General features: G+C 36.8%; 1 protein-coding gene across 1 annotated transcript; it reads left to right on the top strand.

Moving 5' to 3' along the window:
* The first annotated feature begins 39562 nt into the window (after window positions 1–39562).
* KCNV1 (potassium voltage-gated channel modifier subfamily V member 1) lies at window positions 39563–46265 on the top strand. The gene is made up of 3 exons (XM_039254388.1): window positions 39563–40081; window positions 40920–41449; window positions 44653–46265. The coding sequence occupies exons 1-3, from the start codon at window positions 39615–39617 to the stop codon at window positions 45162–45164; spliced, it is 1509 nt and encodes a 502-aa protein (XP_039110319.1). The 5' UTR covers window positions 39563–39614; the 3' UTR covers window positions 45165–46265.
* Window positions 46266–72089: the final 25824 nt, after the last annotated feature.

The following is a 72089-nucleotide window of genomic DNA, read 5'->3' as shown; positions in this document are numbered from 1 at the left end:
CTAACAATAAAGCAATCATCTTCTTCAAGATCAAATTAAATGCTTCATAGAAGGTAAACTAAAGGTGCTCATTCTTTTTTTTAAAAAATGAGAGCCCCAGCAGGATCCAAACTTCAATCTCATTATGATCAAAATGCAGTTTTGCAATTCAGTTATTGAAGATAGTGAGTGATTTTTTCCATATTTATAAAATAACTTTCTTCTCTCACTGTATTTTCTGAACGTGAGCAATTAAAATATGAAATGCATAGAACTGGGATGGATTACATTCAAAGTCAAATGCATTGACAGTCAGATATTAGACACCATAAAGATCATATGCAAGGCTTGTAAAAATGCAGATTCCTCAGTCGCACCCTCAGAGATCTTGACTCAGTGGTCCCACAGTGGAGCAAACATCTACATTTTGACTCCTACTTTCCCTCCAACAACCCCAGGAGAATCTGATGCAGGTGGTCCTCATCACCTTAAAGTATTAAGAAATACTTTAATATATTACTCCTTTGAGTTTTTGTTCATTTTCATAAAATTTCATGTCACATTCTCAACGTAATCTTTTCTTTCTTTCTTAGCTGTATTTATCTCTTTATCCATGGTAGTTCATATCAGAATTTTGGCTCGATCATAATTTCAAGGAGAAAGGGTCAACTTTGTGAGCCTGATTCTTAAAAGACTGTTAAAATATTATACTTATGTTAAGAAATATTACCTCATATTTTTAGAACTTGAAGGGTAAAATACCTATGCTAGCAAAATACTTATATCATCTATTGTGATTGTGAAAAGAATCTGCACTTTATTGTAATATAATTTAAACTTTACATATGTGAAAAATCACTTGTGCTGTATCTGTGCTGTCGCTCTACAAATGAGCAATGTCCCAAATACAGTTAGTTCATCATGATCCAAGACGGAAACAGCAAGTGACAGTGGAACCAGCCCTCGCAATGCCCAAGCCAATGTTGTTACCTGGACATTAGTATCTGTCAGCCACCACGTGAGGTTTCACCCACAAATCTCAGTCTTAACTTTATTCTGCACAGCGTTCTTTCCTGTGTCATTCAAAACACAATAGAAAAAATTAAAACACTGGACTCTTGCTCACACTTCAGGTCTCAAGTGCTCAGGACAGAAAATAGATTAATGTAAGCAACAGCTGCTCAACCAAGGTCCGAAAAAAGAAGACATTTAAGTCTCTGTTGTGGAAGTCAAAGCTATTGTTTCCAGTTTTACTGAAATATAATTGAAGTGCAACATAATATAAATTTAAGGTGTACAATATAATGATTTGATATGTGTATATACTGTGAAATGATTAACACAACAAGTTTAGTTAACATCCAAGTAAATCATTTATTAATGTATATTTTAGGCTATAAAACATGATAAAATATAGCTGGACAAAAATCCTAAATTCAGTCTATTATTCATGTTTTGCCCATATGTTACCATAAAAAATATTATAAATATGTGGATATTTATATATAATACTGGTAAGATACTCAAATGATAAATTCTTTACTTTTATTTAAGAATTTGGCATCCCTGATAACAATCTTTGTCTCAGAGCTTCACTGACATTCCACGGATACTTTTATACAAAAAGTAAAATTATATGTATCTAACAGAGACAAATTAGAATGTCCAGATACGCAGATATAAATGACTTAGCAATATACTGCGATACCAAAGAGACCTGAGTTCAACCTTCACCTTACTTTTTCTGTTTGAAGTTGAGAAATTTACTAAAACTCTCTGAGCTACCAGTTCTTCTTCTGTAGAGGATGATATAAATATAAATATTAAATGATGCTAAAATTAAAGGCTTTGTCTATAAAGTACCTAATACCAGAGCTATCACATACTAGGTATTCAATAAATGACAGCTACTGTTTTCTCCCCAGAAGTTATTTTCACTTTTCAATATTCATACATTGTCTTACAATGAAGCACAAGATTCTCACAGATCAGGATCATCTTAAACTAAGCCACATCTAGCAAGCTAAGAGACTTAACCTACATGAGACAAACCTCTCTTTTAAAAATGTAACAGCCTATGCAGTCTCCTTCAACTCTTGAACTTTTATTTATTAAAGTTCCACTAAGAAGGTGTGAGGCCTAGGAGTGCCTATAAACACAGAAACATCTCTTTAATAGATACCAAATTGCTGATAGAAAAAGGGATTTAATGTCCCTTGAAGCCAATAGCTCCTTTCACATTTACTTAGAAACAAAATGGATTGGATTTCTTAATAGTATTTTGTGACAATAATATTTAGCAATTTTAAAAATGTCTAAAATGTACCTTTTCCTGCCCTAAATATACAAGCTAAAATTTTTATGCATTTTTATTGCAGAATTTAAGAAGTTAGCTCATTATATTAGCTGTATACATGGTACTCTAACACAATTTTGTCTTTTTATCACTTGAATTAACTGAGACAAGACTTACAGTTAGTAATATTCAGTGTTTCATCCTGTGCTTATAATTCCTTGAAAGGCTGTAAAGCAGCAAGCTTTCAAATGTAATTAATTTTATTTTTCAATGAAATATTCTACTATTTATTCTAATTTATTGAAAGTATATGCCGACCTTTAGCATGTTTTAGTTTTTAAGCAAGCTAGAATGGAAAAGGGATAACATCCAAATCTGGCATAGATCTAAGATCTGAGATTCCAAAAGCTTTAGTGGTGGCAAAAGAGTTGCAAACACAGACTAGCCCCCCCCCCCCCGCCCCCGGTTCATTTCACCAGATATCTAATTTGAAGGAGAACAATTTGATTCCAAGAGGTTAAACAAAATGGTAATTGGAAAGCTCATAAGTACCTGCTTGGGTATAATATTCTCAAATAAAATATTATACGTCACTGACATATACTCAAAAACATATACAACCTTCTTTATGGATTGATTTTTTTTCTTTTGAATCGCAGGTTCAAAAAAGTTGAGTTAATATATTTCTTCAGTCATGTAACAATTTCCTGGTGGGTCCATGTAAGACCCCATTCCTTTTTCACTCTCTCCTTCATTCCCACTTTTCAGTCACATCCTTTCCAAACTATAACGTGTTAGGTATATTGTTCTTTGTACAGCATGTAATGCTATTTTGGATGTGGCTGTGTTTATTATTTACATAAAATATATGCAGGCAGGACTCATGATAATATTGCAAATATGTTAGTTCCGAGCAGAGGAGTGACATTATCACTCTGGCTGCTGTGAGGGAGAAGGATAAACACAAGGGCACCAAGAGTATAATCAGGGAACTCTTGCTGGAGGAGACATTTTGCAGTAAGTCAGATAAGAGATGATGGTGGTTTCAACAAGTTTGTCACTAATGGAGATGCAATGTCCCAACATCAATTTCAGTGGAAAAACCAAAGCCAGTAAATAGCAGATCTACTGATAGACCTGATTGGACAGTATGAAGAAAAAGAGAGAATCAGAGATGATTCAACAGTTGGGAGATGGGCTAAATAATGGGATAGACTTCTTCGTTTTGAGAGATGAAGAAAGAAATTAAAATCTTATTTTAGGTATGTTAATTTTTAAATACTTACTTGGTAGCTGGGTGGAGCTAACACATAGACAGTGAGATCATTTCAATACACACCTTGAGATTGGTAGAGACCATAGGGTTATAGGTAGACCATAGGGCAACAGTGTGGATGTTATTTTTAAGCCATGGGCTTGAATGAGATTACCTCAGAGAGAGGAAATAGGAGATCCAAATATAGTGCCCTGGAGTATTCTAAGTTTAGGGGCCAGGAAGAGGAATATCAGCAAAGCACACTGAGAAGGAACAGCCCATGTGTTAGAAATGCCAAGCATCAACTTCAAAAGATTGATTTAGTTTAGGATTCTTCAAATGCTAATTAATTATACTTCCAATAGAGGATTTTAGTTAACATACACATCTACAATATATGGTTTATACTGAATTACCTGAATGATCATACAGACAATAAAAACACAGTTGTGAACCCTCAGGCACCCAGATCTAATGCTGGATCCCTCTGATAATCTACCCTTATCCACTCTTCCTCTATTCCATGTTGGCAGTGAGCTCTCAGCATACTAAACCACTGGATTTTGCAGCTGTGGGTTTGAGAAGAACACTGGATCCAGTGTGCTCAGCAAATATAAGGTGTTCCCAGAGATATGCTCTATCCCATGTTCCCACAAAGCCACACACCTGAGAGCAAATTGCCTGCCATTCACTTGTTTGCAATATTACTGAAGTCAATGGCACTAGTGATTTAAAAGTGATGAGTGGAATGTTAGTGGAAAATAGGAGATGCCACAAAAAGAAAATTGCAGAAATCTCTTACCTTATAAATGACATTGTTTCAACTCATCCATTTTAATGTGTAAGTAAATGAAAGTAAAAAATTGATTTCCCTTTAATTGACATTTATTCAGTGTAACAATATTCTAACAGCATTTTATTAGAAATTATATTTACTTATTTTTTGATATATGGACAAAAGATTCCATGCAGAATTCAGGATCTTGTTATCAGAATTGTTTGTATAGTTGAATTTTCTCCAAATTATACCATATACAAATTTATCCTAGCACAAGTAATTTCTAATATCCAATTTCAATAATTTCTGGAAACATTTTAAAAATTTTTTTTCAAAAAGCATTAACATTGACATTCATGTACCTTGCTTAATATGATGCTTTTAGGCTTTTTCACAAATTTTTGCTCTAGCTCAGTGACTGTATAGATGTCAAATTTTCCTCTTCTTTCTGCCAAAACTGTGCCCCTGTCCTATAATCCTATGACATGGTTTCCAATGAATAAGAACCATAAATATTTGTGTTAGCCATTCATGATGTTTACCAAAATCTTTGCAGTCTTCTTCCACTCACATAGAAAGATTGCAAAGATTTTGGTAAACATCCTAGTCCTTTGAGGAAGGATGAGGACATTTAACTATTTCTAGCCATTGAATTATAAGCAAAAGTGACATGTGTCCCTCTCAGTTTGGAGCATATAATTATATTTGTGAAATAATTTAGAGCTATCTTAATTTCTGCCATGGTGACTGGAAAACTTCAAGGTGGTAGCTACTGGGTTGGCCTGGGTCTCTGAGTGAACACTAGGAGCAGAGCCCACCTGCTGACTATGATGACATGTCATTTGAGAAAGAAATCTTCCTAGTTTCAGCCAATAAGAGTTGGCTTTTTTTATTGCAGCATAATCTATCCTGATTGAGACAATGTTCTGGCCACGTACACTTCAATTCCTTACTAGGGTCTATGTCACAAATCTTAAATAAGTTAAGATAAGCTTCATACAGTAAAAATCTCATAATCACTTCTTTGCCTAACTCCCTTGAAATTAAGACCAGAACCAGATCCTTGCAGTCTTTCATTATTTTTTTTTTTTTTTGAGGGTAATCCTTTCTTAGCATAGCTCCTTAGACTGAAGTCACTTCCTAAGCAGGTAATACATTTAGTCCTATTTTAATTACCCTACTAGAAGACAAATTTTTAAAAGCATGTATAAGATAAAAATAAACTTTATCCCCTCAATAATTCCCTTTCAAAGATTCCATATTTAAATGTGATTATCTGTGGGATTCTTTAAAAGCCTTCTCTCTTAATTTGGAGAACTTTTAAGAATCATTCGTCTGCCAACTCTAACCAATGTTAGCTGTCAATCATATGATCTCCTCCCCTGCCCCCTCCACTGTCATCTTTCTACATTTGGGAATACATGTATGACCCAGTCTAGCAAATCAGAATACATTGCAATGTAAAGAACATGACTGGTCCGGGGATAGGCACAGCACCCAAGTAAGACCAACCAAAATCTTTTTGGGTATTGACAGAAATTCAGGTCCAAGGAGGATTACCTTCTCTTCCCTAGGATCACTACAACTACTGAGGACAGTCTACACATTGACCTGCCAGTGACCATCTTATTTCCATGTGGAGGCAGCCTGCCCAGAAAGGAAAACAGCTTAGAGAGAACAGAGCAAGCTTGAGGGGTGGCAGAGATGTCTGATGACATCAATCAACTTTCTATATGTCACACTTAGGCTTTGGAGTTCTTAGTTTTGAGTAGGATTGAGGTTTTTTTTGTTAGCTGGTTAGTCAGTTGGTTGTTTGTTTTATTTTTCTGGAGCTAGTTGTAGTTGGCTTACAAACCCAAGGGTCTTTTTCCCAGAACCCCCCCTCCACCACCCCACCACCCCACATACACATCTGCAGGGTTCCCTCAGGTCCTTTTAGGCTTCTTAGTAAAAATAGTCTACTTTTACTAATAGTCACTAATTCAGAGAAGTCTTGCCTGGCCACCTTTGATGCACCTTCTTCGCTTCTGTACTTCCTCTCCAAGTCTGTGCTTGTTTGCCATGACCTTTTGGAAAGAAAGTTCTCTGAAAACGTAGTTCACTGTTATGTCTCTCATGTCTAGTGTATCTGTGTATATTTGCTAAATACACAAATGGATTTTTAAAAATGTAGTATTTTTCCCCACTGTGGCTGCATTGCTTGTCTTACCTAATTCTACTTTTTCCCTAGATCCACGAGACTCATATTCATATGTTTATTATGAAAATACTTTTATGACCAGACTTAAATGGATAATTATCATTTCCCCCACTTTATCTGCCTAAATACAGCTTCTTTGTAATGGACTCATATTGCTCTTTAGCAACATTTCTAAGAAGCAACATTAAATTTCAAAATCACTTGAGTATGATTTGGTAAATTATTCCAGTAAAAATTTTATAGGTCCAGTACTTAATACTTTAAGGGACTAATTTACCAAAGTGCACCATTGTGACAATTAAAAAAACCCCACAAAACCTTCTTCCAAAGGTAACTAAGTCCCTAAAAGATAGTAGCTAAAATAGGGAGTAGATCCATTTCTTTCCCTAATCTTCACTACATTATCACCAGTCAGTATCACAAACACTTCTCTCCAAACTACCTCCTTTTTTTGTTTACTGCCATCAAAATCACAACTGATCACTCAATATACATATACATAATATACAAATGCATGCACACATGTGTATACATATATTCATTTGCATTCATCTTTGAAATGATGTATTATCTCAAGAATCACATCAATATAAATTAAATCATATCAATCACACAGTATTGAGGACATACATCTTTTTTCTCTTTCCCAAATTCCTACAAAGAGGAATTTGTTCCAAAAAACAAATCCAGAAATAGGAGAGAACAAGAGAAGGGTCAAGATAGCAACAAACTTTCGGAATTTGAAAAGTAAGTGCATTTGAGAAACTAAAATCTTAAATGTCAATCAAGAGATCCAAGAAGTAGGCCACTTTACCATGCAGGATCACCAACATGCTCTGGAATTGGCACCTGCCAGCCCTTTTGGAAGTTGGCGTGAAATAAAGAGATTAACAAGGAGGATTAATTGAAAGTCTGCTTAAGAAATAGTCAAATCTGGGGTACCCAGGTGGCTCAGTTGGTTAAGCAACCGACTTCGGCTCAGGTCATGATCTTGCGGTTTGTGGGTTTGAGCCCCGCATTGGGCTCTGTGCTGACAGCTGGCTCAGAGCTTGGAGCCTGTTTCAGATTCTGTATCTCCCTCTCTCTCTGACCCTCCCCTGCTCATACCGTCTCTCTCTCTCTCTCAGAAATAAATAAAACATTAAAAAAAAAATAGTCAAATCTGCAAGTCCCCTCCCTTTCAGTGGCAAAAATCAGTTTTACTGTTTGCAGCAGTAAAAGAGAGTGAAAGCATGGTGTCCCTCAAGGCAGACACTCTTCTTGAGCCGTCTACTTCTGAATGCATACAAGATACAGGGACACTGACCCACTGGGTCTCCGGTATCCCAAGAGGGAAATGGGTAGCTTGTGCCAGAGCGTCCTGTAGTAAAGCTCACAGTGGACAATCCTAACCATATTCTTGGAGTTTCCAACCAGCCTTTAAGTTCCTCACTGTTCTTTATGAGCAACAAATAAAGATTATCAGGCACTTCAGGAAAGCCTCTACTAAAAGATCAAGGCCAAATCAAAAGGCAGGGGATAGGGAAGGGTGCGGGGGAAGCAATTAAAAAAAAAAAAAAACCAACAAAACAGACTCGGGCCCCTGAGTGGCTCAGTCAGGTAAGCCTCTAACTTCAACTCAGGTCATGAGCTCATGGTTCGTGAGTTTGAACACCACACCAGGTTCTGTGCTGACAGCTCAGAGCCTGGAGCCTGCATCAGATTCTGTGTCTCCCTCTCTCTCTGCCCCGCCCCACATGTTTTCTCTCTCTCTCTCTCAAAAATAAATAAAACATTAAAAAACATAGATTATGAAGAGGTAGTATGCATATAGTATTTTTTAATAAAAACAAAAATATAATAAAATTATAACAGGATACTATCAAAACGGAACAGATAACTTAAAAGGACTGTTCCTTCTTTTTAAATTTGTAAGTTTATGAAATTATTTTTACTGATTTAATTTCAAGTTAACTTATTTTAATTTAAGTTAAATTAACTTATTGAAGTTTTTATTTAAATTCCAGTTAACATATAATGTAATATTGGTTTCAGGAATAGAATTTAGTGATTCATCACTTACATATAACACCCAGTGCTCCATAAGTGCCCTCCTTAATACCCATCACCCATTTAACCCACTTCCCCTCCAACAGCCCTGTTTATGCTCTATAGTTAAGAGTCTGTTTTATGGTTCATCTCTCTTTTTTTTCCCCGTGATTCTTAAATTCCACATGTGATTGAAATCATATAGTATTTGTCTTTCTCTGACTGACTTATATCACTTAGCATAGTACACTGTAGCTCCATCAACGTCATTGCAAATGGCAAGATTTCATTCTTTTTATGGCTGAATAATATTCTGATAATATCTACTACCACTTCTTTATTCATTCATCAGTCAATGGACATTTGGGCTCTTTCCATAATTTTCTATTGTAATAATGCTGCTATAAACATTGGAGTGCATGTGTCTCTTTGAATCAGCATTTTTGTGTCCTTTGTATAAATATCTAGTAGTGCAATTGCTGGATAGTAAGGTAGTTCTATTTTTAACTTTTAGGAGTGCTCTTGCAATAGAAATCAATAATAGTAAAATTCTTTTAAATCTTACTATGTAAGTTAAAAGGTAAAATTCATGGAAGCTCCTATTTAAAAAAAAAAAGTTTAAAAGATGGAAAATAGAGAAGATAAAACTACAGGGCCAGTCCGAAAAGTTCAATAACTCAAAGTAGCAGTTCCAAAATAAAGGAACAAAGGAAACTTGGGAAAGGAAATAATCACCAAAACCATTCAGAGATTTTCCAGCAAATAAGGATGTGAGTTTCCACATCAAAAGGATCCACTAAGGGCACAGCATGATGGATGGAAATAAACAAACTATGGCACATGCTGAATTTTCAGAACACGAGGGACAAAGAATACTTCCCCCTAGCTTCCAAAGGAGGAGAAAGTCACATACATTGGATCAGAGACTAAAGATGGCTTCAAAATTTGTGACAGAAACACTAGAAATTTAAACAAAGATTATTTCAAATTTAGAATTCCATATCTAACCAAACCAGCACATATAATATTTATCATGCAAGGTCTACTTCAAGAAAAAGAATCTATCATAGCTAAGTTTAAACAATATTACAAGGTATGAACTGACTGAGGAAACAGACTTTAGGTTGAGCTTTCAGGATTGACTGAGAGCTTTGTTGCCAAAGCCAACTATCAAAAGGATACTGTGTCCTCTAGTATGCCAAGCCCCCACACCCAGGAGCCTCCATGATCACAAGATACAGTAGTCCTTCCCTTACCTGCGGGAGATATATTCTAAGACCACAGATAGTATCAACCCCTATGAATATTATGTTTTCCCCTATACCTACATACTTACGATAAAATTTAATGTATAAATTGGGCACAGAGATTAACAATAACTAACAATAAAATAGAACAGTTGTAAGATCCTGTCATAAAGATTATGTAAATGTGGTCTCTCTCTCTCTCTCAAAATATCATGGTACTGGGCGGGGGGCGGGCACCTGGGTGGCCCAGTCAGTTAAGCCTCCGACTTTGGCTCAGGTCATGATCTCACAGTTCACGAGCTCGAGCCGAGCCTCTCGTTGGGCTCTGTGCTGACAGCTCGGAGCCTGGAGCCTGCTTCAGACTCTGTGTCTCCCTCTTCCTCTGCCTCTCCCCTACTCTCTCTCTCTCTCACTCTCTCTCTCAAAAATAAACATTTTTTAAAACGTTTTTAAAATATCATTGTACTGTACTCACCCTCCTTCTTGTGATGTGAGATGATAAAATGCCTACGTGATGAGACGAAGTGCGCGGAAAAGACGCAGGCACTGTGACCTGGTTAGACTACAACTGACCTTCGGAGAATATGTGAGAAGGAAGATCACCGAGGTTGATGGCGGGTAACTCAAACCGAGGAACGCGAAACCTCGGGGACTACTGCTCCCGTCCACGGTGGTACTTGCCAGCAAAGCTTAGCATCTTCCTCACTTACACTTTCAAAACTTGGGTGCGTGTCTCTCCTTGGCACACACTACGGCACTTCTAGGACCCCACTGTGAGGAAGGCTGGGAAATGTAGTTTTTAGCTTCACGGTCAGCTGGAACACTAAAAGAAGTTTGGAATTAGTGCGGAATTCCAAATTCATTATATGCATCCCACAAAATCTCAAAACTACTTTTCCCATGCGCTCGTTCTCTGGAGATGTTGGTGGGTGTATCTCATCAAAATGTAAGTAAGTCACAGAGAGGAAACATGATAGTGGAAACAGGAGACCCAACGTAGGGGCAAGAGAGGAGAGGACTTCTCAAGATAATAATGAGGGCAGATCCAGCACTACCCCAGGCTAGAAGGTAAAACTGAACCGGGATGGAGTGGGTCCTAAGGCCCTGCGAAAGACTGTTTCAGGAAGACGGAATAAACAGAATACCTGATGTGTTCATAGCCTTGATTTTTAACGGGCAACAAATTTGAATCTAAATTAGTGACAACTTTGTAGAAAACCAAGCAAATGATAAAACAGGACAACTCCTGGGGAAAAAAAAGTGAACAAAAAAAAAGTTTTCCAAGTTTATATGTCTCAGAATATATTATCTGCCTCAGCATATATGCTGTGTCCTCAAAAAAGAAACAGTTAACTCCTTTTCTAATGCTTGAAGCTAAAAAGAAACAAAAACAAAGAGTAACAATAAATGTGTTACTTAAGACATGAAGGTAAATATGAAAAGAATCAGCTAAAATTAAGTATAATTATTAGGGAAATAAAATGGGTGGGATTTGATAAATAGATTATAAGTCTTCATTTTGCTCCACTCTTAAAATGAATCTATTGTACAAAAGCATTTAAACACTTCCAAAACTAACCTCACAGTAAATTCCTCTTTCGATCTTGTCTAGATCTGAAATAGCAAAGGCTCACAAACGAGATGACATATGATTCAGCAGCAACTTTAAAAATGTTCATATGCTACTAGCTTTTGAGAATTCATTAATCATTCACTAGATGGGGCTAACACACTGCAGAGAGGTGACAACTAACTAAAACATTCCATTTTGTAAGTAATGCCACATCTGAATTGAATTCTGTAGATTTGTTAGATGGACATTTACAATTAGACAATAGATTATTTACCTTCTGTTATTTTATAATACATACAGAAATTTTTTCACCTGTAATTTAAAAAGCAACATTTTATCATAGAGTTTTAGTTTAAGAAAAAAAAGTTTCATGATTATCTAGTTGAACTCTCTGATTGTATGTATAGGAAAACTATGGTCCAGAGAAAAAGCATTTGCCTGCCATAGACCTAGACATAGTGGCCTGGCTAAAGACTCAGGTCTCCCAGAAAGCCATCAGCTTGAGGATTATAGGCAATCTGTTTACAAATATGTATTGATACTGTGCTAGATGCAGGGTTTATGAAAGTTATAAAGATGAAATACAGTGTCTGAAAAGGAACAATTTAATGAGAAAAATAGATACCCAACAAATATAAAACTGTAAACAAAACCAGGAGCAGGAGGAGTGGAAAAAGAAGACAGACTGATTGTGTGTTATTGTGTAAGCTTTTAAACTAGGAATTACTTATGGTTTCCTTGGAAATTCACTCTTAGGAAGGGCTAGCAGATTTCACTGAGATCTGAAAGCAGGGCAGCTGTATAGAAGGAGGGGCTGCCGTTACGTACTTTCGTGCGGAGAACCCCTAGTTCAGCACTGCAATACACAAACTGGATGATAAGGTTTAATAGCTAATAAAATTTTATTAAAGCAAGATATATTTTACCTTACCAAGATATTTATGCCAGTTATATAGGCAAAGACTTAAAAAAATTGATAAGACTCGATGTTGATAAATTTGTAGAGAAAATCTCCATTCATACTCACTACAGATGGGAATTTAAATTGGTCTCAACTTTGTCACTATAAAATTGTAAACTAAAATACATTTATATATTCCATACATTCCATTTCTGAAATTTACCCTAAATATTGATTTACATGAATGATCAAAGTTATGTTTTAAAAAATATTTACAGTAGCATTATTCATATAGTAGTACTGCCTCATCCATGGTTTCAGTTATCCGTGGTCTACCATGGTCCAGAAGCAGATGATCCTCCTCTGAAGTAGCATCAGAAGGTCAATACTAGCCTAATACTACATCGTTCACATCACATCAGCTCATCTAGGGGGAATTTTATCCTCTTACATCATCACAAAAAGAAGAAAGTTGAGAACCTGGCAATAAGTTATTTTGAGAGAGAGACCACACTAACATAACTTTTATCACAGTATATCATTAAAATCGTTCTACTTTATTATTAGTTAGTGTTGCTAATCCCTTACTATGCTTAATTTCTATAAACTTTACCATAGGCATGTATATGTATAGAAAAAAACATAGTGTATATAAGGTTCAGTACTATCCGTGATTTCAGGCATCTACTAGAGGTCTTGGAACATATATCTGGTGGGTAAAGGGGAGCTACTGTAATAAGAAAATATTTGAACCTAAGCTCCAAACAATTGTTAATTGAACAAATAAAAGTTTCCATTAGTCTCTCACAGGGTTTTCTGTCCATCCTTTTCTTTCCTAGGAACTATTCTTTGCTCTTACCTACCTGTAAATAGCCAGAGTATTCTGGCAGCCATTTTGCACAATGATGCTACCTTTCTTCACCTAACTCAATTGGACCAGAGATAGACCTACAAGGCTCAAGCTGGAGCTTTTCGAAAAATGCAATGTCTGTGAAGCTGAATTATAATGTATATATTTGAGATCTATTATTGTATATGCTTTCTGTCCTGTGTACTACATAGTCAAAGTGAGCCATTCGGCAGGAGTTACAGATCTAAATATACACGAATAGAAGCCATGAGTGTGGTATTACTCAAGTCCTCAAATACAGCTTTCTCTTAAGATCATGGCTCTGTTTCCCTGTTCTTAATTATGTGGGACACCAAAGTTTTCTTATAACATATTGATATTTTAGCATAAGCCAGCTCAAAATTTGTTTTTCTAACTTGCAGTAAAAGGACCCTTAATTTTAAAAGTGTGTGCAGTGATCTAGTGCAGTACTGTCCACTATCTCTACAGTGAGATACTGTGTACCTATCACAGAATATTATATATGCACACAGATTGAAATGGAAATATGTCCAAAATATGTTAGTGAGAAAAGAAAATAACATAACAATGCATAAAGCATGAGCCCATTTATGTAAAAAGAAAACTTACACACACACATATGTATGTGTGATTATCTACAGAGCAAGGTTTAGAAAGAATCATATCAATCTGTTAATGATGGCTAACTCTAGGAAATTGGAAAATGGCAAAAACTCTATGTCAAACAGAAATAGGTACAGAAAGTAATCTGAGAATGCCTATGAAAATATCTAATGTGATAACAAATCTTAATAGTCAGGGCTTACAAAAGATCTCAATTTTATCAAACATATGCACGTGCACTATAAAGTGACTATGGCTGACTCATGCCATCCATAGTGTGGACCCTCCACTTCAATGGTGGGTCAGTTTTAGTACCTCCTACCCATGGGCCAGTGTCTTGTAGTTCAGAGAGTGGATTGTTACCAGTGACTAGAGAAATAGGAACATCAGAAGCTGAATTCCAGCATATGATTATTCAGCAGTGCTCCAAAGAAACCCTCCATCATGTTTGGCAAGTCAAATATTTGAATGAGCTTTAAGTTTGATGGTGCAACTGTACAGAAATATATGAAGTATCAGACTTTCATAAGGAATGTCATTGAAAATGCAATTTCTAAAGTTAAATGGGCAACTGGGCATGCCGATTTGGTTTGAGAGCTCCTAAATATACAAGCAATCTAAATGCCACATCCAAACCACATTCACCAGAAGAACTTCAGGGGACCCATGAGGGACACAATGGTTACATTGAAGCCACTTAAAATATACAAAATCTCCTCTAATACCTATAGTCCACTCTATGAAGGACTGAATTATACCCTCCATCACTCAGGCTCACTTTGAGTAACTAAATACTGACCTATCCTGCAGAGAATGTCATTTGAGGTGCCATATTGGAGAAGACATAGATCCAAGATCTTGTTTACAGAAAGGGTAGCAAATAATTGAATATGAAGATACAAATAGAAATAGAGAGATATCTATCTATATATAGATCTTGTTCATAGAAAAAGTGGTAAGGAATTGAATATTTTCATCAGATCTAATAAAGAAAGCTGTGCGGACATTGTACATTATGTTCCATGTTGCCTGGAAACAAATCTGAAAATATTCAGAGTTTACTTCTCCTGGATGTCCTACCTCCATCCTTTGTAATTGAATTCACTGTGAGGTTTTCTGATTGCCTGTTCCTCCCACCAAATCCTTATCCCTCTAAGATTATAATATATATTATTACAGATGATAATATCTTTGTCATTAATTATTTTCTTGCCATCCCCGTAACCTCTTAACATTTAGGCAAGAATGATAGTTTTCTATTCACACTATTTTCAGAGATAGTCAGGTTTTGGCCTGTGTAATGATCTCCTCCAGTCAAGCCTGTAACATACGAAGAAAAATAATTTCCTTGGATATGTGGCTTCTTGTAGAGGAGAAATGTATTTCTTCAGAAAAAAGTATTAAAATGCCGAATCTGGATGAATCATCATCACCATGGGTTCAGGAATCCCAGTAGCCAAATTGTCTAGGTTTCTCATATACTTTTAATGTAGCACACACGTGTCCTGTGCTTATAACACATAAATAAGCTGTCGTTGGATTCTATTGCATTACATGATTTAAATCTTATGTAAAGTTAAGAAGGGGGGAAATGGTGGGGGAAAGGGAGAGAGGCAAACCATGAGAGACTCTTGAATGCTGACAAAAACTGAGGACTGATGGATGTGGGGGGGGAGGGAGGGATGGGCATGGAGGAGGACACTTGTGGGGATGAGCACTGGGTGTTATGTGGAAACTAATTTGACAATAAACTATTTGTAAAAAAAAAAAATAATAAATAAATAAAATAAAATGTTAACCCTCCAAGCTCAAAAAAAACAAAATCAATCTTATGTAAAGTCATTGTCATTTCACCTATTAACACAGTAGACATTTCTCTTTATGAGCAGTCTTTTCCAACTATTTCAATCCATGAAATATTTCTGTCCTCTTAACCATCTGTAACATCTTTTCTGGGTCAGAAAAAGAGTGGTGTTAAAGATTAACTCATCCATTTATATGTTATGCCCCCACTATACTATATATAGTAAATATCACAAGATAACAATAATAAATTATGAGATTATGGAAATAATGCAGATTTGGCATCAGTGAATTCGGGTTTGAAAAACATGTATTAACCAAGTACTACGAAGGTAACAAGTCATTTCACCTTTCTGTGACACAGTGTATTAACTAATTATAAATGGGTACTATAAATGTATTAATTAATAGTAAATGGGTAACATGAGTGAGTACTTCATGCCAGGCACTATCTTAAGCATTTTTCATGTATTAGCTTATTTGATTCCCATTAAAGCTGTGTAAGTTATAACCATAAAAATCTCACAGATGAAGAATCTGAGGCACAGAAAGATCAGTAACTTGGACAAGGTCATGGCAGATAAACATGGCAAATCCAGGATTTGAACTCAGGAAATATGATTCCATAGTGAGCACAGGGAGCACTACTCTACATCAACTCTCCCAGAGTTCAAATAGAGCTAATAGTTTTCTCAAAAAGTTTTTCTAAGGTATAAATGAGAGAGCACATGTAAAATACTCAAGCTAATAGGCTCTGGTAGAGTGAAAATCAGTATTATTAGTTGTCCTAATAATGTGCAGTTCCATGATATACAAAACCCTCTCAATGTCTTTATTGGTTAAATTATACAGAGTTCCATGAAGGGCACCTGGGTGGCTCAGTTGGTTAAGCGCTGGACTTCAGCTCAGGTCATGATCTCATAATTTGTGGGTTTGATCCCTGCATCAGGCTCTGTGCTGACAGCTGAGAGTCTGGAGCCTGCTTCAGGTTCTGTCTCCCTCTCTCTCTGCCCCTCCCCCACCGACGCTCTGTCTTTGTCTCTCTCTCTCTCAAAAATAAACATTAAAAAATTTTTAAAAATTATAGTCCCATCAGTTTCATGCTCAGTTAAAAAACAACAAAGAGAACTTTCTAATACCTTAGTTAATGGCAGGTCAGTATAGTTTTCATGTCTGCTCCTAATCTTGGCTCCAGTGAAAGAAAAGAAAAGATAATGTCCCTAGTCAATAGTCCTGAAACTAAACTAAGAGACACTAAATAATTTGCCTCCTTCCAAGAGCAAGGAAATGGCAGTACTGGTGCTTTTCCCCCCCAGTTCTTCTGGCCTGAAGTGTCTACTACATTAGCCCGCAAAACCTCAACAGATGGCACTGAGACATTAAAGCCCAGGTGACATGCAGCTTCTGAATACAACGAAGGGTGCTATCACTCTGTACTGTACAAATGCTAAGTAGTTGGGTCTAAGTTATACTTCACTGAAATCTTAGTGCATTATGTGTTCTTGACTCAAATAATTAGTAACAGTTCATAAAATCCTCATTGCCATAAGCGTTACAATTTTTTATCATTCTGTTAGATTAAGGAGCAAAACATGACTAAAATTGGGGTCAGTGTAAATGACTTTTCTACAACCATAATTATTGTATTTCTGTAAGTTAATTAGTACAAAATACAATAAAGAAAGAAAGGATGGGTAGCTTGAGATCAAGACCTTGGTTTAAGAGTTTATTTCTACCCTTGAATGAAAAATCTCTATTGCCATGGAAATGAGATAAGCCCATCCTTTGCAAAATAATTTTTTCACTGGAAAAAGATACATTCTACAACTGGGAAATATTAAAGCAGTTTTGTATTTCTGTAGTTGACTAAGTTAGCTGAGTTTAAATAAAACCATGATAATAACTATTTTAAAGATATTCGATGATAGTAGGATTGGAATTCCAGAAAAGTGAAGGGAGGCAGTATAATATAGTGGTTAGTGACTAAGTGCAAACCCTAAACTATAAAACTTCTAAAAGAAAACATAGGAGATATCTCTGTGTCCGTGAGATATGCAATTTTTCAGATACAACACAATAACTAAATCCATGAAAGAAAAGGAGTTACTTGGATTTCATCAAAATCTAAAATTCCACTTTTTTAGAAGGACTATCAAGAGAAAAGAAGATCTGCCACAAAGTAGAAGACATTATTTACAAGCCATATATCTGACAAAGGCCTTCTATCTCACATCTCAATAATAAAATAACAATACACACACACACACACACACACACACACACACACACACACTTTCACACACACAAGGAAAAAGATTTCGACACTTCTTCAAAGATATACAGATGAGAAGCATATGGAAAGGTGCTCAAGGGGCGCCTGGGTGGCTCAGTTGGTTAAGCGTCGGACTTTGGCTCAGGTCATGATCTCGCGGTTCATGGGTTTGAGCCCTGCATCAGGTTCTGTGCTGACAGCTCAGAGAACTGGAGTCTGTTTCGGATTCTATATCTCCCTCTCTCACTGCTCCTCCCTTGCTTGCACTCTGTCTCTCTATGTCTCAAAAATAAATAAACATTAAAAAATTGACATCTTTTACACTAAAAAAAAAAAAAGGTGCTCAACATGACTAGGGAAATAGAAATTAAAACCGCAATGTGATATGACTATGCACCTATTGAACTGTTAAAAATTACAAGACTGACCATACCACCTGTTGGTGATGATGTGGGGCAACTGTTACTCTCATAACATTGGTGATGGAGTGTAAAATGGTACAAATGGTGTAGAAAACAATGTGGCAATTTTTTAAAGCATATCATACATTTTCCACATGACCTAATCGTTTCATTCCTGAGTATTTACCCAAGAGAAATAAAATATATATTCACACAAAGATTTGTACACTATTGTCCATAGATGCTTTATTTATAATAGCTCAACCTTGGAAAAACATAAATGTCCATCAGAAAAATGAGTGTATAAAAAATGATAGCCGTAAAATGCCATACAGTTCAGCAATAAATGAAATGAATGATGGGTATGTACTACACAATGGACCATTTTAAAATTGTTATGTTTATAGAAAGAGGCCAAACAAACAAAAAAAGACACTGTAGGATTCCATCTATATAAAATTCTAGAAAACACAAGACAAATCTATAGTAATAGAAAGTAGATAAGTAGTTACCTGGGGAAGGAGAAAAGATAGGGAAGACCAGAAGAGGATTACAAAGGGAAGCTTTTTAGAATAATGAATATGCTCATTGTCTTGATATTGGTCAAGGTTTCACATACATGTGTGTGTGTGTGTGTCAAAAATTATCAAACTGTACACTTTAAAGGTGTAGCTTATTGAATATCAACTGTGCTTCAACAAAACTGTTAATATGCATGCACATGTGCATATACACCATGTACCAAATTGTAGACTCACCCCAATCAAAGAAAAAAAACCAATGTTCCAAATGAGCAGTGTGATCTAATGCAAGGCACAAGAGTGTGGCCACTGAGTTAACTATTGACCAGGTGAGGAAAAAACAGAACAGCCGTATGTAAGAACAAGTTTCAATTTCTTCTTCTTATCATCTTTTCAAGATATAATTTACAGGGGCGCCTGGGTGGCTTAGTCGGTTAAGCGCCGACTTTCGCTTAGGTCGTGATCTCGCGGTTCGTGGGTTCGAGCCCCGCGTCGGGCTCTGTGCTGACTGCCAGCTCAGAGCCTGGAGCCTGTTTCAGTCTGTGACTCCCTCTCTCTCTCTGACCCTCCCCTGCTCACGCTGTCTCTCTCTCTCTCTCCTAGAAATAAATAAAACATTAAAAAAATAAATAAATAAAAAGCTTTTAAAAAAAAAAGATATAATTTACATAACTTAGCATTCACCCATTTAAGGTACACACTTTAATGGTTTTTGGGATATACATGGAGTTGCTCAACACACACCTCAATTTTAGAACATTTTCATCATCCCAAAAGAAACCCCATACTCAATAAAAGTTACTATCCATTTCTCCTAACCCTTTCCCACTCTAGGCAACTATTTCAAGTTCTTAGTATTATCGAATAATATTCCATTGTTTAGATATACTACATTTCATTTACCCATTCATCAGCTGATGAACACTTGTGTTGTTTTCACTTTTTGTATATTATGAATAATTGAATACTGCTATGAACATTCATGTAAAAATTTTGTGTGGACATATGTTTTCCTTTCTTTTCATAGACTAAGAGTAAAATTGCTGAGTCATAGAGTAACTTCCATGTTTAACCTTTTGCAGAACTGCTAGCCTGTTTCCAAAGCAACTTCATCATTTTACATTCTCACCAGAAGGTATAAGAGCTCCAATTTCTCTCTCCCTGATTCCCTCTGGGAAACTAGCTAGCAGAAGGTTTAGCTTGTTGCTCTAATGGAGTTACTGCATCCTCTTAATTACTTAATACCAAAATCTCCATTTTTTTTTTCCAGGGCAGCCTCAGGCTTGAATTTACTCACACTCTCGGTGTGGATAATAAAGCCAATTTCTTTTTGGTGCATTTTCAAACTCCCTTACAACTACCTCTCCCAGCCAGTATCTGGACCTGGGGAGCAGAGACACTGTTTCTATCAGAGTGACACCCCTGCTTTAGGAGCAGGACACTGGGAAGGGTGTAGCCTGTCCTTCTAGGCTTGTATCTCCCAGCATAGACCTTCCAACCATGATGAGATGCAGCAAGGGTGATTGAGGCTCCAGTGTCCCTACCCCGCCACACAGCAGCACCGGGGCGTGTGGGAATTATCTGGAGGAAAGGAGCTTCTAAACTCATGGCCACACTTGCCTGGAATTTGGCCTGTGCACCATGGAACTGAGGTTGATAAGAAACACTAGTGGCCTGCCCTTCCTGGAGGGAGAGCATAGTCCTTGACTAGAAACTGGAAGAAGGAACCCCTGTCACCTTGACCCCACTGCCCAGAGTGAAATCTCCATCAAATCCAGCCAGGGTGTGACAGGGAGGTTCAAGGGCCCTAGATTCTCACTAAGCTTGCAGAGATGTAGTAGATCTTCTTAAATACATGTTTCTCCTTTTTCATTATACACTTAGGACAATTTCCAGAGGCTTTAAATTGTTGGGCTTTTAAAATAATCTCACCAGTTATGATTATTTTCTTGGAAGCAATCCACGGGGCACCTCACACTATCAGTCTGGAAGTAGAACTTCAATTTTATTGTATGTCAAGAATTATAACTACATGGATCCTTTTTAAAATAGCATATTCATATTAAATGATTGTTTTTTTCCCTCTGTAAACTCACAATTACATTTAAGAAGCATTTTGAGTTATGTTAACCTGACCAAGTTTCCCATTCTTAACCATCTACAATTTTCAAAAATATTTAGTATTCTTGCACACTCATGTGTGGTGTATTCCAAACTGAACTTTGAAGATAACATACTTACTACTATACCATATTTAAATGTAATTTTTAAAGGAAGATTGGAAGTTCAGATAACAGTTAACTTATTTAAGTGAAATAAATCTCGTCTTTTATCACCTAAAGATGAGGTACACAGAGCTGTTTCAAATTTCTTTCTGTCCCAAAGTGCTGTCAACACCATTCTGTAGTCTTCTAGGTCCTTTCAATTACAAAGTCCAAATTAGCAGCAATTTAACACTAATAGCTTACTAATTAATGCACATCCTCCTGGGCATATTGTCTAGTGTATTCAAATAAACCTCAGCTCTAAAAAACATACTGGCCCTATTTACCAAATTATTTTATCATATGGAATTCCTGTCATAAAACAATACCATGCAAAGCTGGCCCACTTACAAAATTCCTTTCTTCTGTTTTCTTGGATTAGCACTGAAACTAGCCCCTAAAGCTAATCATAGCTAAAACTGAGAATTAGGTTAATTTTTTTTTCTTGAAGCTCTCCCAATTAGCCTTGCTGCATTTCCTTCTCAACTGCTGATATACCATCCTCTAAAGATAGTGGCATCATATAGGCTTATCTTTATTGCAGAATGTCTCCACATTCCAAAATGATGCTCCGCCCTCCCCCCAACTAACTTCTGTCCCTAGATACCCTAGTTTCAACTGGCTGATGCTCTAAGTCACACTAAGTTGTAAGTGGACAACAATAGCTAATGTCTAAGTTGAAAGAGAACAATTGGGGCCTAAATCAACAATGTGATACATTTAAAGAAAATATTTAAGGAGAATATAAATAAATATATATACAATACCTATAAAAGACATTCAATGATTGAAAAGGAAAATACCGTGGGCCTCTTAAATGCTGATCTCATAATAGTGAACTTGAAACACTCCTCTTTAAAATGGATTTTGCAGGGTCTGTGCTAACAGCTCAGAGCCTAGAGGCTGCTTAGGATTCTGTGTTTCCCTCTCTCTCTCCCTCTCTCTCTTTCTTTCTTTCTCTCTCTGTCTCTGTCTCTCTCTCTCAAAATAGATAAACATTAAAAAAAATTTTAGTGGATTTTGGTCTCCCATTGAAAAGGACAAATGGGTAAATCAGCACAGATCTGGTGGGATAAACCCAAGGACCATGGAACAGTAAAGGAGGAGTCTACATTCAACAGAGGAAATACCTAGGCTGAAAATAGTAGACCTTTTAGAGTCAGGCACATGGAAATGGAAACAGGAAATGGAAGCATGCTCTACATAGAGTGTGAAGGACTCCCTCTCAGAAGTAGGGCTAAGTTCGGATGCCTACAGAAAATGTGTGAGGGACAAAACTAAAGTGAATCCTGGATCCTAAAACACACTGAGCCGTGATAAGGAACTGAGAAAGTGTCCTGAGGAGACAAGAGTCCTTGACACGTTAAGCAGGAGAATGATATCAGCAAATGTACCAACATTTAGAAAGACCTCTCTGACTGCTAAGTGGAAAATGTGTGGGAAACTGTCATAGAGTAAAACTTTAGGCAGGGAATTCATCATAATTAACTGAACATAATACTATAGGCACAGTTAATCTTCAGTAACATAAGTTACTGTAGTTTGAGAAAATAACCCAAGAAAAAGGAAACTTAATCTCCCATGGGTATAATTTGAGAAAATGACCCAAGAAAAAGGGAGGTTAATTTAAACACAGTCAAGGTTGAAATATGCACTTGAATATGAATATGAACAAGAGTTGATAAACAGCTTACTGTAATAAAGATGTAGTTTTTAACATTTTCTATTTGATTTCCTACCTATTCATTTATTTGAGATTTGTGATATGAGATAATGCTCATAAGGAAAAGCATCTTGATATATTTTTCATTTTATTATACTCCACATTTTTCCACAATAATTTAAGATCATTTAAGTAGGTAAACAATAAAAAAAAGAAAAATAAGCTTCAGAAAAATAAGCTTGATCTATGTGAGAGACAGCCTATGTAAGTTAGGCTATATTCACAATTTGGTTCCAATATTTCCCAGTTATGTGACTTTGGATGATTACTTACCCTCTCTGCACCTCAGTTTCTTTATCTGTAAAATAGGAGTAATAACAATATCTATATCATAGGGTTATTATGAGAATGAAATGGGATAACCCACATAAAGTACTTTTATATGATAACTATCTTATAGTAAGCATGTGGTAAACATTAATTGTAATTTTTTAAAATATATATGTGAACAAATCCTCTAAATTTCAGTGTCCATAAGCAACAGAAATCAATTGAAAATAGTTATTCTATTATCTGAGAAAGAAGATAATTTCATGGTAGAGATCTTCTTAAAGTATATACCATGTAAGGAATAGATATCTTCCTTCAATAACATATTTACAGAAAACTCAGACATGAGCTGTTTTAAAGCTCTTTCTTATAAGGTCCATCAGCATAGACTGGAGAACATACACCACAATATAACTCCGTTAAAAAAAAAAGTCTCCACTAGACCAATTTGGCATGATCCCAATGAATATCTTGATAATGGTCGGACAAAATCAATCTATAAAATGTAGACTATCTGGAATAATGGACTGGATATTTTTCAGGCAAATGTGCATAAATATTTTTCTCGCATTTCTAAGCATTTGAAGTCATTCAGGCATAAACTGTTATCATCCAGGAGTAAGCCTATGTTTAAAGGCTCCTGGAGAGGCTCCTGAGTGGCTCAGTAGGTTAAGCGCCTGTCTGACTTTTGAATTCAGATCAGATTATGATCTGGCTGTTCGTGAATTCGAGCCCCACCTTGGACTCCACACTGACAATGTGGAGCATGCTTAGAATCCTCTCTCTCTCTCTCTCTCTCTCTCAATCTTTTTTCTGTCCCCGCCCCCCCAACCCCGCTTGCACTCTCTCTCTCAAAATAAATAAATTTAAAAAATAAAATAAAATCTCCTGGAGATTATCTAAGCCAGGAGAAAAGAAGCACTCCTAAGAAGAGGTGACGTATCTTTGCAATGTCCTGGAAGAGACCAATAAACAAGTCCTCAAACCAGTATGTCTGTAAAGAGGCAATATCCTTAGTTCTGGCTCCAGAAATGACATATTTGTGTGTATAAACAAATATTTCTAAGCCTGAATTTAGATAACTGCTACATTGCACAGCAGCATATTACAGTTTCCGGTAAGTCATTGTCTGCAAAATCTGTAATTATTAGCGCCAGTTATGTGATAGGACATATTTTAGGGCCTGAGAATACAGTGGTGAACAGTTCAGACAAGATTACTACATTCCTGAAGCTTATATGGCTGTACTGGAGAAAGAAGAGAAGATAGCAGGTATTAAAAATACCCTTTTCTTCAGCACCTAGGTGGCTCAATTGGTTGGGCTTCTGACTCTTGTTTTTGGCTTAGGTGATGATCCCATGGTTGTGGGATTGAGCCCCATGTAAAGAATTGGGATTCTTTCTTTCCCTCTCTCTGTCTCTTGTCCATTCAGGCACATGTGAGTGCTTGCTCTCTCTCGCTCTCTCTCTCTCACACACTCTTCTCTCAAAATAAATAAATAAACTCTTAAAAATACTCTATTTCTTCCTCCATTTTATAGCTAATGCTTTATAAGAAATAGAAGACCAGCAGCAAAGATCAAAATGTCCATGGTTACAAATGAGTCGTTGGAGAGGCCAGAAGCCTTAAAGGCCATGGAAAGGAATTTAAACTTCATTCTATGTGTGATCAAGAAGGACTGAAGGCTTTTAATCAAGGAACCAGTATCATGTGATTTGAATTTTTTCAATGCCATGTTGCAACCTATTGGAATTTGGTAAAAGTCAAGAGTGGAAGGAAGAAATCATTTAATGAATACCAAGAATTGATAGCTCAGACTAGAATAACAGTGAAGGGGTGGAAGAGTGTATGGATTTGAAAAACATTTTGGAGAGAAAACAAAGCTCTTTAATTTTTTTTACTGCCTATACATTTGATAAAAGAGCATATATATATTTTATATATATATATAATATATATTTTTTTATATATTACAAAATCCCTATTAACAACCTAAAAGAGTTCCAGAAGAAATGTTAGGAGGAATGGCTCATTCAAAACTTCATCCATGCACACCCGTGACCATCAAAAACCACTAAGAAGGATTGTCCTTGCAAACACACTCCACAGGCTCATCAATATTAAATGGCCTATTTCTAAAATTAGAAGTTAGGTGGCCCTGTTTTAACTTCCAACCCCACCAGGTTAAAAATATGGGAAGGATGGGGCGCGTGGGTGGCTCATTCAGTTAAGCATCCGACTTCAGCTAGAGTCATGATCTCGAGTTTCATGAGTTAGAGCCCCTCTATTGGGATCTCTGCTGTCAGTGCAGAGCCCTCTTTGGATCTTCTGTCTCCCTCTCTCTCTGCACCTCTCACTCTCTTTCTCGAAAACAAATAAGTGTTTAAAACATAAATAAATAAAAAATAAAAGTACCAGAATGATGGGTGAGGTAAGGATACCCAGACACCTAAGATCTATGGTGAGTTAAGCAAAGCCATCAAAAGGCAAAGCAAGAAAAAAAGAACAAATATTGTTCAGGATGTGCTGAGACACAGTTTCAAGCAATAAATAAGATCCCCTGGATGCTCAGATGTAACAAGCAGTTGAGCATGCCAGGTGTGCAGTAATCAGAAACCAACTGGCTCTTCTGTGTCTAAGAATTGATTTTTAAAGGAAGACAGATTCTGTAATAGTGACTGAAATAGTGAGAAAAACAACTGCCTTTTGTGTGTATAATGTGCTTCAGGGAGAAATAATTATTGAGAATTTACTACTTTATTTTTTTTTAGTTAAACATATAAATAGCAGTCACTAAATATTAGTAATACCTTTGTGTTTTATGCCCAGAAAAGAAAAAATAAATACACTCTTTATGACTTTCAAAATGTTTTACATGTAATCCCACTTAATCTTCAAATATTCCAATGCCCATAGACACATCAAGCATTGACCTCCAAAAGTCGAATGTCCCGACTGCCAGAGCTCATTGTTCGGCCTTTTTGTCTTTGTGTGTCTTTGGGAAAATGCTCCCATTCCATCTGTTTCATACACAGATACTGAGATGAACTCTCTGCAAATGTTCTTTCTTAGCCACCTCATCATGCCATCCCATTAAAGATTCCACCTTTTAACCATGGCAGCTGCCCATTTGGTTTGCTTGTGGTCCTCTAGTGAATACACAAAAGCTTTGCCAGATAATCATTGCCCTCCTTTTGGTGAGTTTTTAAAGACTTTCTGATTCAACTCTCTAAGCTGTGCCTGATTGCAGATTTCTGGGCCAATGCTAGAGAACAAAATCACTAAGAACAACAAAAGTTTGCAGTTCTGCCTCCCCAGTGAAAACTTTTAACTGTATGTTCTAATTCCAGACTACACTAAAACCAACAATTCTAAATGGCTATCTTTGAACCACAAAATGCACCTCCATTCAGTCTTTCCTAAATCACTATTAAAGTGAAGGCAAACGGAGCACCTGGGTGGCTCAGTTGGTTAAACATCCATCTTGAGCTCAGGTCTTGATCTCACTGTTCACCAGTTCAAGCCCTGCATAGGGCTCTGTGCGGACCCCTCAGCTCAGAGATTGGAGCCTGCTTCAGATTCTGTGTCTCCCTCTCTCTTTGCCCCTCTCCTGCTCATGGTCTTTCTCTCAAAAATAAAAAAATATATATGAAAAAAAACCTTTTTTAAGTGAAAGCAAATGAACATCAATAGTCACCAAAACTGTGAATAATGATTGAAATATATATACTTAACTCAAAAAAAAAAAGTTTCTATCTCTTAAAATATTCAAAACTAAGTCAGTCTCTGACAAAGATTATTTTATTTTCTATAAAAGATAGAGAAGAAACACAACATATTGGACATGGTTATGGATTTTGTAACGTGTGTGCTAACTCATATTGTCATCTTCCTAAATTAAAACATCTCCAAAACTTCCACTGACTCTGAATCACTCCAAATTAATTCACAACTCAAGAAATATCTGTCATGCAAGTCCTTTAATGTTCTCTCTGAAAAAAAAAAACAATTCAAATGTGCTGCTCTCATCAGGCATAACATATGCCCATTAATGAATGCATTTGGAGGCAAAAAATGGCAAAATTAAATAAATAGAACTGTAAGATAGTTTTAAGAGAAGGCTTACTTTTGCAAATATATCACATCCAAATGAAAGAATATTTAATCTGAATATGTTCATTTTGTGCATGGACTTAAAGAATCATAGTTATGTAAGTAGTAGAGAATTCTGATGCCCATATTCAATGCTTGGCCAATAGATCTATAGGAATTTTGTATGATTTTATATATATATATATATATATATATATATATACACACACAATGTATTTTATTAAACAAAGATGAAATTTTAGAATATTCGGAGTACGCAGTATCAAAAATATCTAAAGGATACTTATTTAATTATTGTATAAAAATACTTACAGGATATTTAGTTAATTATTTGCACCCCATTTCTTTATTTCTTCATGCATACTGTTTTCTCTCATGTGAGGGAGTCAGTTAATAAACTGAGTTATTAAAGGGGAAAAAACTGATGAAGTTTAGGGAAGTGAATAGAAAAGCACTGCAAAGAGATTCTGGAAACAGTAACTCTTATTTGCAACTTTGGAAGTAAAATGATTATCTGGAAGCTAGCAAGGAAATCATTTTGGGTATTCTGGCCCCAAGAAAGCTAACCAAAGGTAGTAAAGAAAGTAATTTCAGCTTTTTTTATGTATTCTTCTGGAAACCTTGCCAATTCAGTTGTGGAGCATACATGACAGGCTGTTTGTGTGATGTATGCCAACATCTATCCATAAGGACCTACCATCTTTACAGTTTTGACAAGAAAGCAATGTTATTTTGCTGTACATTTTAAATAAATGCACATATATTTATATATTTAGTTATTCTGTTTAATGTGTCATCCCTATGCAATGGTAGCAAAAAAATGATCACAAATTCAAATATATGTACATATTTCATATGATGATAATAATATTTTTTGTATTTCTGGTCCATGACATTTTGTGCAGTCAGCTTAAGGCATCCATCTGGAGGATCGTGGGAAGACTTAGATAATTTGTGTTGTGTCTCTTATTAAAGACCGCGGCTAGGCTGTGAAGCCTCCTTCCCAGGTTCTGAGAAATTTGTATCTAGAGCATTGTTCCTCACGAGAGCATTACTAGCATTTCTGAAATAGCAGTTCTTTATTGCTCATACATTAAAGTATATTTAGCGTGTCTGGCTCCTAGGTAGTAATTGTCAATTGTATTCCCCAACCATTGTAACAGGTAAAAACAAACCACCCTATCCCCACCGCCACGACCACATTTCCACATGTCTCTTTAAGGAGGACATGTTAACACTGAGAACCAATGACTTATACGTGAAGGGGAAATCATGAATAATTATAAACAAAAAGGGGGAAGGGAAAGATAGGGACATCAAGAGGATCATCTTTAGGGTTCCTGTGTCCCTCATGAACACAAACACATACGGATGACAAACCCCTGCAGGTCCAGGAGAGGCATTTTGAAGCTTCTAGGAGGTATGGCAAGGCCCAGAAACACGTGCATTAACACTTCACCATTCATTTTAGTGAAAAACTGCAAGCTCTAGGAGGTGCCCCAAACCCAACCACTTCTAACTTGGGGCAGATGTGATTATGTGGAAGTAATAGTAGAAGATTATAGACAGAAACCAGAAGTGACTCCATGCACTGCTGAGGAAGACAGAGATGAGATGCTGGAGGGGACTGAATAACCATTTATAACATCAGCAAAGGGAAAAAGGGACAAAGGAGAGGAACTTAGAGACCAGAAGCAAAGGGCCCAATGTTGGCTTCCAATGGTTCGTACTCAGATATAACATTAGTCCAAGAAGCCCTCTCCCTAGTCAGTGATGATCCAATTGGTTCCACTTAAATTGTACAGGAGATTGTCATCTTTCTGGGTCATAACTTGCCCCTCTAGAGTGAGGCATAAAGGAGGCCAAAAATCTGAGACTGGGCACATTTACATAAAAAGACTATCTATTACCTTAAAATTTTTTAAATTACTGCATTATATTAAATTTATGTGATTAAACTAAAAAGGAAAGCTTAACTTTATATTATAGCCTATAATTGGAGCTGAGATTAATTACATTTTTTCTGCATTTCTGAAAATATGCATACATTCATATTATCACGTTTCCAAGTGTGTGTGTGTGTGCGCGCACACGCGTGCGTGTGTGTATAAAATTTATGTTTAGGGCATATGTGTGCTTACCTTCATAGCATACAAAAGGTACAGGAATTTTTTGATGAAACCTTCCAAAACAAAATATAAAAGTCATATACCTCTTTGTGAAATTCCCAAAAATATAAACATAAATTCTGTGTTTAAGTTGTCAAAATACATATATTCCTTTTTTTAATGTTTTTTTTTAATTTATTTCTGAGAGAGAGAGAGAGAGAGACAGCATGAGCAGGGGAGGGTCAGAGAGAGAGGGAGATACAGAATCTGAAACAGGCTCCAGGCTCCAAGCTAGCTGTCAGCACAGAGTCTGACTCAGGGCTCGAACCCTCTAACTGTGAGATCATGACCTGAGCCGAAGTTGGATGCTCAACCAACTGAGCCATCCAGACACCCCATATATTCCTTACAACAATAGTTTTCAAAATGTGGTCTATAAACCCCTGAGATTTTATGAGACCTTTTAGGAGTCTTTGATTTAAAATATTATTTTCATAATACTAGGGAGTTATTTGTATATTCCACTGCATCTAGATTTGCACTAATAATATAAGAGCAATGGTGGGTAAAAGTGCTTGGGTTTTTGCACATCTCAAAGCAGTGACACCAATCTGTACCGCTGTCATCGTATTCTTTACATGTTTGAAGGGATAAAAAAAAAAAAGCCAGTTAACAATATCCTTGATGAATAATAATAAAAGTTACTTATTTTACTAAAAGATGAATTTTATTAAATCTTGTCACGTGGGTACATGTTCTTTTTTAATGTTTTATTTAACTAAATGGGGAGTGTACTGAAGCTCTCTGTGACATACTTCAGTATCATTGTTGTCTCAAAGAATTAGGTGTAATTATTCTGAATATAAGCCGAACTAGCTTTTTTCCCATAGTTCACCGTTTTTACTTGGAAACATGGACTACGGGACAAACTATTCAGATATTTATGAATAATTTCCTTAAAATGAATGAATGGATCCTGTTACTACCAAGGAAGCAGACCATATTTGTTGCCGATAACAAATTTTGAGCTTCCAAGTGAAAATTAGAATTTTGCAAAGCTTATTTCTACTACCATGAGGTTGATAGCTTTCCAATCCTTAAAAACTTCTCTGATGAAATTGGTGGTGATATTAACAAAAAGGGATTTTTTTGTGTGTGGTTTAATTAAATGTGTCACTTTTTTGGAGAAACCAGCATTTTCCAAAGGAATAACACAATGACATAACAAAATCATGCATGGATTTAAAAAAATTCCAAGAGCAAGATAGGCTAATAGATTTTAATATAACTGAGTATAAAAACTCACTGATACAATTCAGATTCTATTTTGGAACTAGCCTGTCATGTTCTGCACAGAAGCATATATCACAGTATATCCAAAAGCTGTTTAAATGTCCCTCTCTTTTCCAATACCAATCTGTTTGACACTGAATTTTCTTTATAAACTTCAAAAAATTGTATCAAATTTCAACAGTTTGAATACAGAAGTAGATACGAAAATACAGTTGTCTTCTATTAAGCCAGGTATCAAGGAGGTATGAAACATTGTAAAACAATGTCATTATTCTCACTAAGTATATTGTTTTGGAAAACATTTTTATTTAAAAGAGTATTTATTTTGTTAACAAGTGTTGTGCTTGTTACTGTTTTTTTGAATGATTTAATAAATAAATACTTCTAAATTTTTGTTTTAACTTTTAATGTGATAAATCTCAATAGATATAACCCACATCACCAAAAGTTTGGCGTCTTCAATAATTTTTAAGAGCATAAAGGGGTCCTGAGACTACCACCTTGAGGATGGTCCAGCCACCTTCTATCATAGCCATATTGGAAAATCCACAACCTTAAAAACAAATATTTTAATAGCATCCCTTATCCAGTACTTAGATTAGAAAGCATTCACCACTAATTCACTGGAGAGAGGCTCACTCACTTTGTTACTCCCATTGCCATAGGGACAGGTTTTCATTCAAAGAGGAGTTGAAAATAGGTCACCACTTCCTCGCGAACATGGCTTCAACTGCCCTCATGTTCTCAACACTGGAAGAGGCCACACGTTCCTCTACCATGGCCTTATTCCTACCTGTTCAAATACACCCAACGTTGTTTTTTATTTTACCATTGGTCATTCACTAAATATTTTACAAAGACCTTTATTGTCAGTTGGCAATACTATTATCAGAATAAAAAATTATCTCGTTTTGAAACGAGACAAAACTTAACTGTATTTGGAGTCTTTTTGAAATTTTTGCTGAAAAATATTCGTTATACTTTCTTATTTATTGAGCAATATTAAATGAGGAAACAGTTCTATATTTTTGACTACATTAAAAAACAAATTAAAATTCCTGTTCTATATACACATATAAACACATACATGTCCATAAAACTACTTGCTATTCTGAAAACTTCTGTATAGTCGGTGATTGTCTGTTCTTAATTTCTCATCAGCGTCTGCTATCAAAAGTAAAACATATCTGGCCTAGAGTCAACGTTAGTTTTCAATCTATTATGAAGTTGATACTTCATAAAGTCATTTTAAAATCCCAACTTGTTTTATTTCTCTTCTTTTACAATATAATTGAGAGTTATTTTCATTTCAAATAGCATAAGTCGTATGGATCAGGATACTTCTTGCTGCTGCCATGAAAATGAAACATTCCCAGTTACTCAATGGATAAATTTGACCTTCTAGAAATTTTTTAAAAAATCAGGCCAAGACAAATTTGCTATGCTTTAACTTCCTCTGAATTCCCATTTGGTTTAGTTTTCCGGGAAATCTGTTTGTGGGAGAATGGGGAGGCCGGGTCTATAACTGAGCTGTCAATCAGATGCAATGGTGGAAAGGAGAAGCCAGATGGCTCACTGCTATTTTTCATGTTGAAAAAATGACAAATTTTTATATTCAGCTCCCACCAATTTAATGACACTGTATAGAGAAAATATTCTCTGTAACACATGCACTGATCCAAGGCTCTTTTTTCAAATTAACCAAATTAATGTGTACTGACTGAAGACCCATATTTCTATTCTTTTGAACCAGTGATAAAAGTATAAGTCAAACATACACTTAAGTGTCAAAAGCAGTAATTTTGAACTCAAACAGAATTAGATTTTCCCCATTTATGTGCAGTGATTTAGCATATAAAATATTTAAATGAATGTTCTATGTGCTCTGACTGAAATGAGAATAATAGATATTCTATCAGGTTTACAATGCAGTTCACAAAACTACTTTGGCAGAGTTCAGCGTATGTGTCCTAAAAAGTTACTTCATTTTTTTCTTTAATTAGACCATGTTTAAAACACAGTAGGATGCTATTTAAAGGAACTACACTATGTAACTAAGAACCATTTTGTAAAGAAAAATTGCCTTTCTTCTTACTTATCTCCACTATTTTCCTTATATTGCTTCTGATCTTTCACTACTTTTCTAGCATGGAGTAATAAAACTATGATCCACTGACACAGTAATCAGTGTAAACTTTACTATACTGTTAGTGTTTTATGTGTGTGTATATTATGTGTCTATTTACATATACGGTATAAATTATGTATATGATACATATATAGATACATATCCTGTCTTTATAACCACCACTGTTACTTGCAAAATATATTTCTATAAATATTTACTGATTAAAAAACTTTTAGTTTCTTTTTTTAAGTCTATTTATGTATTTTTTGGAGAAAGACAGAGAAAGAGAGTGGAGAAGGATCAGAGAGAGAGGGAGAGAGAAAATCCCAACAGGCTGTGCACTATCAGTGTGGAGCCCAATATGGGGCTTGAACTCACAAACCATGAGATCATGACCTGAGCCAAAACCAAGAACCCAATGCTCAACCAACTGAACCACCCAGGTACCCCAAAAAACTTTGCGATTTTGAGTTGATTCTAGGAAAATCAAGGAAATGTAACATTAAAAAACCTTATAACACATATGAAATGTAAAGATTACCTCTTTTCCAATTACAGAATGGAATTCAAGTTTACTGAGTTCCTTAGTAATGGAAGAGAGCACTGAATAGAATAAGGGTAGGTCTAAATGCAATTTTACTTCTAATATTAATAAATCACATATATTTAAAAAAGCATAAAAGCATTTTTAATGGTTCTGTATGACTCAATCTCTGTCAACATAAGGGAATTTGATAGAGCTGGGTAAAAAGGATTTAATTGGAATTTTCAAATTTAATATAGGGTTCACTTAACAGCTTACAGGACAGGATGAGCAAAGCACTTACCCTGAGTTTGCTTCACTGCTTCTAAATCTTGTTTATAAAAATTTAATTCCAGTGTAATTATAGGAGTTAATCCAGTGAACAATAAGTGCCTTGTTCTACACAGTTTCTTAGTAACTCAGGAAAAATTCCACTATGTCTTTTGCAGACCACAGTGGCCTAGTGAAAATCATTTAGTGGCCAATCCAATCAACTACCTTCTTTACAATGGTTAGAAGAAAGAACCAATTTTTTTAAACGAAAATCATATGCAATATGTTGTTGGTTATGGCCTATAAAATATATAGTCATCTCAATTATTTTAAGTGTAGAGTAGTAATTTTCTGTATAAAATTGGTTTTAAAGAGAAGAACATTTCTAACAGTAATCTCTCATCACTGCATTATTTTCATGCTAATGCCCTTCAAAGCCTTTGAGTCAAACAAAGCTGTTCAAGTCTATTTCTACTATCAGTATGACACTTGAAAAATCTGTTATCCTGGGTTTCTATATGCAAAAATAAAATGATAATATTACTCTCATTGTTGGGTTATAAGAATTATAAATGAAATGAGGTAAGTGTTTAACATAATAGTAAGTGACATCTTATGTGATACGGTCACAGTAAGGGGGATCAGAAAAACATTTCTGAAACATAATAATAATAGTGGCAGCAGAAATAATAACATTGCACTAAACAATTACATGGATTATCTCATTTAATTTTAAACAGTAACATAAGGTAAGTACTCTTGTGATCCCCTATATGAGGAAAAGGAGATATAGAGAGATTAAGAAACTCTTTATGTCACACAGCTAATAAAAGAGCAGAAATTGAATAAGTAAATGTAGCAGCTATTATTACCATATTGTTATCCTCATCATCACCATCATCAACCCATTCAGTGATCTCTGCAGCATACTAGGCTATAAAAATGAGTTCTTGGGTACTTCCAAAGATAATTGCCTCCCTTTGGAAGGAATCCAGAACAAGCCCACATTAAGCTAAATTCTGCATTAGAGTGGGCTGTTATACAGTTGGGAGGATTTATTCCAAGCACCTAGAAGACTCATGGAAGATGAATAGATAGAATTCGTCAGATTTTCCTTTACCTTTAAACATATCCCAGTACAATGAAGAGGGCAATGTCATTTTGTCCATATACAAAGGCATTTTTAAACATCATTACCATTAGCTTATCTGGTTGTCAGTCCCTAGAAGAATTAAGTACTGAGTCAAAGATAGGTATGCACAGCTCACATGAAATATGGTCTGCACTGTTAATGAATGATAAAAATTAAAGGGATTTTAGTGTAAAGGTATGAGTCTACACTAAAGCAGTTGAAAATGAAGGTGGAGTTTACTCACGTTGAATTCTATAAAACTCTTTATCAAAAGTATTTACTTGCTATATCTCCCCTATCTATTTAACTATTTAAAATAAATATAAAGCTGTAGTATTTTTGATATAAGTTAATACTGAATGTCCATTTTTCTAAAAATATTTTTCAGTGACTTATGATCATATATGTATAATCATTTTCATGCATTCTTATAAGAGATGTGACTTCATGATTTCACAGAACATCCTAATACATTATTTAAGTAGATTACAGAAATCAAATATAATATTAATATAAATACATTCTCATTATTTTTTCAAAACCTTAAATGAAACATTCCAGAGTTTTAATAATAGGAATTCTTAATGTGCTATGGACTTTCAACTTTTATTTTCTTAATTGTTATCAATAATCAATTCTGTTTTTGAAAGTTTTTTTTTTTTTTTTGTAATCTATACCCCTAACATGCGGCTTGAATTCATAAACCCAGTCCCAAGAGTCACATGTTTTTCTAAACAAGCCAGCCAGGGGCTCCTATTTTTGTCAATAATCAGATATTTAAAGTATGCTGTTTTTTTTAATATTTCGAGTTTTTATTTAAATTCTATTTTTTTTCTTTTAATCCAATTTAAAGACATGACTGTTGGAGCGCCTGGGTGGCTCAGTCTGTTGAGTGTCCGACTTCAACTTAGGTCATGATCTTAATGTTCCTGAGTTTGAGCCCTGAGTTGGGCACTGTGCTGACAGCTCAGAGCCTAGAGCCTGCTTCAGATTCTGTTTCTCTCTCTTTCTCTTTCTCTCTCTTTCTGCCCCTCCCCCACTCATGTTCACTCTACTTCTCAAAAATAAACATTAAAAATAAAATAAAAAACAGAACTGTAAAGAATGCATGTTGCTCATTAATAAATTCAGAAATATTCACAAAAACTGGAAGAATTAAAAGCAGTTAGCTGTACTTGAGATTTAATATTCAAATCAGTATTTGGAAGACTTGATAGATAGAGCCAAACACCAGTAGAGCATTTCCTAACAAGACTGTTAATGGAAAATCACCTGAATATAACATCTGATGACTAGGGAAAATATACCCAAAGTCATTACAATGTTGAGTTTTCACATCTCAGTACTGAGCTGCCTCCTACGTGACAGTCACATTCCTCCCAGGCTTTGTAGGAAGGAAATTGAAAGCAAGACCTCACCACCCCCAAGTACTTATCAGCAATTCTCCTTTCACTTCTTGACATATTTTAGGGTACACCTCAGGTCAAGGTCAGAGACAAGGAAGGACATACTTTGAATGGACTTATTTCTGCAATCATTTATCATTGCCTTTCCTCTGGGCTCTCAGACTCAAGCCTGGGGACCAATGGAGGAGGAGAGACAATAGATTAAAGGGAATAGAAGAGGGGAGAGGGCAGAAATTTTTATCATCCAAGAAAACTCTGTATTCTAAAATGGGTTATTTGTATTTGTGTGCTATCAGTTAACTAATCATCTTAATCAACTCTAGTTATGATTATTTTATTTAGGGGAAATTGTATTCATCACAAATTAAGCCCAGTTGAACATGTTAGCATCTCATCTTGGCATTTGAGATGAAATCTGGCGTAAGAAAGACCCCAGTTCTGGTCCCTCTATACACATATTGACTATATAACTGGGAGAGCTCCTTGGCGCATGCGAATCTCTGAGCTGAGATGTGTAACTAAGGAAGACAGTACTTACTTCCTGGGACCATTGCTGAGAATTCAGATATTTAGCCTGGGCCTTACACTTAAAAGGTGGCTATTGTTCTAATTCCTTCTGCAGGATACCACTAACTACAACTGAAGTCCAAGGTTCTGGTGGCAGTGCAGGAGACCTGCAAGCCTCAGTAACAGTTTGTTAGCCTCCATTACCTGTCTAAGACCTCCCTTGTCATCTACAGTTATTTGTCTTTCTCCTCTGAAAGCTTTCCTCCTTCCCCACCATGGTCTGTAAAGCTAGGGTACGCCCTAAAGCTAATCATCTGATGAAAGTTATTTACACTAAGGTATGAATGAAGCTTAAGAGAAGTGTGGAATTTTTTCAATGCCCAAATAATCTGTAATAGAGATGCTGAGGGAGTTCTCCTTCCTACGTAAGAGAAGTTCTGCTACCTTAGATGAATTGACACAGTACTTAAACATATTGATGAAGTATTTACCAATTTTAACTCCTCCATATTTTCTGAATGGAAGAGTTCCTTATAGAGACAAAAGTTAACCAAATAAATAGCTGTCAAAGCACCATAACCTATAAATACTGTATTTTTTTTTAAGTTTCACTAAAGTTACTGCTTATTCTCACAGGAAAAACTTTAATTCCAGAAGAAAAAGGATCTTATCTGTTTTCTTCATGATCTCTCTGAAGCACCCGGTGCATAGTGGCTGCTCAGTGAACATTTGTTGAAATATCAGGAAAAATACATCACGTAACATTAGAAATTTGCAAAAATGAGTAACAAAGTAAATAAAAATGATGACACTTTTGTTTGAAAATCACACAGAAAGGAGATGCCCCAAGCATTGTGTTTATGAAGGCAGCCTCTGATAACTAGTCCTGGGTTTGAGTTTGGATGCGTGACCCTAAGTAAATCACTTAATTTCTGTTTTGCCTCAGTTTCCTTCTTCTGTAAAATGAGTGTGCTGCTACCTCATAGTATTGTTATTATGATTAAATAAGGTACTTAATGAGTAAAGAGCCTACAAAATTTCCTGACATAAAGCCCCTAATACATATTGAGTGTTTTTATCGAAACGTGAAATTTTTCTGAGGAAGGCACTGAAGCCCAGGAAGTAAATGACAGCTGGATGCCCTTCGGCCATTTGGTAAAGCCAGAACCAAACAACCACATTTCAAGTCCATTTATTTTTTTTTTAAGTTTATTTATTTATTTTAAGAGAGAGAGAGAGAGAGAGAGAGAGAACAGGCAGGTAAGGGGCAGAGAGGAGAGACAGAATCCCAAGTAGGCTCCCTGCCACCAGCACAGAGCTAGAGGTGGGGCTCGAACCCAGAAACGTCGAGATCATGACCTGAGCTGAAATCAGTCAGATGTTTAACTGACTGAGCCACCCAGGTGCCCCCAAGTCCATTTATGAAAAAGTTCTCCCCACTGAAGAAGCTGCCAGCTCATCTCTTTATCTTTACTTTCTAAAACTAATTACAAGGAGAAAAAGGTGGTTCACACTCTCTTGCAAAGACTTTTGAAAAATGCAGGATCCTCAGATGCTTGCTGGAAATCATGAGAAAACCTTGAACCATGAGACGCAAAGCAGTTTCTGTAAGTGCCCTAACCCTGAGTTTAGCAGGCATGGAAAATTTTGTTCTGGAGCATTTGTGAGCACACAGATCAGGGAGACGGGAATCCAAACGGCAATCTCTGAGGTGTCTTCAGGATGAATATGATATTCAGAGTCACGGAGTGCTTCACTTCCTCCTCCGGTCTCACCTCCCTCGGCTCCCTGCTTTCCCCACAGCTGGTGCTGGAAACCGCGAGTGGCTCGCTAGCGCCGGCGGGGGCGGCCGAGGGGCCAGAGCCGGAGGCGGGGGAGATGAGGCGAGGCTAGGCTGCAAGCGCCAGAGCAGAGCTCAGCCTCGAACACAGTTTCCTCCTGGACCCGTCAAGGCAGACCTCACGTGTGCACCGGGAGAAGCTCAGAAGGCTCCGTCACCAGCCGCGGGCTCCGAGCGCTGCGCAGATGTGCCGGGAGCGGAAGGTGAGTCACCCGGTCCTCCTCCCCACCCCCACCCCGTGTCCCACAGGTGGGCTGGGGCTCCGCTCCAAGGGGCCCAGCGGGTTCACCCCTGGTCTCACCTGGGCCAGGCGCTCGGCTTCTCCCTTCACCGAGTCGTCGTTACTATTTAAACTCCTGCCGCAGCCCACGCCAGTTCTATTCCTTGTCTTTCTGTCTTCCCTTCTAAAATGAGAGCTCCGCTGTGCGCCGGGGAGCGCGCCCAGAACGCCTGCTCTCCGGGAAACTTCTACAGGCAGAAATGGCTAAGCCAAGGGCACAGAGTGTCTCTATTGTGGGGCGATGGTGACCCTAGTTCTTAGCGACTCACTGGGACCTCAGTTAAAAGTCATCATCAACGATCCTTATTTCTTAACCAGGAGGTCAAAACCAGACGGAGGGAGAAGAAAATGGAGCGCGAGGGACAATCAGACTAGAATGAGAATGACCGCGAGCAGATGATGCGGGCCCCTCGCCGGGCGCACCCTCCCCCACGCGCTCATCCCCCCAGCGACCACTCCCGGGGAGGCCTGTGAAGCCGCCGCACGAAACGGAGACGGAGGAATATATATCCTCAAGGTGGAAAGGACTCAGACCCGGTTACCATTTCCTGGGCTTTCTGAACTTTCCTCGCGGTCTCCCGGGCTGGAGGGAGCCTGGCCACCCGCCTTGCTTGCGCTCGTTCCCCCAAGTCTTCCTGTTCTCCTCCTCCACTCCAGACCAGCCCCTGCCCGCCCGCTCCCCCCCCCCCCCCCACGTTCAACACGTACACCCCCCGGGCTAGGAACCTCTCTCACAAATTTAGCTGGGGGCTGAGGGCGCACGTCCGGGAAGGGGTGCCCTGGGGCTGTCCCCGGCCGGGACCGCTTCTGAGCCCTTGCCCGCGCGCGACCCCTTCCTCTCCCCGCAGCCTGGGCGCGCCCTAGCGGCCGGAGGCGGAACGGGCGCAGGGGCGCGCGGGTGGGAGGCACCCCCTCCGGAGCCAGGGAAATCCCGGCCGCCGCCAGGGGCCGTGCCACCACCCTCGCCCGACCGAGGCTTCCGGCGCGCCCCCAACTTCGTGGCGCCGTCAGGCAGCGGCGGCGGGGATGGAGCTGCCTTGCCTAGGGCGGGCGCCGCCGGACTCGCCGCTGGACAGCTGCTCCCTGACCTCGCTCGAGTCCAGCGTCTTCTGCAGCGAGGGCGAAGGGGAGCCCCTGGCGCTTGGGGACTGCTTCACGGTCAACGTGGGCGGCAGCCGCTTCGTGCTCTCGCAGCAGGCACTGTCCTGCTTCCCGCACACGCGCCTGGGCAAGCTGGCCGTGGTGGTGGCCTCGTGCCGCCGCCGCGGGGCCCTGGCCGCCGTCCCCAGTCCCCTGGAGCTCTGCGACGATGCCAACCCCGTGGACAACGAGTACTTCTTCGACCGCAGCTCGCAGGCATTCCGCTACGTCTTGCACTACTACCGCACGGGCCGCCTGCACGTCATGGAGCAGCTGTGCGCGCTCTCCTTCCTTCAGGAGATCCAGTACTGGGGCATCGACGAGCTCAGCATCGACTCCTGCTGCAGGGACAGGTACCCGGGAGGCGCGCGGAGGCCGGGCGGGGAGGCGGGCGCGATGCACAGAGGGCGGCAGAGATCGGATGTGAGGCGTCGCTCTCCTTCTCGAGGAACGCAGGCCTAAGAATACCTGAGGCCGCTTCTGAGCTTTCTGAAAGGCGGGGTGGCGGTGGGGTCCGGAAAGTGTCATAGCCAGCTTTCGATTGGAACTTTTTGAACCTCCTCCTTTTTTGGATGAGTGCGTGCCAATTCGTTTTTAAGGCAAAGAAGGTCAGGCCTGCAATAAATACTTGATGGTTGAATAAATGAGTCAGAAAAGCTATGATCCAGAAGTCGCATGCATCGTGATGTAGATTTCAGTAGGATTATCGTTTACCACTGAGAACCCTTAACTTTAAACTTGGGTGGAGAACTGCTTTAAATACAGAAGATAGTTGGTTCCTTAACTGTGAATGTTTGTGGGACTTTGGTGATGACTTTCCTGTTATCTTGCTATTAGTGCCATTTCTTCATGAATACCCTTCCATCACACACACACACACAAAGTTCCATAGGACAAACTATGTTCTTGTTACAAGAAAAATGGGTAATAAAATGCATTAGATTTACCATGTATAAATCCTTTTGTATGAACTTACACCAAGGAAGTATCGTTTTAAAAATCATAATCCTAAATGAGAAATTTGGGGTACTATGGGCAGGAGACAGCCTGGGTAAAATATGAATGGACATTTTCTGCATTTTACTGAAATAAAAAAGCATGACTTCACTGCTAAGTTTAATCTTTTTTTTTCTTTTTTACTTCTGTACGTTTAAAAAGTTAGACTAATCACCAAGTTGTTTTCTCTAAAAGATACTTCAGAAGGAAGGAGCTGAGTGAAACATTAGACTTTAAGAAGGACACCGAAGACCAGGAGAGTCAACACGAGAGTGAACAGGACTTCTCACAAGGACCTTGCCCCACTGTCCGCCAGAAGCTCTGGAACATCCTGGAGAAACCTGGATCTTCCACAGCTGCTCGAATCTTTGGGGTCATCTCCATCATCTTTGTGGTGGTGTCTATCGTCAACATGGCCCTGATGTCAGCTGAATTAAGCTGGCTGGACCTGCAGCTGCTGGAAGTCCTGGAGTATGTGTGTATTAGCTGGTTCACCGGCGAGTTTGTCCTGCGCTTCCTGTGCGTGCGGGACAGGTGCCGCTTCCTGCGAAAGGTGCCAAACATCATAGACCTCCTTGCCATCCTGCCCTTCTACATCACTCTTCTGGTAGAGAGCCTGAGTGGGAGCCAGACGACACAGGAGCTGGAAAATGTGGGGCGCATTGTGCAGGTTTTGAGGCTGCTCAGGGCTCTACGCATGCTAAAGCTGGGCAGACATTCCACAGGTATTCAGATTTCAGTGATGCTTTTTGATTTGCCATTGTCTGTAGACATTAGTGCGTGACTATAGTCCAAGGGAAGTGACTCTGAATTGACACTCAAAATTACCAACTCCCATATGTTACCCAACCAAAATGGTGTTGGGAAGTTGTTATCACAAGTATAAAGAAGATGCTGCTCACACTCTTCTCTCCCTACGACATATAAGAAACAATTTGACCGCTTGTTAACCTCAGTTTATTTCAACCAGGTGCTCAGGAGATGTACAAAAATTGAAGACACTCTGCCTCAAGAAAGTTCTAGATAAACTATGTATAAATAGCACATAAAAAAGATACGCAGAAATTATTCATGACACATAGGGACATAAGCCAGTTTCTCTTCCATATCCAAGGAAGGGCTTACCACACACATTCCTTGGCAAAAAAGTCAGTCTTGCAGGGCTTTCTCTGGCCATGCAGAAAGGGAGATGACCAGGCACCGGTGGTCACCCCATAATTTTTGACGAAGCAATGGAAACATTTGCTTTGGAAGAAAGAAGAAGATACTAATTAAATGTTTTATCTAGTATCTAAGAATTTCTTTGTCCCTAAACTGGATGCATAAAAGAGATGGTAACAGGAATTCCTTAGCTTGTATCATATGAAGCCTTTAAAATCTTATGAACATTCCCCCTAGAAAATTCCCCACACAGCACACAATTGTGCATCAAAGTAATAGACAATGTCAGGCGAAGTCACACAAATCCATTAGAGATGACCCTTGTGTTCCTGAGGGTGACCATTCTCAGTGGCTGGTTCTGTGGCTATTGGATGTTCTGGAGTATATATATAGATATATTAGATTTTAATGAAAATAAGAATCCCTCGAAAAGCTTGTTAAAAGGCAAATTCTGATCTCCGATACATGAAGAGTCAGATTTTAGTATTCGGGGTTGGATTGAGGAGCTCACAAGTGATTTTGATGGACCATACGTTAAGTAACACTAGCATAGGATGCCATGTTAATATGACATGTATTAATATAGTACACGTGAAAATAAACAATTTAGCTATTACCACCTTACTCCCCCAGATATATGTGCCTGGTGGGTCACCTCAAGGAAGTTCATTTCTCCCTCTTAATATAGGGAGAAGTTAACCTCAAATATGTTTTCCCCCCACATCTCTGAGGTAATTAGGACTTATCCTAACATAATTTTGGTAGTGTATTTTCCTAGCTAGTCTCACATACGAGCGATTTGATAATGGGGTTTCCAACAACTTTTAGAAGTACCACTCTTTGTTTTCTGACACACATAATAGGATGCTTTCTTCTAGTATTTATAAACTCTTCACAGGATTCAATTTAAAAACACCCAGTAAAGACTACATTTGCTCCTAAAAGAAAAGAAAAAGAAAATAATAGTAATTTCCACAATGTCATGTCTTCAAAGGTTTTTTTCAGTTGCAAAGCAGTACAAGGTATTAATAGAGACTTAACTTATTGAAAGGATATGAATGCTTACATAAATATTTGACAGTTTTGTCTTGAGCATTACATTTAGCAAAATGTAGACATAAATGACACATTTCCCCATGTATTAAATTATAAGTTTAAGTTGAGAGGTATTATAGAATAACAGTTAGGAGGACCAGAGAGCCTAAGTTTAAATCCTGGCTCAGTAGCTTTGTATTATTTATGCTACTTCTCTGTGCCTCAATCTTCTCATCTGTAAAATGGCCTAATAATTACATCAGTCTTCTATTGTTTTTGAGGATTATCTGAGTTAATAGATGTAACATGCAGAAATTCAGACAACTTTGTGTTTCTTTACAAAATTATTTAGAACATTTCATCTTGAAATGAAAACAGTCTCCTCACTGTGGTTTTCTCAAATGCTTCCAGTTTATTTCTGAAATATAATTCAATGCAGACACATCAAGGCCAATTTTCCAAAAGGTATTCTAAAGATATTCTTAAAAAAATCTTCTTTTGAAGTTAAACATCAAAATTAATATTCCTTAATCTTTAAAAATAGCTGGTAAATAAATTAAGAATATCTCAAAGTTTTAAGAAAAATATTTAAAAATAATGAGAGCACAAATGGTATTTTAATGCATTTCAATTAGTCTCTAGTGAATAAAATTAAAATAATTCTAGGAGGTATTACTTTGACCTTCAGAGACAGTATCGTTGTGGTTTTAGACTGATGCGGCTTCAAAACGTGGATGCACTTTTAGCAGTGTTCAGGAACTCTAATATCAGGGGAGATACCTTATTCAAATCGTAGTCCCTTTATGGGCTCATCTGACTCTCCCTAGGGGCTGAGCCTTTCTAGAGACAGGATTGGACTCTCTTGGGTGTGTCTCCCAGGGGTTCAATCTCTTCAGAGTAGCAATAGGGAATGCACCAATGCCTCACAGTGAATGAATTTTCTAGTAGCTTCAGTCCCCCATACCATTTTACAGTAAAAGGAATAATCTGTATTCAAGTCTGTCTCCTTAGAGGAAAGCACAAATTCTATGTACTCAAGGGAAATGTTTTCCCTGGCTTTGGTAGTAAGGGTGCACATTCCAGTGCATGCCATGGGAGTTCAGGAATACCTCCTGGTAGACCGTTAAGAGTGCCCCCTGAATGCATACAATGTTCTCACATCAGCTTGGTCACTGATGCCTCACTCACTTCACCTTCATGGTAGACATCCTTTACCGTTTCTGGCTTTCAGATAACAATACCCTGATTATGTTCAACTTCATTAGGAGGGTGAGTAAAGCAGACACATCAAATGTAAAGAGACAGCATAAAACCAGCAATAGATAAGTGTGCCAAAGCGAGGCATTGAAATGCAGGTCTGGCCAAGTGAGCCCTCCAGTTGCCATGCAGCAAAGGCCTCTCATTTTATGACTAACATATAATTCCCATCACACATCCATTGCCTGCTTCTTAGTCTCATCTGTCACTTTTTTTTTGTATAAATAGTGTTTAGTAATTATTTCTTTCTATCTTTTTCAATCTGGCCCCACCAACTAGACTATGCGTTCCCTGAAGAAAAATAATTTAGTTTATTGTCTCTGTATCCCTAGAACCACTGCCCGGTGCTGCAGGCATATTAGATGTGAAATGCACGTTTGTGGGTGGATAGCCAGAAAGGAGTGGGGAGGGAGGGAAGTGGGGGAGTGCGGGAGGGAAGAGGTGCCAGTGACTGACGGCAGTTGTTCTCTTACAGGATTACGCTCACTCGGGATGACAATCACCCAGTGTTATGAAGAAGTCGGCCTACTGCTCCTCTTTCTGTCTGTGGGAATTTCTATATTTTCAACTGTGGAATATTTTGCAGAGCAGAGTATTCCTGACACAACCTTCACAAGTGTCCCTTGTGCATGGTGGTGGGCCACAACATCCATGACTACCGTGGGATACGGGGACATTAGACCAGACACCACCACAGGCAAAATTGTGGCCTTCATGTGCATATTATCAGGAATCCTTGTCTTGGCCTTGCCTATTGCTATTATTAACGACCGCTTCTCTGCTTGCTATTTCACCTTAAAGCTCAAGGAAGCAGCTGTTAGACAGCGCGAAGCTCTGAAGAAGCTTACCAAGAATATAGCCACTGACTCATATATCAGTGTGAACTTGAGAGATGTCTATGCCCGGAGTATCATGGAGATGCTTCGGTTAAAAGGCAGAGAAAGGGCAAGTACTAGGAGCAGTGGAGGAGATGATTTCTGGTTTTGAAGTCACTTTCAACTTATTTACAAAAGCTTGTGTACAACTAACTCAACTGATAAAGCCTTGATATGGATGTCTGTGTACTGTTGAAGAGTCTCTTTTGAGTATACCACCTGTGTTAGTTTTTGCTGGTACTTTGCTTGGCCTGCTAGAATATTTCACATCCCTCAAACCAAGTGCACATTGTTTTGACACAGTTGAGCCTCAAAAAATAGTCATTCAACATAACTCAATTCAAGTAGGCCAAATGTCTGAATTGTCAGATATAAAATAGTAGTGCAATACATCCAACAAAGTTAAAAGTTTTATGCATCATTTTAAGGTTTTTTGCACCACTAATATAAAAGAATGGGAGTTAAGCTACATGACCCAGAGAAAAGGTAAGTGACTTTTTAAGAACATACCAGACATTCTTCAAGTAAATAAATCACTCCTTTCTCCATCAGTTAAAGTTATTAAATACAACAATTAGCTTTGCAAGTAGAAATCCTGATTTGATGGCCAGAGATGGTGTCTCTATCTTCCCTCTGGTTCAAACCACTGGTCACAGAGGGACCAAGTTCTGATTTTCATCATTACTATTGGAGGTGGGAATCCCCGAGCTGCCTAGCTGCCAACAGAACAGGGGCTTCAAGAACTGTACATCCTCATCGTCTCCACAGAGTGCAGTAGTCTAGTCTAAAGCAGGTGTCTCTTGTACCCCTTGAAAATTAGGTGGTCTTTAAAAATCTCTTTATTGATGTAGTGTTCAAATTATGTCTTTAAAATCATGAACGTGTAAAGGTGAAGTAGTGAACTTCCTAAAGATATACACTAAAATTATTAAATAGTCTTATTTCATAAAATGAGAATGATATGTTGAATGGTATCACTGGATGAACTTGAAGATCTTTTATTTGTTAACAAAAATATTATGGACAGCTTTCTGACTTTGGGGGTAAATATCAAATGTTCAAACTTTGCACGCATTTGACAGCATTTTGACAGTCATTGGTAATAATGATAAAGTTCCTAGACATTCTGTGATATGATTAAAGCCAAAAGTTCTAAACCTAAGATTTAGTTTATGATTCCCAATATTCTAGTAAATAAGTTTTTAAAAACTAAGAGTGATCTGGAGTATCACTTTAATACCTACCCTCTCAATGGGTTTAATAGTGCCCCAAGGGGATGAAATTGGTTCTTAGAGAAAAAACTATTAGTCCTTTTATTCATAAAACAAATACACACATGCAATACATAAGTAGATATAGAGTATATCTGTGGTCTTAAAATTTCATGGAGTGGAAAATTAGAGAAAAAAATGCCAAAGACGCTCCTCGCCAGGGTTGGGTGGTGGTAAGAAATACATATTGAGAAATACTGCTTTAATATATGGCTAGACCATATTTCATCAGTTTTAGTTAAAACACCTTATTATATTATGAGCCATGAAAACAAAAGGGATGGAGGGAAGGAGAGATGTAGGGAGAGAGGGAGGAAGGGAAGGTGGGAAGAAAGGAGGGAAGGAGGGAAAGATGAAGGAAAGAGAGAATCCAATCAATTATAAGATGACATTGATTATAAAATCTATCCAGATTTTGGATAAGTAAAATTTTAAATATGCATCTTAAATCAAAATATCATATATATTACCTCTGGTTTTTTGTTATGCATGTTTAAGCTCTGAAAACATTTTCAATGGTGACATGAGCTTTAGGTTGTATGTTAAAATATTTTAATGTGCTTGGCCTGTTTTCACTTCTCCCAAATATCATGAAAGATTTAGGAGATATGAATAGTAATAAAGTAAATATTTTCCCTCTCACACAACTCACAGGTGCTGGAGCATAGCATAGGGTCACTAATTCTAGTATAAATCCCACCCATAGTCTAAAGGGGAAACAAGACACAGAAGCCAATTTCCTGTGGCTTCTCCAAAACTCTCCCCATTAAGAACAGTTGCTCTGATCTAGGACTGTGTTCTATGCCCATCATGTATTATGTCATTATTCTCAAAATATCCCTATTAAGCAATCACTATTATACTGTTTTAAGTATTACATTTATTTATTCAACAAATACTTATTTAGGACTCATCTATGGGCTGGATACTAGAAATTCTTAAATCAGACCAAATCCTATTCTCTTGTATTGAATATTCTCTTCAACGGTGTGAGGGGAACACAGATGACAAAACTGAGGCATAGGAAGGTGAAACAACTTGGCTAAATTCACATACCCCATACATAGGTGACAGAGCCAGGAATGAATCCTAATCTGCTGAACCCTGAAAATGACACTCCTGAAAGTCATATTATAGATTTTATTATTCCCACACAGCCTATGGATAGGGATTCATTTTGTAGGCAGGCAAGTCAATTTCTTGTGTATGGAGAGGTTTACTATTCCTTAAGAAAAATCTCAGCTTATTCTCAACGTGGAATGCTGATTATAAGGAAAGGTTATGGTCACACCTTAGTGTCATTATGAGACAAGAAAAATATTATCTTTAGAATAATTAATACCTATAAACAAAAAAGAAAAATTAAAAAACTACATGTATTCTATATAGATTTTTTTCTCTACCGCCAAAGACTCTAAACGTGTTCTTCACAAATGTGGTATGTTAGCAGGATATATTTTGTCAAGATGTGGACATTTCAAAAGAAATTTTAAATACCACTGCTTAGTCACTTTTGCTGTTATATAAAATATCAGTGTATTTATTCAGCAATGTACTTATAGGCAAACCAAATTTAATTTAAGTAACATGAAGTAACTGTTAATTTTATATCCCATCATTTAAAAAACATTTGATATTTTTCAGAAATGTAAGAGTTATTTCTATAAAGCAACACATTTAATTTGCTTGGAAATGTCAATAATGGAATTATTGGCTTTCTTTAAGCTTTTTAGAGAACACTAATTAAAAACATTTGCGTGCATAGAGGTAATACTTGAGTACCTAAAAGAGTAATTTTAAGAAATCACTATGGTATCTCTAGTAGAAGTGGTGTGATGTTCATGTTTTACCATTTTTTCCTATATAGACTTGCATTTATCACTTTAATACAAATTAGTATTAAGTATAATGAATTAGATACACAAAGAAGTTAACTGAGGTAGAAATCTCAGTACTGTGTTTCAATGTGGAATTCTTACTCTTTTAAAATCTTTTGACTAAGCTCTTGCAGAAAATATATATGCTGGCCCAAGTTATCTGAGCAAAATATTATTATTGGGTAAGATAAATGCTTTGACAAACATTTCCACTGAAACATTTTGTTAAAATGAAAAGCCTGCTCTTTTGAAATATTAGCCATTAATACCGCTGTCTTAGCAATCCTTCAATTCTGGTCCAAGATACCCTTTGGCAAATGACATGTTTTAGTGCTTCCCTTGGTGATTTTCCTTTGTAAAGCACCATCGCTCCAAGCCTCATTCCACTCCATGCTGATACATGAAATAAAAATGTAAAGGTACCTGGGTGACTCAGTCAGTTAAGCATCTGACTCTTGATTTTGGCTCAGGTCATGGTCTCATTGTTCCTGAGATTGAGCCCCGCATAGGGCTCTGCGCTGGCAGCATGGAGCTTACTTGGGATTCTCTCTCTCCCTCTCTCTGCCTCTACCCTGCTGGCATACACTCTTTCTCTTTCTTTCTCTCAAAATAAATAAATAAACTTAAAAAAAGTCACGTAAGGAGAGTTTTACTCATAAACTCTGTTGGCAACTACTTCGTGGTATATCTTTAGGGTTAACAGGAAAGCTAAATACTCACCATCTTCATGTCCTCACTTGCCTTATATTAGAATCACTCCCTTGCCTACCCCGTCAACTCCATTGCCCCCACCCTTCCTTCCTGGTATTCAGTCAGTAAGACCCAAAGCCTAATTAAATCCAGTCCAGTGCCTGCTTGTGTCTGCCTCCGCAGAGCTGATCACGAGTACAGAAAAAAAACAACGTATGCAGACTGCTCTCATTTTACATTCTTGCCTACAACCTCAAATGGGTTCTTAATGCTGCTAGGCAATCATACGGCAATTCCTGAATGTATTCACTCTCTCTAGATAAATATAGACCTCTAACACCTCCTTTCCATTCCACTTTCACTGAGAAAATAGAATCAAATTTTCCACAAGGGCCGACACCCACATTTATCCACCTACCTCCACCTGTGCCTATTCACTCTGCCCTTCCTCCTATTATGTGAATTGAACTGTCCATCCTACCCCTCCTCTCCAACTCTAGGGCATTTCTTCAGAAAGTCTTTCCCCTCTCCCTATTACACCATCACTTTTCCTCTTGCTAGGGGATCACTGCTATCAACATAAACACATGACTAATTTTTCCCATCTTAAAAATAAAAACAAAAGCAAACAAATGAATTTTTAAAGCTCCTAGAATCTATGTCACCCTCTGGGACACACCCCATCCCCTGGTCTCCTTTATGGCAAAATTCCTTGACAGCATTTTCTATACTCACTCCATTTCTATATTCACTATGTTTTCCCTATTCTTTCTTGAAAATCCACTCAAATCAGCCTCCCATCCCTATATATCCTAAAACTGTTCTCCTCAAGGTCAGCAATTACTCCAATCACTGACTGATAAATTTAGTCATTAATTCTCAGAATTCATGTTGCTTGATCCATCAGCAGCATTTTATAAGGTTATCGACTTGCTAGACATACCTTTTTCACTTGACTTCCAGCCCATTGCACTCTCTTGATTTCCCCATACCCCACTGCTCATTCATCTTTTCTGGCTGAACTGTTCAATCAGGGTTTCCTCAGATCTCTTCTCCTTTCTATTTACATTGCCTCATTCATAAACTCATCCTGTTTCATGGCTTAAATATCACTGATATTCAACTTCCAAACTTCTATCTCCAGACTAGCCCTTCCCTCTCAATTTCTGCATCTTCAGATTTGTGTACATAACTGCCTGTTCAATATCTACACTTGAATGTCCAATAAATATCTCATGATTACTACATCTAACCCCAAATTATTTATATTTTCTCCAAACTCTATGTTAATTCAAATCCTCTGAGAAGCAGATGCCAAGACGAGTGATTATTGTAATATTGATTACATGTAAGACATTTACCTAGGGAAAGGAGTAGAGGCCTGTGAAGGATAAACAGAAGAAGTCTAGAGAAGATAGGAAGAACCTTCAAATCATGAGGCAAATCTGACCTCTGTGAAGAAAAAGGAGAGGGAAGGATTGAGTAAAAACAATCTCTGATAATAGCCCAGTTCTGAGAAAATGCCAACCAAGTTGGTGGAGAAAGTAGCCCATCTCTTTGAGAAATTGTACTCAGAGGACAACAGCTCAGGCTATCAGTCAACCACACTCTGTTCAGGAGATCTGAGTGATGGGTTTTTATGGCCACCAACACCAAGCCCTGGAAACACCCAGGTCTGCTTCTCCACATATGTTCAGAAGTAGCCCTCTATGAATCCCATGGGACCCTCTTTCTGAAGGAAATTTAGAAAAAGGAAAATTTATACGATGGAATAGTACATGGCAGTGAGAAGGAATGAAATCTGGCCATGTGTAGCAACATGGATGGACCTTGAGGGTGTTATGCTGAGCGAAATAAGTCAGGCAGAGAAGGACAAATGCCATATGTTTGCACGTATAGGAGGATTAGGAAGAAATTAACGGAGGACCATGGGGGAGAAGAAGGGGGGAAATAGTGGGAGAGAAGGAGAGAGGCAAACCATGACTCTTGAATGCTGAGAACAAACTGAGGACTGATGGGTGTGGGGGAGGAGGGGGGAGATGGGTATAAAGGAGGGCACTTGTGGCGATGACCACTGGGTGTTATATGGAAACCAACTTGACAATAAACTATCTGTAAAAAAATATAGGAAAATTTAGAAAAGAGCATTCTTGACTACAGTTGGTCTCAAAATGACAGCCGATAGTCCCCATCTACTTCCTCTAGTAGTCACAGCGCCTCATCACAGCACATTATTTACCCCACTGGACACTCACATCCTAAAAATGTTACAAAGAAAATTCTCATCTGCATATGTTTTTCTCTACCTCAGAGGAAATTTGATATCCCAGAAAACACGTTTTTCATTATTGTGTACCGAGGTGCACCATAGTTAGTAATACTACATAAAATTGTTATTGCTATGCTACTTACTTTTATTCTTGAACAACAACAACAACAAAAAATAGCATTAATAAAATGCTATTTCAGGGGGAATTTCAAAATAACTTGAATCCTGTCCTATTCATTTCTGAGTTGGTACCATCACACTCAGGATGATACTATTTTAATAGGGCACTAGTAAAAATCCAGTGACTGAAAAATACTTTCATGTGTCTATATTAGCTTATGTAAAGCCACTGAGGTAGATAAACACATTTAGCTTTCAACAACACAATGCAGCTAAATGCAAAGTAGTGGAAAATGAGTTAACTTCTGGATTTCCTTTTCATATTCTAAGTCGAGTGACATTTCTTCCAATTATACGAAATTTACTATGCCTTCTTTATAAGGTCTATAGTCTAAGAGGTTTTATAAGTAAAAGATAATGGTGATATATGGTTTTCTACATTATTCTATTATTCAGTACTCAAATTATTTCCAAAGAAATAAGAAATGAACAGAAGAAGTTTTGACAAGTTTGGTGCACACACAGACACACAGAGACAGATACAGAGACAGAGAGAGGGAAAGGGAGAGAGAGAAAGAAAAATTTAGGGTAACAAATGAGATTTTGAAATAAGAAGTAGATGTTCCTTGACATGTAACAATAATCATCTCAATACTTCATGCTGGATGTGTAGATAGAATTTCAATCATCTTTCTAAGTAAGAAAAACAAATCTTCCTTAAAAAGTAATTTCAGTTTCTGTAAACTCGGACAATTTTTCTGAAACCATGTCTTTACACATGTCTTTGCTGTGCAGCCCATGTTTTATCTTAAAGTAGTCTATAATTATTATTGTCAACTAATTCTAAATGTAATTCTAAAGTCTAACATGTGAAAATAAAAGACAGTTACAGTTTCTATGGAAACTATACTTTGTAGGAAATTCATTGCAACAGGCCTTGCTCCTAAAGTTAAAAACAAACAAACAAACAAACAAACAAAAAGCATTTCATATACAATACCACCTTGACCACAAGCCACCAGGAAGAGAAAGAAAGAATAAATGAATGAAAATATAAAAATAAAAGACACTCATCTACCTTTAGCTGTATTTATAGCTTTTTCCTCACATGAGCTAATTACCTTTAAGATTTCAGACAAGGAAAATAACTACTCCTTGCAAAAACCTCTATGTATACCATAGGATTTCTTTTTTAACTTTGGAGATAGAATATTTAACTTTGTGATCATAATTTTTAGAAATATATTGCCACTGAACATTTGACAAATTACTTAACTTGGTACTCTTTTACTCTCCCTTTTTAGTTAAATATTCTATGCATTTTTTCACACGGACTAATAAAATGTGCTAATAACTCAAATCATTTTGATTTCACATCCGCAATGCATGGACAAATAGATCCTCCCTCGCCACTTGGCATTCATCGTATTATCTCATACATAAATCTTCAGAGAAATTTTAGCAAACATATTGGATAATTCAAGTAACAAAATCATCTTTCTCACCCATTTCTGATATCATTTTTCAAGAACTGTTTTTCAGAGCACAGAGCATGAGTTTTCCATTTAATTTCATATGACATCCTTTTGAGGACATTGTGTATATGCAGAGGGAGGGACTAGTTACCTGGTACTTACATGAACGGGATGATTTATGATCTAGAAACAAATAGGTATTGTGCACAATTGGCAAGAACAATATCACAACAGCCTTTTTCTTCCTTCTTTCAAATTTCAAGCACAGGTAGATTTGGGGATCAAAGAATATGTTATAAAAGAAAACACACATGTCGGGGTCAAATAAAGTTAATTTTTATAAAACCAATACTAGAGCTATTTTTGATTCTCGTGTAGTATTCCTTTGCATTATCATTTTAATACCAAAACAAAATGTCTGTTAGAAGTAGTTGTGTGACTCTTACCCTTAGATTGGGGAGCAACTTGTGTTGTTTGAACATACAGGGTATGTATGTGTTTTTTTTAACTATGAATCAAAAATGATTAATGGATGATGAAATAAATTGAGTTGTGACCACAATATTTTTAGTGAAGTGGATGGACTAGAATGGAATGGAGGTAGAATAGAATAAAACAGAATCGAATGGATAGAATATAAAATTACACAGCATTGAATGTTAAAGCACATCTTACAAGGCCTGAGCAAGAACTACTCATATCACAAAAAAATACTGCAGTAGATTATAAGGACAAGGGGAAAGGGGCATGGGAAAGATGTACTGGAGCACATATTGACCAAAAAACAATTACTTAATTTTATTTCTTGATTTTGTGGTGTATGATTTTGTCTATCATTATAACTGGCATGTTAAGATTTCACAATTTAGGGGCTCCTGGGTGGTTCAGTCGGTTAAGCCTCCGACTTCAACTCAGGTCATGATCTCAAGGTTCCTGAGTTCGAGCCCCAAACCCCATGCCGGGCTCTGTGCTGACAGCTCAGAGTCTAGAGCCTGCTCGGATTCTGTGTCTCCCTCTCTTTCTCTCTGTCCCTCCCCCACTTGTGCTCACTCTTACTCTCTCTCTCTCAAAAGTAAATGGATAAACATTAAAAAACAAAATTTTTAATTAAAAAAAGATTTCATAATTTAATTTTATATTACCATAATTTACAGTGGTTAGTGAACCAGAACAAGTAATTTTTACCTGCTATTGGCAAAATTGTGTATTCCAAGGAGGTTTTCAAGCTTTCAGTGCATTTTTTAAAAGGTTATCAGTAGTATGACAATCACTTAGTTGATGGTAATAGGAATATTTTAAATGAATTAAAACAAATTGTCCTTAAAATATGGCTTTATTATGTTAAAAAATAATAATGTGAAAATAATAGGATGTGTTTAAGATCGAATGCTGGAACTTAAAGTGTAAATAGTGACAACATTATTTTTTTAAATCTTTATTTATTTTTGAGAGAGTGAGAGACAGAGTGTGAGCAAGAGAGGAACAGAGAGAGAGGGAGACACAGAATCCAAAACAAGCTCTAGGCTCTGAGCTGTCCACACAGGGCCCTACACAGGACTCAAACTCATAAACTGCAAGATCATGACCTGAACTGAAGTTGGACGCTCAACCGACTGAGCCTTCCAGGTGCCCCAATAGTGACAATATTTGAAACAATTTATCACTGTACTTCAGCAAACTTCTGTTTCATTTTAACTATATGCTTTAAAAAAGAAAATTACTTGATGATGACAAATTTAAAAATTAATTTTATTAAATGTATAAGCCTCAATAAAAATAATAAATTTCAATGTATTAATTTTAATATCCCTGCAAAAAGAATGATTTAAAACTTTGAAATTGAAAAAATAATTGAAAATATAGCAAACTGTCACTAAGTGTCCCCAATATTTTCAAAGAAAAAAATTAATTTATAAACATAATTCCCTAATTTATATAACTGTTATTACAAAAGCTATTCTTACCTTGTTTAGTTCATAATTTGGGACAAAAGAGACAATAAAAGACTCACATGACTTTCCAAAGAATTATTCCTACAGTATGTATGGAAATGGAATGTATGATTTTTCAAATGATATATCAGCTGATAAATTCAAAACCATGCTTCTCAGTGATAACGCTATGTCTAATATTTTAGTCTAAAATTAATTACACTTGTACTGATTCTCCCAGGAAAGGTCTAGGAGAGATTGTGGTGGGAGACAATTTGCCATGTGTCTCTAGCATTCTGTATATCTTGCAAACAGATACACTGATAGCTTTGTTCCAGAATATCTTTTCAAGGATGTCTGTGTAGCATGAAATGTTGGAAAATAAAGATAGTGTCCCCTCTGAGACAGAGATAGATTTGTATTATGCCCAGGACAATAAAGATAATGTCTTCCTTTGAGCCAAAGGATGAACATGTTTACTTGAAGCCTTTTAAAGATTGTGGTTCTTTTTTAATGTTTATTTATTTTTGAGAAAGAAAAACAGAGCATGGGTAGGGGAGGGCAGAGAGAGAGACACAGAATCAGAAGCAGGCTCCAGGCCTCGAGCTGTCAGGGCAGAGCCCAACGCGGGGCTCAAACCCACAAGCCGGGGCTCAAACCCACAAGCCACAAGCCACAGGATCATGAACGGAGCTGAAGTCAGATGCTTAACAAACTGAGACACCCAGGTGCCCTTAAAAGATTATGGTTTTCTTAACTCCTGTTTCTTAACTGTGACACACACTACTGCATATGTATCTTTGACCACAGCCGTTTCCATGTCACCACCATGGGACTTGGGAAGCAAGAGAAATATGGAGCTCATGCTATATCGTTTGCATGAGTAATAAATTTCTTCATCTCTGTCCCAGGAATCTCATGTATTCTACCAAGAAAAGGGAAAAATCTCAGACACCTCACAATTCTTGACAGATTGGGAGCTCAAAAGTAAATTTCATGTTTTTTAAATGTAAGGCAACTGCAGTTGGCAGATATTTTCTATGTGGTAATTTGGCAATAAAAGTGGTATATTTAACTGGTATCTTAAGCATTCTTTATGGGTTAAGTTTTTGGGGGAGAAATTAACAATACTGTCAACATATGTGAAGGCTTCCAAAAGTAGTATTATCATTACGGCAAACAAGACTCAAAAGTTATCACCTATCTCCCACATGTTTCCAAAATATGTTGTATCACATTGAAGAATGCATTAATAATGAAGGAAATTTGAATGAAATAAAATTAGAAATATATTTACATCTTATTTCTCTGTCTCAAACTTTTAATCATTACTTTATTGAAGAAAATAGACAAACTTTTAAAAGAAAAATCCATTTACTATTCAAAACTCTGCATAAATAATTGAATTAAACTTTATACCTAAAAGGAGTAAATTATTATAATGCATTCATTATTACAGTTCATTACAATTATTTTAATTTGGTCTTATTTTTACATTGTAAGGTAATTGTTAGATATTATATTTACTGTGATTTTGAATTAAAATTAATTCATTTTTTATATTGTGAAACAGGAAATTGTTATTATTCACAACTTCCTTACTTGACCCATGATCTTCATCCCTGACTAAGATAAAGGAATGTAAGGAAATAACTCAACCAGGCATAAATAGTGTGCATAACTTTATGTATTATGTACAGCAAGAGATACATATCGCATTAAATTAAATATTTTCTAATTTCTAGAAAGTTGGTTTGAGAATCTTTCTTATGCTCTAGGAGACATTAATAAAATGATACTTGATTTGAAAATGGTTTTGTAGGGGCACCTGGGTGGCTTCGTCGGTTAAGCTTGCAATTTCAGCTCAGGTCATAATCTTACAATTCGTGAGTTCAAGCCCCACATCAGGTTTTGTGCTGACAGTGCAGAGCCTACTTGGGATTTTCTCTCTCTCCTCTCTCTGCTCCTCTCCACCTTGTGCTCTCTCTCTCAAAATAAATAAATAAACTTAAAAAAAGAAAATGGTTTAATAGAAAAGGCAAACTATACATTACATGTATATATATGTGTGTGTGTGTGTATATGTGTGTGTGTATATATATATATATATATATATATATGTCAGAAGGATGTTTACTGGCTCACTAGATAAAATGTATTTCTTGCTGTAATTTCTTTAGTATTTGAAAACAGTAATATAAAGAAACTGTTAGTCAAGATTCTTCAGAGAAATAGAACCAATAAGATATAAATAGATAGATAGATGGATAGATATAGATAGATAGATATAGATATATATCTGGCATGCATGTATGTATCTACGTATATATATATGTGTATGTATATATTCAATGTCATATATATGTGTATATATATATGCATACGTGTGTGTTTGTGTGTGTGTGTATAATAAGGACTTTGCTTCAATGTGATTATGAAGGTTAATCCCAAAATCTGCAGTTGGCAATCTAGAGTCAGGGGAATCAATGGGGTAGTTCCAGTCTGACTTCCAGCAAGCTCAAGACCCAAGAAGGGCCAAAGTTTCAATTTGAGCCCAAAGACAGGATGAAACCAATTTACCAGTTCAAAAGCAGTTAGAAAGAAGAGTTCTCTCTTACTCAGTCTTTTTGTTCTATTCAGTATTTCAACTGAGCAGGCCCACCCACATTGGGGAGGGAAATCTTTACTCAGGCTATCAATTCAAATGTTAATCTTACCAAGAAACATCTTCACAGACATACCCAATATAACATTTTACCAAATATCTGTATACTCCATAGCTCCATCAAGCTGACACATAAAATTAACCATCCCACCCTGTAAACAAATGAAGAAACAAATGAAGTAACCAGATGCACAGAAACCCATCCAAGGCCACACCATAAGGAAGGGATCCAAGAGGCACCCCTTAGTTTGCCTCACTTTAAATCACCTATTTCAGGGTACTTGGGTGGTTTAGTCAGTTGAGCGCCGAACTCTTGATTTTAACTCAAGTCGTGATCCCAGGATGGAGGGATGGAGTCTCGCCTCAGCTCTGCACTGAGGGTGGAGTCTGCTTGAGATTCTTTCTCCCTCTCCCTCTGCCCTTTTCACCTCCATTTGGATTCCCCCCTTTCGAAAATAAAGAAAGAAAGAAAGAAAGAAAGAAAGAAAGAAAGAAAGAAAGAAAGAAAGAAAGAAAGAAGAAAAAAAAGAAAAAAATCAATTTATTTCTTCCTTTCCATCATTCTGCATTAGAGCCAAATAGAATTAGGTGTTTTTCAGTATTACAGAATGGGAATCATGAATCATAAGGTAATGTCACAAAGAAAACATTTTTCCTAAAAAAAGATGCTCCTGAATCTCGTAGTAATTACTTCTGAGGTTGCTAAAGAAAACTACAACTCACATAAATTGTAAACGACCAAAGATGTTCTTTCTCTAGAGCTGCAATAAGGCTGGAAATATAATTAGACATAGCCTACATATCTCCCTACCCTCACCTACCATGATGTTGGTATCATTTTCCCTAATCCACATTTGAGGTTAAACTAAGCTGAGCATGTATGTGAGATACTTAAGACTGAAAAACAAAGAACACAAGAGCTATTCACACTGAAAAAAATATATGCTGTAATGACTAAGTGTCACTGTTACTCAGATTTATCTGATTTATCAATAAGTAATTCAATTATTTTTCATGTTCTACGCCAGAATAGATAGTTATTGTATTAGTCAGGGTTCTTCAAAGAAACAGAACCAATAAGGGGTGTGTGTGTGTGTGTGTGTGTGTGTGTGTGTGTGTGTGTAAAGAGAGAAAAAGAGAAAGGCTTTAAGCCATTGATATACCACTACTGGGGAAACTGACAAGTCCAAATCTGTGGGATGAACAATCAGCCTGGAGGCCCAGGGAAGAGTGGCAGTTCAAGTCTGAAAATAGTCTGCTGCTAGAATTCCCTCTTTCTTGGGGGAGGTCAGTCTTTTTCTTCAGGCCTTCAACCGATTGGATGCAGTCCATTCACATTATGGAGGACAATCTGTTTTGCTCAAAATGTACTGATTTAAATGTTAATCTTATTCAAAAACAAATTTCACAGAAACGTCTAGAATAGCATTTGAGCAAATATCTGCATATTATGGCCTACCTAAACTGACATATAAAATGAACCGTCATCCTTATCCATGAAAAAAAGGTTTAACACCATTTGTCATTAGGGGATTTCAATTAAAATGATGAGATACCACCACCCATATAAAACCTGACTATACCAAATGTTGGCAAGGATGCACAGCAACAGGTATGTGCCTTATTTGCTGGTGGGAATGCAAAATGAAACATCCACTTTGGACAATAATTTCCTCTTTTTTTCAAGTTTTATTTATTTAAGTAATCTCTATACCTAACATGGGGCCCAAACTCAGGAACCCGAGATCAAGAGTTGCTTGCTCCTCTGACTGAGCCAGCCAGTCACCCCTAATTTGCAGTTTCTTGACTAAGAAACTAAACACAGATTTACCATCTGACATAACAATCACATTCCTAGGTACTTACCTAATTTGAAAACTCATGCTTTTTTTTTTTAATGTTTTATTTAAAAATTTTTTCTGAGAGAGAGAGAACATGAGCAGGGGAGGGTCAGAGAGAGAGAGACACAGAATCCGAAGCAGGCTCCAGGCTCTGAGCTGGCTGTCAGCAGAGAGCCTGATGCGGGGCTTGAACCCACGAACTGTGAGATCATGACCTGAGCTGAAGTCAGACACTTAACCGACTGAGCGACGCAGGCACCCATCATGCTCCCATTAAAAATGTGCCTGCAAGTACTTAATAGCAGTTTTGTTAATAGTCACCCCAAACCAGAAGTAACTAACATATCCTTCAAAAGATGTTAAGATAAACTGTGGATGCATTCAGAGGATGAAATATTATTCAAAAATTTAAAAATATATATTTGTAATGAGACATGGAAAGATAAGAAAGAACCTGAAATGCATAGTGTTAAGTGAAAGAACCAAGTCTGAAAAGGCTATGATGATTCGAATTTCTATGATAGTCTGGAAAAAGCAAAGCTCTTAGAGACAGTAAAAAAAGCAGTGGTTGCCTAGAGCTCATGGTCAGGGGGATGAGATTGGCAGGTAAAGCACATGGAGATTTTTAGTGCCACAAAACTATTCTGTATGACACTGTAATTATAGGTATATGAAATCATGCATTTGTCAAAACCCATAAAACTTTACAGCACAAAAAACAAACTCAAATGTATACAAAAATTTTTTAAATAATAATTCAGTTCCAGGCAATTCGAGGAAGAATGTAGACTGTGTCAAGAGAATAACTATACATAAATATCGGAAACAATTTCACTGAAGAAGATGGGAGAAAATGTACTCACATATGTAACCTTGGAAATGAATGGGTTCTATGAGAATAAAGGCAGAAGGAACTGCACATGAAGACTGTAATCTAGTAGATAAAGCTATTCCCCAGGGAGGTAGGCATTTACAATTTTAATACCGTTATACACCTGTATTACACTAGAACAATTAAGTAAGTGACAGAGAATGATGGGCACCAGGTTTCTCATTGTTGGAGTGGAACTTTACAGGTAAGTAAGGACAGGGGCCTGGAATGATCCACGTGGCCACTGATTAGAGTTGGACATACCAGTATGAACTCACATTTAGCTAAATATAGTTAAAGATTCTTAGACATAGTCTCCAATAAAAGCAACCAGGGGTCGTTGGAGAAATTGTTGATTCTAGGCCTGAGGAAGGAAATACACAAGATGAACCCAGAGCATGTTACTATGAAAGAGAGTAAGAAAGTGAAAAACACCAAAAACATGTGTGGATCTTTGTCAGAAGGACAATGGAGCCAACTGTTAGAGCTTCCAGTGACCAAAGTTAGAATAATCTGAGCAACAAAATAAATCAAGCAGTATTGCATTATAACCTCTGGTATAAAATAAACATTTTTGAGTTTATACTGATATGAAATAAATAAATTAATTAATTAATTAATGTGAGAGAAGAGACAAATCTTCCATGCAGAAAAACTCCAAATAATTTATGTAACTATTCTGTTCTAAAAAAAACAAGTAATGTGACTCCACATTCATTAAGGGTTGGCTCTGCATAGAGACTTTCTTGAAAAGATTATAGCATAGGCAGAAAACAAAACACTTACAGTGGAAAACTTAACAAACACCTCAAGGTCAACATCAACAATGTTGAGGTACATACCCTTAATATGACACAATGGAAATGAAAACTTACCTCTATGACCTTCCTCCCTCAAACCCATAACCCCAGTCCAATTGTGAGAAAAATATCAGACAAATACCAAGAGAAGGGGACCCTGCAATAAGCCTGACCAACCCTCAAAATATTCAAGGACATCAAAAACAAGGAAAAGTATGAGAAACCCTCCCAGCCAAGAGAGCCTAAGGAGGCATAGTGATTAAATGTAATGTGGTATCCTGACTACAATTCCGGAAGAGAAGAAGTAGGTAAAAACTAAGGACATACGAATAAACTATGAACTCTGGTTAACAATATTGCATCACTGTTGGTTCATTAATAGTAACCATGTACCCTACTAATGCAAGATGTTGATAATAAGAGAAACTTGGTGAGGCTCCCTATGAGAGCCCTTAACTCTATATTCTCAATTTTCCCATAAATCAAAAAGTACTCTCTAAAAGGTGGTTTATTTTAAAAATGAAGTGATCTGAAATATATATCAATGTTTCTATTTTTAAAAATGCCTTGCATCAAAATATATGTTATTTCTATTCCATAGAAAAAAGAAATAAAGTTATATAAAAGAGACATACATGATTCACTGAAAGTCTCAGATTACTTCTCTAAATAATTCACGTGATACTTAAGGTGACCAAGAGATGAATAATGTTTAATAATGCAGTATTTTAAAATGCAGAGATAGGAAAGTTACAATTTCAATGAAGTATGGGGGTTATCTACAATTTCCTTCTGAATTACATTTTAATTATTAAAAATAAAATGCTTATTTAAATTTTTAATCAAATTCTACATCCACACTGCATGTAATCACTTGATTCTAAATGGATTTTCTCTCTCAAGCTCATTTGGTCTGTCTTTATATCAGCATAAGTATAAAGGGCACTAACTATTTCTTTGCTAGTATTAAAAGAGATATATCTCCTGCAAAGAAGCTCACAAAATAGTTACATGGATAAACTTAGATCAGTTTCGGTTGGCCTTTATATTTAAGAAGTTACTCTCATTGTGTTGCTTATATGACAATTCTGCAATCTCCCTGATCAAGATCAATAAAGATCCTCATCTATTTTCCCTCAGAGGAAGGTTGGAGTTTTGTCATCTCATTGGCTGTGCAAAATTGATTAATTAACATGCCGTTTCTACAGAAAGCACTTGTTTATCTGAAAGACAATTCTCCTTCTGAACCTATCTTTTTTACGCTTCTTCTTTCCATGCCACTCTGTCAAAGGTTAGGTTTTCTTTTCTTAGGTGAAACGGAAATTCTAAAATGCCATACAAGAAAAAAAAAATTTTTTAAAGGAGGGAGCCTGGATGGCTCAGTGGCTTAAGTGTCCAACCGCGAATCAGGTCATGATCTCACCGCTGGTCAGTTTGAGCCCCGCATCAGGCTCTGTGCTGATAGCTCAGAGCCAGGAGCTTGCTTTGGATTCTGTCTTCAGCTCTCTCTCTCTCTGCCCCTCCTCTGCTCATGCACTGTGTCTGTCTCTGTCTCTGTCTCTCTCAAATATAAATAAACACAAAATTCAAAGGTCATACAAGTATAATGTATTATCATTGCATCATTATTATTCTTTTTTTTCACTTCCTATTTACTTTTTGAGTTTATGTATGTACTTTTGAGAGAAAGAGAGAGGGAGAAAGAGAATCGCAAGCAGGCTCTGCGCTGTCAGCACAGAGCCCAATGTGGGGCTAAAATCCAGAAACACTAAGATAAGACCTGAGTAGAAATCAAGAGTCAGGCACCTAATAGACCGAGCCACCCAGGCACCCCTCATTTCTTATTTAAATAAATATTTCCACCTACATACTCTGCCAGGCTGAGGCTACTATGGAAAGGTATTTGGGAGGAAAAGAAAAGAACCAACAAATATCTGTACTCGATTTTTACTCGTTTCTTTTTCAATGATTTTACTACTGTTGTTGTTGTTGTTGTTGTTGTTGTTGTTTTTCCTTTTCCACTGCTTTCCTCATGATTTTTGCTTTTCCCTTTACTAATACCAGCATCCTCTTTGGGAGCCACAGAGATTATAAATAACGAAAGTCTGAACAGACCCTAGCACCCATGATACCCCTCAAAGTATCCTTACTTTGGGTAACTTGCCTAACCTAATGTTAATACTTTCTAGGGAAAATGAAAACTAATTGAGAATAACTAGATCATCAAACCAATGGAATAACCAATATGCAGTTCTTTTAACCAATATACAATTTAGGTGATTAAATAACAGCCCTAAATATATAAGTAATAAATCATGAAGGAATAGCTAGTGTTTAATTCTATTATCATCTAGAGTGACAGCCCTTAGCATTTGCAATTGCCCACTGTTAGACCCCTTGGATTCCAGCGGCAGCCCTAATATCATAGCGGATGGCAGGGCAATAATACACATGGAGCCTGGGGGCTTCAACGATTTTGTGGTGTAGAACTATCTACCCACTCTGCTGGACCTACCTCCATATTGTTATAAGAGAGCAAAATAAACTTCTGTCTCATTTGAGTCTCAGTACCTACTAGTTACAGCCTGCTTAATAAAGAAATCAGTCTGTACAGTGGGATAGGACCGTAACAAAACCTAGGATACGAGGCATGAGTCAGAAATGGACACCACGTAGTGAGAAACAGCTACTGTGGGCTGGAGAGCTGCCAAGCCTAATGATGCCATGGCAGACCATTCAGCAAAATGGTCATCTGCAGAAGTTTGGAAAGCTGCTGGTGTATTTCCTGAGTCTCTAGATCTAACCAAAGTTATTGGAAATTTTCAAAGAATTTTTTTTATATTGGCTACTTGCCTTTTGCAAGGAACTGAGGAATAAATGAAACTAAGCAAGACTTAAAATCAGTTTGCAAGCCAAGATGGAATAGCTCTGCTAAGAATCATTTTCTGGCTACTAACAGCACTGAGATATTGACAGAGTCCAGTAACCAGGGGCTTGGGAAGATTAGAAAGGTCAGCTGCATCGGTAACTTAAATAGGTGAAGATAAGGCTTCAGAGTGACCTTCCTTCATTATCTCACATTCACAATTCTCTGTCCGTGCAAGCTGGGGCTTTCAACTAACTAATACTAAATTATTTCAGTTTAACTGCTGAAAGAACCAAGGGCCAACCACAGTGATCAGGAAATAAAGAGATTCTCCAGTCTTACTACCTATAACCACACAAAATCCTTGGCTGTAGTTACTTTTTCACATAACTCACAAGACCAAACAGACTGCCTGTTTAAAGTTTTTAAGAAAATTTTATGGTAAATGAACTCATCAGCCTGGCTTGCAAAGACAAAGAATTACTAAACTTTAAAACAATCCCAGATTCTGGGACGCCCGGGTGGGTGGCTTAGTCGGCTAAGCGTTCAACCTCAGCTCAGGTCATGATCTCATGGTTCGTGGGTTCCAGTCCTGTGTTAGGCTCTGTGCTGACAGCTCAGAGCCTGGAGCCTGCTGCAGATTCTGTGTCTCCCTCTCTCTCTGACCCTCCCCTGCTCACACTGCCTCTCTCTCTCTCAGAAGTAAATAAGACATTAAAAATTTTTTTTAAATAAAAATAAAACAATCCTTTAGAAAAAAAAGATTCTAAACCAGCTTTGCAGAAAGGAATTTCTATTACTTTTCCAACTTTTCTCTGCTGAGTATGTCATAATTCTATTGCCAAACCATACAATAAAAAGGATTTTCTTGTGTTTAATTGAGCAAATATAAACATTAAAAAATCACTGATGTTCACAAGCATTTATTTACTTATAATAAACAGTAATTCCTGAAGGCTTGACTTCAGTAAAGCCAGGAGGCAGATAGATACTCTCCAAGATGCAAAGTCCATCAGAAGAAAGGCAGATTAGCAACCAAGTATATAAAATATAATATAATCATGTTCCATGAAAAGTATGCACAAAATGGTATGAGAGTTTTCTATGTGAAGAAGTTGAAGAAAAGAGCTTTTTAAAGAAAGTAAAGAAAATCAGGAAAAATGTGTATATAAGGGAAAGCTAAAGACAGGAATCAGAAACTGGCTGAGATGAGATTATGAAGACTCTGACATGTGTTGGAATCTGAAGTCTGGGCTTTATTTTTTAAGTCAATGTGGCCCACTACTCAACCAATGTGCCACTCATGATTCACAGATCTTATATAGAACATGACAATATAGTCATTTAAAGGGTTTTTTTTTAATGTTTATTATTTGTGAAAGAGAGAGAGAAGAGACAGAGGCAGAGAGTGAGCTGGGCAGGGCAGAGAGAGAGGGAGACACCATCTGAAGCAGGCCCCAGGCTCTGAGCTGTCAACACAGAGCCCAATGCAGGGCTTGAACCCACTAACCACGAGATCATGACCTGAGCCAAAGTTGGAGACTTAACTGACTGAGCCGCCCAGGTGCCCCTATAGTCATTTTAATGATTATTTACTTTATTGTACATTATAAAAATCTGACTGGCACATAAATGCTATGATTTAATGAATATGATTACTTGGGATGACATTAAATCAGCAACTGTTATTGCAATCCACCTTATGCAAAATAAAAGCTGTGTTCACACAAATAGAAATGTTTCATACTTTCAGGGATTAAAACATCCATCATAACCAGTTTGAAATCATTACTAGGTAATCAGCTACTAGACTGTGAAGTATTAATTTCTATATAAAAAGATCAATAAAAATTTACAGATAATGACAGCGATTTGGACAAGGAAATTTTAAGTTCTGAGAAGGGTTATGGCAATTAAATATATGATATGGAAAAAAGAAGACAAAGACTGTTTATCATCTGTCAAAATTAAATGAACCCTGTATATAGGTTAATCCAAAAATCCAGAAACATAAAAAAGGTAAAAAAAAAAAAAAAAAAAAAAGCCCATCATTCAGTTGAATGCAGATAACACATTTAAATGACCCAGCTCTCAAAATCAATGCAAGAAAATTACAAAAGGGTGGCAAAGGAGAAGTTACTTAACTGATAGCAGCCTTGGATTTTAAATACCAAAGGTCCAATCATCACTAAAAAGTTTCTGTGTCAAATATTCATATGGAATGGAAATAGGATCTAGCTCCCTATAAGGATGAAAACCTGGCATCAGGTAGGAAAAAATTCCTCCACATGACAGTACGTTGTATACGGCAAGGAGACTGATATCTTAGCCATAATTCACTTAACTCAAATGTTTTGCTCATTTTTTTTTTCAGTATTGACTGCCTTTCTGAGATCTTACGCTCCCAATAAATCTAATTATATTTGGACTGTACTAAAAAATCAAACTGAGAAGTTCCTGTCGCAGCAGTGCTCTCCGATATGCGAAAGCTTACAAATCTTTCAGCCTTAAGGGAATAAAGCCATATCATTTTAGGAATATGCAAATCCAAGTGAATACCAGGGGGGAAATAGAATCCGCTTTTCCAAGTCAATTCTTTGAAGACTACAGAGTTAAATACATCCTTTAATTTACTACTCCAATAATGTGATGTAATAGAATTATATATAATTGAATGTTCTTTGTATTCATAAAAATTAAGTGAGGTCTCAATATCTTTAATTGGGAAACTATTTATACTACTAAAAAATCTCCACTGAATTTCTGGGTGGAAATGAACATATGAGACCATCACCACAGCAACCAAACCTGTAAATAATATTGTGTTAGTCACACGGAGCACAAGATATGGTTTTTAATATTTCTGCCTTTGCCTTTTGTCATCACTAACCTATGTGCAATCTAACTCTAAATTTAATATGTAAAAATTGTCCTCTCTAAATTAAAAATTGCATATAGAGTTTAATTCTTTTTCAAATATATGTCCAAGTTTATTCCATAAGAACCTACCTAGTGAGCTTTGCTAATTATGATAGTTATTAATACAATATTCTATTGAGATGCAACTTGGTTTATTGAAAAGTAACAGTCTTTAGGGTTAAGGTAAATCTGGATACTAATCACAATTCTGCCTTTATGGCATTTTTCCTCCTCTGAGAATAGGGATAAATATACAATCATTTAGGTACACTATGAAAAGTAGAGACAATGTATATAAAAAAAAGGAAACAGATACTTAGCACATGTTATATTTTCTCATATTGATGGAAACATAAGTGTGTGGTATTTTTTTAAGTTTATGTATTTATTTTGAGAGAGAAAGAGAGTAAGCACGTGCAAGCAGGGGAGGGGTAGAGAGAGAGAGAGAGAGAGAATCCCAAGCAGGCTCTACACTCTCAGCACAGAGCCTGATGTGGAGCTCAAACCCGCAAACTCTGAGATCATGACCTGAGCCGAAATTAAGAGTCAGAAGCTTAACTGAGCTGGGCCCCAAGTATGCAGTACTTTTTAAATTACATGAAGCAACTTTATTGAACTATTATGATTCTGTTACATTCTGTTACATGCAATTTATAAGTTTGGGACCAAACACTCATTTTTTCTATTTTCTTTTTAAACTTGAATGGTCAACATTACTTCCTAGAAAAAAGAACCACTGGCCTTTTTAGGTCATCGCTGTGGAGCAGTCATCATAAATCTTGTCTTTTGCCTCATGGACATTAACACTGTATCACTATGGATATATGAATCAACCCTAGCAGTCAGTATCTGAAAAGATCATCTCTCAGTGGAGTTGCCAATGTCAGAGGCTCTGAGGCTGGTACTGTTCAGGCCATCTTGTCCACGTGCAAGAGAGAGCCTCTACACAACATAAGACATAGCAAGAGCTAGAAGAGCAAAGTGATGGAAAGAAACATGGTGTGTAGGATACTGGAAGTCAGTAATCCAGATTTTCCAATACATTAATCACAAAAGCCTTTTTGCCTATGTTCATTTGAGCTGCAGTTCTGTCTCTCACAACAAGACATGATGTTTCTTTCCAAAAGCTTTATTACTTTGACATAGATTTATAGTCAGCTTGGAATTAATGTTCACATAAGGTGAGAAGTAGGATGGCTATAGAATTGTATCTTTATTTAAAAAAAAAATACAATAGTTCAAAACCGTTATTAAAAAGACCCCATTGCTCTGATATCTGTTGAGCTGACTGTTCCTAAGAACATGAGTTTCCTTCTTTGCTCCCTTCTCCAATCTGTAGGTCTAATTTGCCCATCTTGTGTCAATGCCATCTTGTCTTAAGTACAATAGGTTTATAATTCTTGATACCAGCTAGAGAAAGTCCTCCCATTTTTTTCTTTCTTATGGTTATCTAGGCTATTCTTGGCATTTTGCACACTCATATATACTTTAGAATTGGTTTGTTAAATCTATTATTTTAAACTTCTGGGATTTAATGAGTATTACATTGAATTAATTGATCAATTTGGAGGGATATATTTAAAATTATGAGCTTTCTAATCCATGTGCAACCTTTCCACTTATTTGGATCGTTTTATTTCTATCAATTTTATTTTCTTGTATTCTATAAAGAAGTCTTATGTTAAATTTATTCTCAGGTATTTTATAACCCTGAGGCATTTTATAAATGCAATTTATCTTTGTATGTTGCTTTTCTGTCCAGAAATCTTGCTAAATTTACTCAGTAATTGTATAATTTATTTTTTTACTTTCCATATACCTAATCATATTACCTATAAATAATGATAGTTTCAGTCTTCTGCTGAAATTTTTGTATCTTTTATGTTTTCTTCCTTTTTTGGCTACACTGGCTAGAAACTCTTGGTAAGTATAAATGGCACTGGTCATAGTGAATATCCTTGTCTTATTTTTTTCTCAAAATGAAAGCCTAGCCTATTTTTTTTTCAAGTGTTGGCTCTAGGAAGATAGTATCTAGGACATTCAAAATAAAATATTTTTTGAAGTAAAATATGATAGGAAGAGTATGAAGGGAAAGGGGTGGAACACATTTAAAAAAAAGAAAGAAAAGAACATACAACCAATTTAGATTTGGTATAATTGTTAAGTAAAAAAGTCATTGCTGATTTTTTTAACATTTTATTTTTTTATTTTTAAAATATTTATTTATTTTTGAGAGAGAGAGAGAGAAAGACAGAATGAAAGCAGGGGAGGGGCAGAGAGAGAGGGAGACACAGAATCCAAAGTAGACTCCAGGCTCTAAGCTATCAGCACAGAGTCCAATGTGGGGCTCAAACTCACTAACCACGAGATCATGAACTGAACCAAAGTCAGAGGCTTAACCAACGGCAGCCACCCAGGCACCCTTCTCTTGAACACTTTAATGCTGATTAGCTTTATAGTTTCCAGGATGATTTAGAAAACATAGCATTTTTCTATTCAGCTTTCAGTCAACTGTTTCTGAACAAAGACTTCTGGCCATTTCAATTGCAATATTCCAGGATATGTAGAGGTGTTCACACAATCAATCCAAATATAATTATTAAAACAACTAAAGTCTCAAGATCAATTCGTTTTCCTAATACTTTTTATCTTCTGTGACCTGACTCTCACTTTCAAGACTTAAAATTTTAAACAACTCTCTTCCACCCAAATTAGGCTGAGTATCCTTGGTAGCCAGCTTCACAGATGGCCACCAATGACTCTCACCAAATGGATATTCACGCACCCACCTACACCGAATAAGGCTGACATTTGTAACCAATAAGATATTTCAGGAATTGGTGGTGTGTTACTTTCATGGGTAAGTCATAAAAGACTTTGATGCTTCCTCTTTGCTCTTCCTTAAATCACTTACACCGTGGAAAGCCAACCACTATATTGGCCTCTTGCCAATACCCACTACCAATATGCCAGCCATGTGAGTAATTCATCTTGGATGTAGCTTTCAGATGACCCTACCTCTGTCCAGCATTTTGACTCCAATTTTCTGAGAGACTCTGAGCCAGAATCACACAGTTATGTTGCTCTCTTATTCCTGATACATAGAAATTGAGATAATAAAAGATTTTCTAAATGCTTATCTAAAATTCTGAAGTAATTTGTTACAGAGCAGCTGATAACTAATTCAATATTCTTGTTATTTTCTCCAATATGTATATTGGTATTGCTTTTATTGTAACAATTTATTTCCATTTTTAATTGTATTTCTCCACATAAACTTAAAGCTATGTGAGAACAAATACTTTCTCTTTTGTTTATAATTATAAATTCAGGCTATTATGAAGGCTATCATTTAATAGATGATAAGTAAATAGATACGGTAAGAAGGTAAACATAGAAAATTAGAAGATAAGAGGGTAGGAAGGAGAGAGAAAGACATTTCTGTTTGACCAAAAGTTCTGAAGCTTTGCCTCAATGAACATGTATAGTCCTCATATCTTTTCCACAAAATGCATTAACTCACATCTTAAGGCAAATCTAACAGAAACTAAATGTGATTAATTAACATCAAATTATTCTAAAGTTGTTCTAGAATTATGTCATGATACTTTTGCTTGTAATTTAAAGAAGACTGATCTTTGTTGTTCAGTATAGAATCAAGAGTGTTTTCTAAACTAACCAATTGCTTAGACAAAACAAAACAATTAGTCTTCCAAGACAGCTCTTTTGATAAGAACCCCCCCCCCATTACCTCTGATTTAGAGCTCTTTTGTTAATTTATAGAAAAGCTTTGAATTTCATTTCTTGGGAGGCAGGGTTGTAATAGCAGGCACATCAAAGATCCCAGGTATAGAAGGAGACAAAATTTAGGAATTTTGGACCCAAATCATCTGAAAGTTCCCTAGATATCTACAAAGATGCTGAGTTTAAAAAAAAATCTATGTTAGATGAAGTAGCCATTGAAGGTACACTGCTGGTGAAATGTCAAAATGTCTTTTAATAACCTGCAGTGTGGATGTTTAAATCAAAGTTATTTGCAACTCAGAAATAGTGGAGAAAGTTCCAGAAACCAAGTCAGATGCTTTGTTTAACTGTAGAGACAGTTTGCCATGGAAAAGAACTCCCAGAATGTGAGGCAATCGATATATTGAATGGATTCAGTAGAAGCAAGAGCTGAAACCGAGAGGTAACCTTGAATAGGTAAAAAAACTTTTTGGTAATTCACAGAAAACTTGGGGAATTTTAATCAATTTTACATCAGTCATAAAGTGCAGAAAGATCCCAGGTAACACATTGGAACAGATGATAAAAGTTAGTTGACTGCAAACAGCATATGCCATTGTCTGAACGATGTGGTTAGGAAAAAAATCTGTCCAAAACTGGGAAATGGGCAAAAGAGATGGCCGGATGTCTTTTCAGTGAAATGCTTCAGTGAAATGCTGTCTAGGAGTCCCTTCACTAATTGTCTGGTTGTATAAAATGTTCTCCTTTGATTGCTTTTCCATTGACAAGGCAATTTTAGCACTCTCTAGAGACAGAAGTTAAATTGCAGAAGAATGGTAGTAATTCAAATGATTCATGTCCATAGCAATGCAAATAAGTTATTTTTCTGGTAGAGAGAGATATACTTGATTCTCACCCAATAGAAAAGATGACCTTAAAGAGTACATTTTACTGCTCTATCGGTTGATATTAACCAGCCTGCTATATATCCCAACCACACACACACATAGAATGGAAGTAACAAAGAATCTTGTCTTCACATTTTTCTGTGACATCTTTAACATAGGTTTAACTTGAGTAAAATGTTGAATGAAAAATTAAAAAAAAAATTGTTTTGAAAAGAAGCAGAGGTTTCACATACAAATTTATCAATGTTCTAAATGCTAATCAATAATAGGTATAGATTTACACTCCTTTTACAACAAAATAACTTTTATCTTGTCACATAGTCACTTGTCTTACTTTTTAAGAAAACATTTACTATCATGAAGTTGCATTTTAAACAATAAGATAAATGTGGTGCCTATTATCTTTTGGTTACATTCTATTTCTGTCTATAATATTTAGCATCAAATGCTAAGTTTAAAGGAAAGTTACTTTTTTCTAGGATAAAAAGGGGAAGTTTTAAAGAATCAAAAACTAAGCCCAACTAATCAGGAATGCTTTTGATTAGCAGCTTTGGGGTCAAGTTTTTCTATGTTTCTCATTCATTGTAAGCCACAGTCCACATGAGATCTTGAATGGATTGTAATCGCATAGAATTCCAGCTAATACACCTATGGCCTTCAAAATAGTTCTTGAGTGTAAACAATCCAAGAGTCAAGAGATTTGATTGCCACAGTGCTCTGATTTAATGAAAAGCCCTTCTTTAAAAAGTACACTTTTTCCTGCAAGGTATACTAAATTCCAACTATTCTCTTCACACTTGTTTCTTTTATC

The sequence above is a fragment of the Hyaena hyaena genome, unplaced genomic scaffold, assembly GCF_003009895.1.
Source record: "Hyaena hyaena isolate Hyena2069 unplaced genomic scaffold, ASM300989v1 scaffold_482, whole genome shotgun sequence".
NCBI lineage: Eukaryota > Metazoa > Chordata > Mammalia > Carnivora > Hyaenidae > Hyaena > Hyaena hyaena.
This window is presented reverse-complemented; position numbering and strand designations above follow the sequence as displayed.

What these genes read in the sequence shown, in the direction of transcription:
- KCNV1 (XM_039254388.1), top strand. Translation starts at nt 39,615, where the DNA reads ATGGAGCTGCCTTGCCTAGGGCGGGCGCCGCCGGACTCGCCGCTGGAC. An exon ending in GACTCCTGCTGCAGGGACAG is followed by an intron (nt 40,082 to 40,919) that starts GTACCCGGGAGG and finishes TTTCTCTAAAAG; the next exon opens with ATACTTCAGAAGGAAGGAGC. An exon ending in GCTGGGCAGACATTCCACAG is followed by an intron (nt 41,450 to 44,652) that starts GTATTCAGATTT and finishes GTTCTCTTACAG; the next exon opens with GATTACGCTCACTCGGGATG.